Source organism: Acomys russatus, chromosome 11, assembly GCF_903995435.1.
Source record: "Acomys russatus chromosome 11, mAcoRus1.1, whole genome shotgun sequence".
Classification (NCBI taxonomy): domain Eukaryota; kingdom Metazoa; phylum Chordata; class Mammalia; order Rodentia; family Muridae; genus Acomys; species Acomys russatus.
The window spans coordinates 7,060,343-7,121,290 of NC_067147.1; the positions used below are offsets into that span (position 1 = coordinate 7,060,343).

The 60,948-nt window shown below is 47.5% G+C and overlaps 1 protein-coding gene, 1 non-coding gene and 1 pseudogene across 2 annotated transcripts; 2 read left to right on the forward strand and 1 right to left on the reverse strand.

The window, feature by feature from the left end:
• Positions 1-16,855: 16,855 nt before the first annotated feature.
• Cnga3 (cyclic nucleotide gated channel subunit alpha 3) lies at positions 16,856-49,799 on the reverse strand. Its single transcript, XM_051152554.1, has 6 exons — positions 49,699-49,799; positions 37,103-37,276; positions 36,093-36,098; positions 26,506-26,613; positions 21,775-21,881; positions 16,856-18,257 (listed from the first exon to the last, which is right to left on the reverse strand). The coding sequence occupies exons 1-6, from the start codon at positions 49,797-49,799 to the stop codon at positions 16,858-16,860; spliced, it is 1,896 nt and encodes a 631-aa protein (XP_051008511.1). The 3' UTR covers positions 16,856-16,857.
• LOC127196006 (U6 spliceosomal RNA) lies at positions 23,170-23,276 on the forward strand. Its single transcript, XR_007831413.1, has one exon. It is a non-coding gene; the product is annotated as a U6 spliceosomal RNA (small nuclear RNA).
• A 7,125-nt stretch (positions 49,800-56,924) lies between the features above and the next one.
• LOC127195128 (60S ribosomal protein L36-like) lies at positions 56,925-57,242 on the forward strand (annotated as a pseudogene).
• Positions 57,243-60,948: the final 3,706 nt, after the last annotated feature.

The window sequence follows — 60,948 nt, forward strand, 5'->3', positions numbered from 1 at the left end:
ATGTTATTAAAAAAAATTACACAGAGCAAATATAACTGAGTTCCCAAAGGGAAGGTTTATTTTTCTACTTTCACTACACACGTTCTTTTTTATTATGCTTATTTATTATTTATTCTTTCCCTCCGTGTGTGTGTGTGTGTGTGTGTGTGTGTGTGTGTGTGTTCATATCCATGGATAGTTACAAGTGTCACAAAACATGCATAGAGGTTAGACATCTACTTCAGGAGGTTGGTTCTAGTCTTCCACTGTGGGTTTTGGGTATTGACCTCAGGCCATCAGGCTTGGCAGCAAGAGCTTTATGGGTGGAACCATCTTGCTGGCCCCCATGTCACACGCACCTTTAAGGACTACAGCAAGGGTTCAAGTTCCAGCTTTTCAGTATCAGGACCACAAGATCACTCACCAAGGAGGAGAATTAACATGTACCCACAGACTCAGACACACACACCACTTCCACTCCTATTCAGCTGGCTGGGGATGTGATCCAAGGTGCATGGGTGGCTGAGGGGGTAAAGAAAGTCCACCTCAGATTTGGGCCCAGGGGTCCCACTCAAACTAAGGCACCAGCCAAGGACAATACAGGCGGTAAACTTTAAACCCCTACCTATAGCCAATGGTCAGAACATTCTCCACAGTTGAGTGGAGAGTGGGATATGACTTTCTCACGTACTCTGGTGCCTCACATTTGACCATGTCCCCTGGAGGGGGAGACCTGGTGGCACTCAGAGGAAGGACAGCAGGTTACCAAGAAGAGACTTGATACCCTATGAGAATATATAGGGGGAGGTAATCCCCCTCAGGAACAGTCATAGGGGAAGGGAATAAGGGGAAAATGGGAGGGAGGGAGGGAGGAATGGGAGGATACAAGGGATGGGATAACCATTGAGATGTAACAAGAATAAATTAATAAAAAAATTAAAAAAAAAAAAAAAGAAAGTCTGCCTCACATAGACAGGCGGGAGAGGAGAGGCTGGTGAGACCGCTGTCAAAAGCCTTCTCGTCCACCGAGAGGGACACACACTTAGTAATCTACTTCTTATCAGTCATTGCATCTTAAATAACATCAATCAGAAGGTTTACCTCACACCCCTGCCTCGATTGCTAAAAGACCAGCGATGCCTCATTACCTGCATCCAACTTAAAGGTTTGTGTGGGAAGCAGCTTTCCCCTCAGAGACTCAGCTCTGAAGTCCTCCTCAGATTTGTCTTTCAATAATGCTCCCTACACAGAGGGAGACTTTGGGTGGGAATACATGCATAGCTCTGCCAGATGCCTTGCTTACATTCAAAGCATTGGCAGACATTCTTTACAAATCTCCTTTCCTGTCACTCTTTTTGGTACTATAATCACACGTAAAACACACACACACACACACACACACACACACACACACACACACACACACACACTTTCTCTTCTTTGACAAGTTTAGGAGACAGGTGGGCTGTGCTTTAACCACCAAAGCCCAGCGCTGCCACCAGAGCCCAGCATCACCATCAGAGGGAGCCCAGCATCTCCATCAGAGCCCAGCATCACCATCAGAGGGAGCCCAGCATCTCCATCAGAGCCCAGCATCTCCACCGGAGCCCAGCATCACCATCAAAGCAAGCCTAGCATCACCACCGGATCTACAAATGCTGAGTTGTATCTCTAGTGCGGATTGTGTGTAGCCACAAGAAGTAGCTAGAAGAACCAAGCTACTGTGTTAGTGTCGACTTGGTTATCTGGGCCACGGGTTCCCCACTGCCACCCTCATCCAGGGACACCTGATGATTGGGACCTTCATGCATCAGCAACTGTACCAGAAGCCCTGGGAAAATGTCACCCATGACTTACAGTGTGTCATTTGTCACCGTCTCAGAAAATGTCCCCGGGAATGTAAGAGTTGCTTTTAACGTTTAATACTTGGAAGTATAAAGAGAAGTGAAGAGATTTTTCCTAAGACTATTTTCATCTAACAAGCGCTGCCTTATTGAAAACTTAGATGATTTCAAAGGGCGTTCAGAAGAGCTTTGAAGTTTTCATATCCCAGTCTTTCACCATGGATGCCTCATTTAAAAAAGGAAACCCTTACTGGGCAGTGGTGTAACACACCTTTAATCCCAGCACTCGGGAGGCAGAGGCAGGTGGATCCTTGTGAGTTCAAGGACAGTCTGGTCTACAATGAGAGGCCAGGACAGCCAAGGCTAAACAGAGAAACTCTGTCTCAAAAAAACAAAATAAATAAATAAATATATAAAAATAAAAAAGGAAACCCTTACCCTCGGCATCTAAAGCCACGACAGTCAGGTGTGAATAGTCAGTAAGCTTCATGATTGCCACACACATGATGCAACGAGGCAGGAGGTGGGCTCCCCAGAGTCTGCTGGTGGCCCTGACTTGGATATGAGCACAGTAGTAGTTAATCTGGACTGTCAACTTCTTTAGGATGGAGAATCACTGTTGTAGAAAATAATAAAAATATGCTAATAAAGTTTATTATAAAGGTCTATAATTATTACAGCAGTATTATCTAAACCACTATCATATTCAATAAAAGACACAGACACCTGTTACATTTTAGAACAAGCCTTATTTTGCCTGGCACTGGACAGATATTAACCCCATAAACTACCTCCCATTATCTCCCAGTCCCCACCCCATGTCATTTGCTTTAATTATTTCTGTCTGGGCTATTTCCCCATTCATAGTCCCAGAATATTTGCTTATGCTGTTCATCTGGGCCGCTTCTTTCCATGCAGAACTTCAGAGTTCTGACTCCTGGCCCACATGGCTCCTTCCTATCCCATGGGGATCCTGTCCCCTGCGAGCTCTCTCTCTCTCTCTCTCTCTCTCTCTCTCTCTCTCTCTCTCTCTCTCTCTCTCTGCCCCTTCTCCTCTCCCTCTACCCCTCCCCTTCCCTCCTTCACCCCCTCCCCTTTCTCCCCTTTCCCAAGATTCTTCTGTCCCTAACCCTGTGAACCTTAGCTCTGCCCTTCATGTCTACCCTGCCCAGGTGTAGATTTTTTTTTTTCTTTATTAACCAATCAACATCAAGCTAGGCAGAGCAAGGTTTACACAACAAGGACAGGTGTGCCTGAGGATGTGCTTGCCTGGGCAGCAGCCAGATCTCAGGGAGCAAAATAATTGACAATCAAACACAAAGCACGGGACCACTTGCAAATCACCATGGAAACAAGCTTCTGGGCTTGACTGTGGGGCATTGCCTAGATTAGGTGACTAAGGTGGGAACACTGCTAAGTACTGCTACCCCAGCGTGGGTCAAACAGTATCCTGTGAGCTGGGAAGGCGAACAGGGAACTGCAAGACACACTAATGGGCTCTGGGATGCAGGGATCCCTTTGGAATACCCCCTGATCCTGGTCCTAAAGCTGGGCAGCTAGGACTACCAGCAAGTACAGGATCTCAGAGAGGTCAACAGGTGAGTAGAGACCATGCACCCCATGTTTCCTAATTTCCATATCCTCTTGAGTCTCCTGCCCCAGAAAAACAAGTATATGCAGTTCTGGTCTTAATTGGTCCCTTCTTTTGCCTCCACTCAGCACCTAGAAGTCAAACCACTTTTGCCTTTGAATGGACTGATTCTGAGGGAGGGCTTACAGGCCAACTGACCTGGACTCGGTTGCCTCAGGGCTTTAAAAACTCCCCCAGATAGCTGGGCGGTGGTGGCACATGCCTTTAATCTCAGCACTCGGGAGGCAGAGGTAGGCAGATCGCTGTGAGTTCAAGGCCAGCCTCGTCTACAAAGTTAGTCCAGGACAGCCAAGGCTACACAGAGAAACCCTGTCTTGAAAAATAACAACAACAACAACAACAACCCAAAAACTCCCCCAGATGCTTTGATGAGCCCTGAGTGCAGATCTCCTGACTTTCCAACAAAGGTATCTGGAGAATGTTCTGTTTTAGCATGTGGATGATGTCCTCATAGCTTCAAAAACAGAAAAAAAAAAAAAAAAAAGTAAAAAGGACATAGAAGGCCTACTAAAAAAGACTACAGGTCTCAACCCAAAAGGCCTAGCTATGTGAACCCCCATGTCGCCTACTTGGGGTACCGCTGGAAGCAGGCAAGCAGACTCTGTACCAAGACTGAATCTCAGCAATCCTGTGGTTCCCCTCGCCTGAGATGAAGGAGCAGGCATAAACATAGGAGTTTATGAGTGCAGTCAGGTATTGCTGCTTGTGCATACCTGGTTTGTGGAGCTAGCTAAGCCACTGTGCACCAGCAGCACCCAGCCAAATGTGGAGTGACTTGTTTTGTTTTGGTTTGGTTTTTCCAAGCAGGGTTCCTCCATGTAGCCTTGGCTATCCTGGACTCCCTTTGTAGACCAGGCTGACCTTAAACTCGCAGCGACCAGTCTGCCTCTGCCTCCCTAGTACTGGGATTACAGGTGTGGACCACCACACCTGACATAGAGTGACCCCCTAAAAAGAGCATGTAAGGCCTTCTTCAGGCCACATCTCTGCACTGGCCCTAGCCTCCTGGATGTCTCTAAGCCCTTTACTTGTGGCCATGGCTAGGCTATTAATCTTTTTGCTCCAAGCTCTTACTGTGGCATCCTGCTTGCTCAACTGTCTACTTAGCTATGTAAGACAGAGAGTAAATTCTATTAAATTGTTAATACTGAAGAAATTAGCATTTGTAAACATAGCCCCAGACTAGCCCCTCAACAATGCAAGCTTATGTCTAATTAGAACTATAGAAATCAATAGAACACCCCTCTCCCAAGTAATTGTTAAAAAGCCAAATTAATGAGTCAATCAGCACTGAAGGGCTGAAACAGTGTAGGGGCAAAATTAATGCCATATCCTATATGTAATTTATATTCTGCAATTAATGATGGTCTGTATGAGAACTTGTCCTCTAGGTGCCCTTCTTCCTGTGTTTTGGGAATGACACCTGCCAGCACTATCCAGTAATTGCACCGGAACAATTAAGTACAACTAACACCCAATGATCCCTGGAGATTCAGCCTCCTGGACCCAACCTGCTGGAAGGCCTGCATTCCTGAGACTCAGAACTTTCCCTGGAGATCCGGTCCCCACCCAGTCTGCCTAAAGGATGGCATTCTTGAGACTCACGACCCCTGCATATGGTTTTGTCCTTGCTTCCCGGTGACCCCCCACCCCTAATTACAGTTTTTCCTTATAAACCCATTGCCCTTAAAGCTCCGGGATCACTCTCCTATCCTGCTGCGTCAGGAGGGATGATGAGTCGAAGCTCTGGGCCCGAAATACAGGACTCTGTGTTTGTTGCATCGGTATCGAGTCCTGGTGGTCTTTTTGGGGGGTCTCGCGACCTGAGTAATCTCGACATAACAAAAGGACGGTTTCTGAGAGTTTGAGGTCAGTTTCAGCAACAGTACTGAGTCTGAGGCCAACTACATAGGGGATCATCTCTGCCGTTCAGCCAGCCCCCAGGAGTTCTGGAGCTGTGAGGGAGGGCGGCTGGGTTGTCAAGGTGACTGTAGGAGGTGGGCTTTGTGCTTGCTTTGTGTTTTAGTGTCTGGGAGGGGCTCAGTGTCCTCTGGGCACAGGACAATCTCAAAGGTGTTGCCGGTGAACTCTCAGAACCAGCCTCTTCAGCTCCTGTTGCCCGCCCCCGCCCCGCAGCGTGAGGGAGGAGGGGGCTGGGTTGTCAAGGTAACTGTAGGAGGTGGGCTTTGTGCTTGCTTTGTGTCTTAGCGTCTGGGAGGGGCTCAGTGTCCTCTGGCCGCAAGACAAAGGTGTTGCCGGTGAACACTCAGAACCAGCCACTTCAGCTCCTGTTTCTCCCGCAGCATGAAGACAGTTATAAATGTTGGGAAACACTGGGTCAGAGCTACCTTAGTCATAGGACCATTGGCCACCACAAGCCAATGAACTGGGGCTCAGACGGCTCACCCCAGGACCAGGAGACAGAAACCTCTGTGCAACCTAGGCTGGGTGAAAGCAGTCGTGACCGGCTTTGCCCCTTTGAGACACTACGGATACCCCACTGAGATAAACATTGTGACGGACTGAGAGGATCCATCCTGGCGGGGGTGGGGTGGGGGTGGGATTAAGGAGAAGGACCGGGGACTCCAGCTGGGCTATTGTATTGCAAATCGACCATCGTTGCGAGGACCAAACCGGAGAGGAGACTGGGGTTGCGGACCTATGTATGGGAAGAGGCTGAAGGAGAGTTAAGACTGCTTCTAGGGGAGAGGATCTGCAGCAGGCCCAGAGACCTAGGGATTCTCCCCGTGGAACTGATACCCGGAAGGTTTATTCTTGTCTTTAATTTCCATTTATTTATTTATTTATTTATTTATTTTTGGTTTTTCGAGACAGGGTTTCTCTGTGTAGCCTTGGCTGTCCTGAACTTATTTTGTAGACCAGGCTGGCCTTAAACTCATATCCATCCACTTGCCTCTGCCTCCCGAGTGCTGGGATTAAAGGCGTGCGCAACCACGCCCGGCTTTTCCTTTCCCTCTTGCTTAGAGTAGTCAGGTTGTAAGGAAGATATGTTTAATAAATTCATAATAAAATCGAATTATTAAGGAACCAGAGCCAACAAGGCTGACCTCCAACTGTGGTGATCTTCCCACCTTAGCCTCCTGAGAGCTGAAAACAGGTATGAGTCGCCTTGGGCACCCTCTCCCCCTCTCCTTCCCTCTCTCCCCTGCCAGGTGGGCAGCAGAACTACAGGAGCCTTGGGACCTGGCTGACTAGAACTCCCTTGCCTTGTGCCAGGGATGCAATAGTTCTGCAACACGACCAGCCCACAACAGCCCCAGAGCCCGAACCCAGGATACTTTGCTAACAGAATTTCTGGGAACAACAGCTTTGCTCCTTCCTCCTACAGATCCAACTAAGTGTGAATACAATTTTCCCCTAATATTTCCTCCCAGCCCGAACAGGTTGTTTTTATGTTGGGAAACACTGGGTCAGGGCTACCTTGGTCATAGGACTAAGGTTGGTTGGGTCCATTGAAGGTGGATGCAGGAATACAGAATGCCCTTCCTCTGGACAGCCCACTGTCCTTCGGCTGAGGTGGGCATTTCAGCAGCTCATCCTGTTGACAGTCCGCCCCCACAGCAGGACAAACATCACCTTTTAATCTAGTGTCCCTTCTCTCTCCCTTACCTTTGCTCCTTTTCTTTGATTTTTTTCCTTTCTTTAGCGAGTCAAGGTCTTACTAAGTACCCCAGGCTGATCACCAACTTGCTACCCTCTCCCAACTCCAAGGAACAAACAAAGCCATTCTTTAAAATAATGGAAAACAGCCAGGCATGGTGGTGGCGCACGCCTTTAATCCTATCACTCAGGAGGCAGAGGCGGGCGGATCGCTGTGAGTTCGAGGTCAGCCTGGTCTACAAAGTGAGTCCAGGACAGCCAAGGCTAACACAGAGAGACCCTGTCTCGAAAAAACAAAACAAAAAAACAAAACATAACAAAAATGATGGAAAACAAATTACCCAACGTGGATATTTTGAATTCCTAGTCACAATTAAGAACTTAAAGTCACTAAAATATGTAAATTGGTATGAAAACAAATAACTCTGATTTTGTAAAAATGAAATTCTTTGAGTTTTAAGGCATGTGCATCTCATTATCCCTTTGTTTATGGAAGTCATAGCTTGGTTTTGTTGTTGTTTTGGCAACATTGTAAATCTTCAGGAGTTTAAAAATAATTCAAATTTTGAGACACTGAGTTATCCATTAGAAACTGGTACTGGCAAAGTCAAATGCGTGCTAAAGAGCTCGGAAATTTTTTGAGGAGTTGCTGCAGCATCTGGGGGAGTTGAACACTGACAATGACTAAGAACCCCTGCCTTGGGGCTGGAGAGGTGGCTCAGAGGTGGAGAGCATTTGTAGCTCCTGCAGAGGACCTGGGTTCAATTCCTAGCACCCACTTGGTGGTTCAGAATGATCTGGAATTCTAATTCCAGGGGATCCAGCACCCTCTTCTGGTCTCTGTGGGTATCAGGCACACAGATTCATGCAGGGAAAAGAGTTATATACATAAAATAAAAATAGATATTTTGAGGAACCCCTGTCTTTATCGCTGTGAAGGAAGGAATAATACACAGCCACCCTGTCCAGATAAGATTTTGTGGCTCTTGGAGAAATTGCCATACTGCTTAGAATCACTTATTGGAACAGCTGCTCTACTGCCATCTGCTGGAAGATTTTCATAATCAAAACAGCAGAATAATCCTTTGAAAGGTTTGGTGGTGGTGTCCAACTAAAGCAAACCATTATGTGGTATTCTTGAACAAACATGGTCACTAAGGACAGGCTAACTTTTCCACTGGCTCCTAGTCAAAGACTGAACAGTCTGCCCCACTGGAGGGGACACTGTCTATACTGCTCCTAAGGACATCCTGGACTTTATATAGTGAACAATCAAAAGATTTCCTGATGCACCTAATATTCTTCTATAGAAAATGTCTGCAGGGATGACTATTCCTTGGTATGGTTAGCAAGCACAAACATATGACCGACTCTATTGCACCGCCATAGTATGAAGTAATGTCAAACTGAGAGGGTAGGTATCTCTTTTAGGCCAGATGAAGATGCGACAAAAGTGCCTCTCCACACCCCCAGGCTCTGTCTGGAGGCTGCAGAGCTCTGGCATCAAGGGGAAAACAAAACCAAAAGCAGTCCCCTGGTCTGTACTAGTCAGGCGCACCCTTGCTGCACGGTGGCAGAATAAGAAACATATGTGGCATCTGCCACCCAGTGTTGGGCTCTATTCATCCTGGCAGCCAGCACCGTCTTCATGAGTGTGACTTACTGTTCACTAATGTCGGCTGGCAGCCAACTAGGGACACCAAGGAACAGAGATTTTAGCAACCTTTGTGGAGGAAAAGTGTATTAGGCAAGATTTTCTAGAGGGACTGAACTGATAGAATATATAATATACTAACACACACACACACACACACACACACACACACACACATGCTGGCCAGTCCAACAGTGGCTGTCTGCATGCTGCAGAGTCTGAGAACCTCTTAGCATCTCAGCCCATGAGGCTGGTGGCCTCAGCAGTCCTAATCAGGCGCTCCTTCAAGAAGCCCGAGAAGCTCCTTCAAGAGCTGCTGGTTTTCAGTCCATGTTGGAAACCCAGAGAAGCTAGATTCTGAGGCCTGCAGAGGATGATGGTGGCAGCAGCAGGAACAGCACCATCAACAGGGGTAGGTGCACATATCAGCAAGAATGGAAGGCAGGCAGGCAAGCAAGACCCCCCCACCAAGACTGTTTTATAGTTGTGCCACCCCTTAGAAAGTACTATCTTCCCTAAGGGAGGGTCTTCTTGCCTCAGTTAATGCTTCCTGGAAAAGGCAGACCCTCTGAGAGGTGTGTTTCTTTGTTGATCCTAATCCCATAAAGCTGACAATGAAAATGAATCATTACAAGTGAAAAATCAAAGATGGTCACTTTTCTCCTGTAAACTGACATGAGGCTTCTTTTCCTAGGGCTAATGTAGCTCTCATGGTATCCTCTGGGGACATGAGGAAGGTGATTTGGAAGGCTACCTTCAGCTCACTATTTCGGGACACTGGCCTGTGGCAGTGAGTACAAGTCATGACAGAAAGTCTTGGACAGGCACCTGGTCCAGGCTCAGAGTGGAGAGCCTGAGCCTTGGACAGGCACCTGGTCCAGGCTCAGAGTGGAGAGCCTGAGCCTTGGACAGGCACCTGGTCCAGGCTCAGAGTGGAGAGCCTGAGCCTTGGACAGGCACCTGGTCCACGCTCAGAGTGGAGAGCCTGAGCCATGGACAGGCACCTGGTCCAGGCTCAGAGTGGAGAGCCTGAGCCTTGGATTCTCTAGTGTCCTGTACACTAAAACATCATCATATTTCAGGGGACGAGGCAGTGGGGGAAGAAGTACCAAGACGTACATTGGAATCCAGAAGGGGACTCGGTACACCTTCAGGTCAATGCCATTACAGTAAGTAACTTTTCTGTTGCTGTGATAAAACACCAGGGCCTAGTCAGCCTATAGAAGAAAGGGATTATTTGGGCGTAGGCTCCCAGAGGCCTTAAGAGCCCACCGCCGCAGAGAACTGTGGCAGACACAGGAAGCTGAGTGCTCACATCTTGACCCCCAAGCACAAGGCAGAGAGAGCAAACTGGAAGTGGCATGGGGCTTCTAATGCCAAAGCTGTCCCTTAGTGACATACTTCCTCCAGCAAGTCTGCAACACCTAAACTTCCCCCAAACAGAGCCATCAACTGGGGGGCGAAGTGTTCAAATGCTCAAGACTATGGGGGGTCATTTCTCATTCTAACCACAACAGGGTCCGAGTACTCCCATTCCTTCCAGCTGTCTGGTTCCTTGGAGCTCAGGACATGCACTCTCCTTGTCCATTGCTGTGCAAGGAAATTCCAGTGTGCCTTAGTCAGGGTGTGACGCTGGACTATCAAATTGAGGATTCCTAGCCATAGCGGACAGTCATGTTCTGACTGTCTGACATTTTACAGAGTAGCCTCTCAGCCTCACCAGCATCAGAAGTGACTATATTTGGGGGGAGGGGGGCACTATGGAAGCACAGATTTTAATATTGAGACCCTAATTTAAGTATTTCAAGGTACTCAGGGAGGTTCCTATTATAACTTCATTATGACAAGCTCACTGTGCATGTCACCTCAGAAGTGACATTAACGATTAAAGCAAGGCCTGGGACTTGGGGGTGCTCACTGTAAATTACACATTTAAAACCATGAACCAAAGTGAATACTTATGTGAAGTGAGAAAAATCATCAAGTGCCACTGGTTGAAAATGCTACAAGAGTCAGAACAAGGTTAATATTTTTTTATTGGTTAATGCTTCTGCTTTGGGCTATCTGTCCTAACAACTTATTTATGCTGGGCAGTGAGGACATATCCATATGTAAATGTCTGTCACGCTCCTGGTGTGGGACCTGTCTGCTCCCCTGTATAGATGTCACACAGTAACTAAACGTTCCCCGAGCCCTGTGGTCTTATTCTCTCTTGACCACTTTCACCTAAAAGCAGTCTTTCTAAAAAGAGCAAGAACAAAAATGTAGGCCAAATATTTTGATATGAGATGAAACTGTAAAAAGTAACAAAGGTATATGTGGGTAAATATCTATGTCTCAAATGAAAGGGCTTCAATATGACACCGAAATGGCACAAATCAAAGACTGATACATTTAATTCTATCAAAACACAGAAACCTGACTCCAGTTCTGATTCTAAGATATGTAAATGTGGCTAGATCTACTTCAAATAAAAGGAACACCAAATAACTCACAGATGTTTCCTGGAATTCTCTTGTAAACATATCTGTGCCTTCCCTCTCATTAGTTTATTTTCCAGTCATTTTTAGAATGAGCACAGACTCAGTGACCTTCATGTTGTAGTTTAGATTAGAATCTCATACTAATTTTTGCTAGATGGTTTTAATTTTGGCCACTGGGAATTTCAAAATGACACCAAAAGAAATTCCCAGTGGGCAGGGTCCCTTTGACATACTCATTTGTGTTTTTCCAGCACTTTCTAGCGTCACAAGATGGTCCGGGTGTATGGTTTATCCCTAGAATCATCCGGGTACCTTTAATTGGAAAAAGATATTTAGGAACCAAGTTGTGTTCTTCACAAAAGATATTAGTCAGAGCTAGGGAATCTATCTATGTGCATACACACACGATCTCCGTGTGTGTCTGTCTGTCTGTCTGCCTAGAAAAACAAATTTATACCACAGGACTTTTTCTCGCCCCCTGTGATGGTTGGCTTTAATTGCCAACTTGACACATTGCAGAACCACCTCGGAGGAGAGGCTCAATGCGGGGTTGTCTACATTGGGTTGGCCTGTGGTCTGTAGGGGATTATCTTGGTTGACTGATGTGGGAGGATCTAGCCCACGGTGGGTGGCACCATTCCCTAGGCTGGGAATCGGAACTGTATAAGAGAGGCTAAACCAGGATAAGCAAGCAAGCAAGCAAGCGAGGAAACATGTATGCATCCATTTCTCTCTGCTCTTGGGTGTGGATGTGATGTGATGTGAGGCTCCTGCCCTGACTGTAATGAGGAATGGTAAGCTGAAATAAACCTTTTCTTCTTTAAGTTGCCTTTTCGCCAGAGCAATTTTATCACAGCAACGGAAATAAAACAAAAGCATCTCCTTACCTATTTGAAACTTCCTTCTCCATGGTAATCTTGTCTTTTATTTTTACTATCCTTCCATCTATCCACTTACCCATACATAGTATTCATGTAATTTCAGAATTATTCACCAATACCTCCGTGTTAAAGAATTTACATCTAGTGGCTGGAGAGATGGCTCAGCGGTTAAGAGCACTGTCTGCTCTTCCAAAGCTCATGAGTTCAATTCTCAGCAACCACATGGTGGCTTACAACCATCTATAATGAGATCTGATGCCCTCTTCTGGTGTGCAGGTGTATGTGCAGGCAGAGCAATGTATACATAAATAAATAAATCTAAAAAAAAAAAAAAAAAGAATTTACATCTATAGTATGTGAGTTCATGCCACTTCCTTCTGTCCTTTGCCTTACCTTACAGTTTTAAAAGATATTTAGCCTTCATTTTACCCTATAGACTCAATAAGATTAGGCCCTGTGTTCGTAATACAGACAGACTCATTTGTTAGAATCTTCTTTCCTTCCTGGCATATCCCTTCATCCTTGTTGATATTGAAAACATTGTTTTCCCTAAAGTTTACTATTTTTTTTTTTCCTTTGAGGTAGGGTCTCATGTAGCTCTGGCTACTCTTGAATTTTGTATGTAGCTGAGGCTGGCCTTGAACACATGATCTTTCTGCCTCCATCTCCCGGTGCTGAGACTATAGACCTGGCTTCGAGTTGGCTCTCTGTGCTGTATAGCTGTGGGAGTTCAGGCAAGGGCATAAACTCATGCACCTACAACACCAGGACCATAAAATATGTCACAGTAGGAATTAGCTCCTTTGTAACCACCCACTCTCCCAGCTCCCAACAAGCAGCGAGTTCCTTTCCATCTTTATGCTTTTCTTTTTCTAGAATGGTTTTGCATGAATCGGTATAACAGCTTGTTAATTCCTATTGCTGAACAGTGTTGGATTGTGCGTTTTTCTGGCCTCCACCTCTTGAGTGGAAACAGGGTCCTTCCCCCCCCCACCCCCCCGTGTGTGTATTTATAAATAGAGATAATATAAACATTTGTGTACGTGTTTTATGTGACTAGTCAATTTGATGCCGACTGATTTATTTATTTGGGACTCTTTCCTGGATGTGTTCCAGGTGCATGGAAGGTGGGACCTTAAGTATGTGGAAGATATTGTCAGTCAAACTCAAAGTTCTTCTCATTGTCCTCATTCTTCTAGAACTTTCTCTAAGAGGCATCCTGGGGAGATTGGAAGGCAGGCAGAGGGAAGGGAGAGTGGGCTTTCCTTTGCTCACCTGTATGAGTCTCTGGGTTTGGAGCCTAAGTACCAACAGGTACAGAGGCAGCAGCCACTGTTTAATCTGGTCAAGGTGGCTGCTTCTAGCTTCATTTTTGGACTCTGGAACCTAACACACAGAGCAACGCCACCCCCTACCCTCCTACATATTGCCAGCATCCCTTTGTTTACAGACATCTCTAAGTTTCTGGGTTATCAGTAACAGCCAACAGTAACTCACCCTCAACGGTATGAGCTCTCATTGCTGGGCAACCCCCTTGAGTACCTTCCTTCTTTTAGGAAGCCTGGGGGTAGACAGCTCCCTTTGCACTTACTGCCCCTGAATAGCCTCAGCACCCATTCCTGCTGCCTCAGACTGTTGACATGGTCAGTTCCCTCTGATACATTCTCTTTGGTGGAACACTTAGTGCATCATGGTTTTCTTTTCTTGCTTTATGTTAGTTCATTTCTTTTCTGTTGTGTTTTTTTGTTTGTTTGTTTGTTTTAGGATCTATGCTACAGTAAATATTTGTGCATTGTGTCTATGTGCCCAGGGCGTTTGTCTCTTCTGCTTCTGGCTGTGTGTGTCCCTTCCCGTGGAGTGAATGCTATCCTTCGTTTATCATCTCCTGATCTTTGTAGGGAAGCCATTGCTCTACGAATGCACCCTGGTACTGAATCTGCCCTTATGACAAGAGCTGAATCAGAAGTCCTTAGCACATTTAAATCCTGCCCTCCATCTTTCCTGTATAAATACGGGTGCAGGCATAATTGATAGCTAAGGCTGTTAAAACAAATTCATTGTTATAAATATTCAATGTTACAAAATATATAGCATAGCTGATTGCAGTTTTGCTGATATGAAATTGAATCTATGCTCTTTACTAGACCTCCCCTAACCATTTAAAAGCATTGAACATCAGATGATGCACAGGAGATGGTCATGTGACCCACAAGAAGAGACCCAAATGCGTAACGGAACACACAGCATCGTTTGTATGAACTACATTATGATCGAATTATAACATCTGGCCACTGAGACTGCAACACTGTCAAAGCAAGGAGCTGGAGGATTTTGTTTGGTAGAAAAGAAAGGAGGAGGAGGAGGAAGAGGGAAGATAAGAAGAAGCATGAAGGGAGAAGAAAGAAAAGAAAAAGGAAGAAAGATGGGAAGGGAGGAAGACCTTCCAACATGTATTTACATGAGGGCTGGAACACCCATGTCATGCTTTACAGTCACAGAACCCAAGGGCACATATGAGAATGGAGTACCTGTTACTAGTCTTAGAAAAATAGCTCTTGCACTGTGCAAGCTTTCGGCTAGCTACGAGGTTTGGCCTGAGGGTATGGTTTCATGGGGGGCTTGACGCTTCTTCGGGATAAAGGCTCAGGTCCCAAGGACATTGGCTGAGTTTCAGCTTCAACGTTTCAATTTTCAGCTTTAAAAAAATGTATTTTGTGTCTATTGGTGCCTTGCCTGCATATATGTCTGTGTACCACATGCGTGTCTGGTGCCTATGGAGCCAGAAGAGGTCACTGGACACCCAAGAAGTCGAGTTACAACAGATGGTTGTAAGCCACAGTTTGGGTGCTGAGAATCAAACCCAAGTCCTCTGGGAACGCAGCATGTGCTCTTTGCCACTGAATCATCTTTCCAGCCCTAGCTGTCTGCTCTTAAAACTTAGGTCACCCCCCCCCCCACCTTTCCACCTAGAGTCTCTGTTTAAACATGACTCTCCGCTTAGAGCTAGAACAGGTGGTGGTGACAGACAGCTGTGTGGCTCTGGCAGAAGCAGGCTACTCTGGTAGTGACAGCCAGGTCTTGCTGCCACTGTAGCCTGCAGGGTTAGCCTTACCACGCAATGCCCTTTTCAAACATTGCCCGAGCCTTAGTGTTTGTGAACTTCTAGAAACCCCCTAACTTCTGTGTCACTGGTGGTCAGGAGTCTTGCCTCAAAGGTCTGACTCCTAGGATAAGGAGGGAGGCCGTGTCAGAATCTGCTGGCAAATAGGAAGACATGAGACATGCTGTCTCATCAAGTGGACACTTGTCACAGTGGCTGGATGGTAGGGAGTCTAGATTCGCTTCCCTGACTTGAAGGGATCCCCAGTTCACAATGTTGTGATACTACAAAGCCAGCATTTCCAGGGGCCCAGTAAGAGCACATGGGGAGAGGTCAGGCTCAGAAACATAGCCCAAACTGTCCTGTGTAAAGCTGACCTTAAGTCTCAAGATTGTGTCTGTAGCTTCCTGCTGTGTTCTTACTGTCTTCGCTGCTATTGTTGCTGCTGCTACTGTTTGGAGGACCAAGGGACTGAACCCAGAGCCATTGTACACAAGAGGGAAGTGTTTTACCACCAACCTATCTCCATATCCTTTTGTGTTTTCACAGATGGTGATGGAGTGAGAATGAGAGAGATTAAATAAATATTCATTTATGAGAAAGCTAGGCTAAGAGGCTTAAATACCTCACAGATTTCATTAAAAAATTAACTGGGCTGGAAATAGTGGAGTATACCTGTGGTCTCTGCAACTTGGGAGGCTGGCGTGGGAACATCACTTGGACGCAAGAGTTGAAGGCTGGACTGAGTAACACAGCAGGACCCTTACCTCAATAACTATGGGAAAAGCTACAAGTATGGATCTGTGCTGGTTGGTTTTCATGTCACCTTGACACAATCTAGAGTTATCTGAGAGGAGGGAGCCTCAACTGAGAAAATGCCCTCATAAGATCCAGCTGTAGACAAGCAGGAATGACATTTTCTTTATTAATGATGGATGTAGGAGGGCCCAGCCCATTGTGGGTGGAACCTCTCCTGGGCTGGTGGTCCTAGGTCTATAAGAAAGCAGGCTGAGCAAGCTAAGAAGAGCAAGCCAATACGCGGCACCCCAGCATGGCAGCATCAGCTCCTGCCTCCAGGTTCCTAGCCCATTTGAGTTCCTGCACTGACTTCCTTCAGTGAGGGACCAGGAGTCTGTCCAAAAAACCAGGTATAAGCCAAATAAACCTTTTCCTCCCCAACTTGCTTTTAGTTATGATATTTCATCAAAGCAGTAGCAACCCTAATGAAGAGTGGATCCAAGACCCCACACTGGGCAGCTTACAACAGGCATGTAATACCAGCCTAGGCAATCCAACCCCCTTACTTGGCCTCCACAGGCAACTGCACGTACCCCACATAACACAATTAAAAACATTAGAATCCTGTGTAATACGTCCATACACTCGGTTGTGAACGCTTCATGCTTCCCAAAGCCCCACCTTTTGCCATGTATGACGTAGAGCTCACAATAATCTAGAACTCCATCCATCCGACAGCCACGAGCTCTCTTCCTAGGCAAGGGAACCAAGGTGCTGTCACGGCACTTGGAAAGGATCAATAGTGCTGAGGTAAAAGCGCAGCCACGCCCTGTGCCACGCGGCGGTAGGTGGTGTCTGACTGGCAGCTGGCCCTGGGAAGCAGGGGGCAGACAGCCACCTGCCTTTTCACTCTGCCTTTGAGGCATCCCCGGAAGTCTCCCCGTTAGGTGCGAATCCACGACCGCTCGCGCTCATCTGGGTCTCCAGGTGCGTGAGCCGCTGTTTCAGTTTCATCTGCGAGGCGTTGTACTCAGCCAGGAGTCGTGCAAACCTTGTCTGCAGGGTGTCCAAGGACGACTCCAGGTACTCCACTTTCTCCTCGACGTCCCTGGTGTCTGCCCTGGCCTTGGCCAGGTCCTCATCGATTAAGTTGTCCTTCATCAGAATCTGCCGACCTTTCTCCTCCAGGGCCTTCTTAGCATCCGGGTACTCGGTGAGGGCCTCCATCAGGTCGTCCTTGGACAGGCAGAACAGGTCTGAGTAGCCAATGCTCCTGATGTTGGCCGTCCTGCGGTTCCCCGACTTGCTCCCCTTAATGTTTAAGATGCTGATCTCCCCAAAGTAACTGCCGTCGCTGAGGACCACGAACTGTGTGACGCCGTCGTCGGCCACCACAGCCAGCTTGCCCTCCTTGATGATGTACATCTCCCTGCCAATGTCGCCCTTCTTACATATGTAGTCCCCAGGGCTGAACACAGCAGGACGAAGCTTCAGCACCAGTTCCACCAGCAGCCCGGCCTCACAGTCCTGGAAGATTCGGACTTTCTTCAGCGTGTCCAGGTGCACGTTGATGGCAATCTCAGCCTTCAGCTTGTCGGGGAGGTTTTTGAGCACTTCCTTTTCATCCACCGTTTTCCTGTTAGCCCACAGGTAGTCAAACCACCGGATAACGCGGGTCTCCAAGTCCTTGGTTACCTTGCGGAACTTCATGTACTGCTTGATGGAGTCGATCTTAGCCTGAAACTCTGCTCTCGAAGCATTCATGTTGGAAATCATGGAGCCCACATTGCCCACTATCGTGGCAAAGATCAGAACGCCCACCAGGAAGTCTACAACCACAAAGAGGTACTCCTCATCTTTCACAGGGGGAGGGGTTTCACCAATGGTGGTCAGCGTTAAGGTGGACCAGTAGAGACTGTAGATGTACTTCCTGGAGAGGCGCCCATACTCTGGCTTGGAGATGTTCGGATAGACCCAGGAGTCTGTCCCAAAACCAATGAACTTGGAAATGGCAAAGTAGATGCAGGCATTCCAGTGGATGATAATGAGGATGTAGAGGACCAAGTTCCCTATCCTGAACACGTTGGGGTAGTTGGTCCTCGTCTCTGTGCGGTCAAAGAATTCAAAGAGCCGAGAGAACTTCAGTAGACGGTTCAACCTCAGTTCCGGGTAGTTTATGCCCATCTTTACATAAGCCAGGTCTGTGGGAATGAGAGACAGGATGTCGAGCTTGAAGTGCAAGGTCTCTCTGTAATGTTTCCATAGCCTCTTGGTATCCCTAACCATCAAGCCTTGCTCAAGGAAACCTAGGGAGGGAGAAGGGGACGGTTACTTGGGCACCAAAGAGGCTTAAACTGGCTACAGAAAGCTATTTCCTATCATGGTTATACAATAGACAGCAATGTATATATGATGCAAACAATACTAGACATAACACATTAATGCTGAAACTCTCTGGTATTTTTTTCTATAATGTCTCAATCTCTTCTGTTTAATTTTTTTTTCTCCACTGGGAATTGAAGCCAGGGCTTTGCATAAGCAAGGGTTCTATAAGCGAGCTACATCCTCAGTTCTCCATTCAGGTTTAAAAATTATAGATCAATGAAGGAGAGATAAACATGTTTTTTGTTTAGCACAAGTGGAGGTTGAGAAAAAGACCTGTGAGAGAGCAGGTGATGTTTATCCCCTTAGAAGTCGAACCACCATGTGGGGGAGATTGGTTGTTAACCAGCTGAAAAACATCCTTGAACAAATTTGAGAGGAGATATAAATGTGAGCCAAAAACAAGAGGGTGATGTTTGAAGTCGAACCACCATGTGGGGGAAATTGGTTGTTAACCAGCTGAAAAACATCCTTGAACAAATTTGAGAGGAGATATAAATGTGAGCCAAAAACAAGAGGCGGGGCCTTTGGAGACTTGGGATAGTTTTGGCTGTTTGTTGCTTCACTTCAAGATGCTCCTAGAGAGAACCGCTTGAGGGAAGGCTTCGGGGCTCCGGGCTCCAGCTGAGGCTCCAGGTTCTGGTTTCTCCAGGTTCCAGCAGAATAAATCCTGCTGATTATGCCAGGAGAAACGTTCCTTGGAACTGATATCCTTATGGTTTCATTATTGGTTTTTTTTTTTGAGACAGGGTTTCTCTGTGTAGCCTTGACTGTCCTGGACTCACTCTGTAGACCAGGCTGGCCTTGAACTCACAGCGATCCACCTTCCTCTGCCTCTTGAGTGCTGGGATTAAAGGCGTGTGCCACCATACCTGGCATTATTGTATTCTTTAATCTTCTTTTCCTATTGTTTAGGTTAGTTGGGTTATAAGTGAGGTACTCTCGGTTAATAAGTGCATAATAAAATATATTTGTTAAGAAAATTGAGCCTACAGATCAATTGGGTAACTTTGATAATAGACTGAATATTAACAAAGAATGAAAGCTGAGTGTTAAAAGACAAACATGTGAGATGCCCATTGAGGTGGGTGAGGAAGCATGAGCCTTCCCAGTGCCATTCTGCCTTTCACGTACGCTTGAAAGTATTAAGCATCAAACTTCAGAGGTTCAGATAAAGCCTACCAAGCTGGTATTGCCAGTAGTGGTGGTCAGTGGAACAGTGCTGGGCTTGTCCCCCAGAGCGTAAGCCATTGGCACTTTTACAAATTCAAGGTGTCAACTGCTGCTAGCCCAAGACCTTTCCTAAAAATGCAAAGTAAGTTGTTGTCATATACAACCCGTACAAGCTCCGCCTCTCCTATTCCTCAGGTCACTCTTGTCAAATGGCTGCCCTTCAGGATCCACAGGGTGACTCGCTCCAGGATCTCTTAGCCTCTTTCCAAGACCCTTAGATGCTTAAGTATCTTCCATAGAATGAAGTCCTTCTTTGCACATAATCTATGCATAGCATATCCTCTTGATTATTTTACACTCTCTCTAGATTTTTTTTTTTAAAGGACCTGTGTCTTATAAGATCTTCACTCTGTTTTAATTTTTTTAAGGATAGTTCTTTTTTGTTTAAGATTTATTTATTATGTATACAGTATGCATCAGATGGTTGTGAGCCACTATGTGGTTGCTGGGAATTGAACTCAGGACCTCTGGAAGAGCAGTCAGTGCTCTTAACTGCTGAGCCAATCTCCAGCCCTCTCTCTAGATTTCTTAGAGTACCCAATAAATATAGCATAAATGCTACAAAGTCATGTTGTGCTGTGTAAGGACAAAAACTGTTCAGCACAGAATTATTTTTCAGGTATTTTCTATTCAGTTGTGATTGGCTCCCAGGTATAGATGTACAGACGGCACAGGTGCTTGTGCGTGTGTTTACAGGGTGCCTTGCGTTGCATCCTTGCTTTTGGACTCCTCATTCTCTTATGCTTCTCCCAGATCTGAAGACTGTTTCCCTGTGGGCTGTGATCATGGCCACCTGCTTTCTTGCCCCCTCTCTTCCCCAGCTTCCTGCTGAATTGGGCATCTCCAAGGAGGTACCCAAGTCTGAGAAGGGGTATAATTGATGTCTGAGTGAGGTGAGTGAGGGCATTTTATTCTACTCAAGCTTGCCTGAGACAAAGGGCAAGGTCTCCGTGGCTACTCACAGACCTCTGCCAATATGCCTGTATATGCCAATATGACTGCAGTGGAGGCCAGCCTCTAGCTGTGTGCTTGAGATCTTTCAGGCTAAGACGCTGGGCACCAGTGTGAATATGCACTTAGGGCCTTGGTTTCTGAGTCAGTAAGGTGGAGGCAGCCTTGCTTCCTGTCTCATGTACTGGTTCTACTAAGAAAGCAAGATGGGCTGAGAGGATTTGGAAGTTGTGACTTTCTGGTACAATTTGGTGTGTTCCTATTGAGCACGGTGGTGTGGGTGAGAGTTCCAAAATCTTAGAAGCAATATGAAGGGCCTCTACAAGTTTAGGGGACATGTTTGTGCACTTTAGAAAAAGATCCCTGGAATTGGGCAGCCCCAATTCTCACATATAGGTTGGTCTCAACCCCACCCAGAGGCTGTTTGAAAGAACTCGTTATTTTCCCAGGCCCACTTTTGAATTTCAGTTCTTCACACGTTAAAACTTCTTTGAGGGGACTCAGCAGTTAAGAGTGCCCAATGCACTTTCAAAGGTTTCATATTCAGTTCCTAGCACCTGTGTCTCACAAATGCCTGTAACTCTAGTTCCATGTGGGGGGTCTGATGCCCTCTTCTGGCCTGTATGGGCACTACACTCATGTGCACAAACCCATTTATAGACACACATACATATCGCTTAGTTAAAAATAAAATATTTAGGGCTGGAGAGATGGTTCATGGGTTAAGAGCACTGGCTGTTCTTCCAAAGGTCCTGAATTCAATCCCCAGCAACCACATGGTGGTTCATAATGAGATCTGGCACTCTCCTCTGGGTAACAGAATATTATACAAATAATAAATAAATAAATCTTTAAAACAAACAGACAAAAAAATAAATTGCAAAACCCTTCTGAGAGTTACATGGTCCTTCCACGTTTCTGTGGAGAGGAACTCAGACAATGAACTGAGTGTCACCTCACACAGTCAGAAGTAAAAGTTTTCTTTGATATGATAGCTTAGCCTTATGTCACAGGTGACAAAAATAAGGTTCAGAGACAGTAGATCCCAGAGCCCAGGTGTCTTAACCCCTGTCAGGTCTTGTTGACCTGACATACCAGGTCAACATACCAGTACCCACTCTGTGTTTGATGGGTCTCCAGATCTCCCAGGTACCTCTTGGTCAAAGGTAGGTGGCAGCCATCTACTACCATGAGTCTTCCTCAGTACGCTATGAGCCCCTACTGAGGGGCTAAGTCCTGGGGCTTGGGGACACTCACCTGTCCGGGCTCGAACCAGCATGTCCACAGCATAAAGGACATCTGAGGAGTAGTCCAGGACCAGCCACAGCATCAGCTGCTCTGACTGAAGCTCATCGAAACAGGCCCTAAAGAAGCCAAGGGTGAGATGTGACAGGATGGCCTAGTGTCCCTGCCCCGTGCTGTGAACAGGCTGCTTGGAACCAGCCTCAGTTCTCCCTGCGGGGTGACACATGTTACGTGGCAATTTCCTCTGAGGTGACAACATTCTTCTTTGGAAGGAACTTTCCGAAGATAGGATTCTCATAGAGAGGTGAAGCAACACATGTTGGGAAGGAAACTACCGCATGGGTGCTCACTAAGACAGGAAGTAGCTTCAGGAAGTCCCTGAGACTGACCGCTCTCATTAGCACCCTCCCTCCCCAAAGAGTATATAAACAGTAAAGACCGCTGAGAGTCACCCTCCGACAAGCCAAGCTGCAAGGAAAATTCTCAGACAAGTCAGTCAGCCTGGAAGAAGCCGAGATCAGTTGAACATTTTAGAAGAAGCCGAGACTGACTGAGGGGCCCGGAAGAGGCTCAGACCAACTGAGCCACTGATGGTGGCAAGCGGGGGGCTAGGGATGATCACTCCTAGTGTGTGGGGGCCTTTCACTGATGGTGGCAAACATGTAAAAAAGAAAGGGAAAGAAGGAGAGAAAACACACACACACACACGGTGGATGGAACAAACTCCGAAGAGTGAGCTCCAACAAGCTTATACACATACGTACACCCATACACACATATCTGTGGCTGGAAAAAAGATTCCAGCAACTGTATTAGTTTTCCTACAGATTATATATCCCAGCAGGATCTTCCAAGCAGTACAAAAATCACATCGCTATTACATTCTATTTTCTTTAAGTGAAGGATTACAATGAGAGTAAACATAAGAAAAACATGTTCTTTACATGATCAAATGTCTCACGTATTACGGGGTGAGAAACAAATATGAAAAGGAGGTTATTCCCAAGACCCCACATACATTTGTAACCAAGCAACTTGTTATATATTAACAATAAGCAAGCAAGGTAATTTCTCAGCCAGCTTTTCTTTATTAGCAGGCTACAATTTGCAGTTATGAAGAATCAATTATCTTAAAAATCGTACTATAAAAATCGTAAAAGAATCACAAATCTAAAGTTCTATATAAAAAAACACCCAGCCATTTCTACTTTAAGTCCTAAAGGTGCTCATCTACTCATTAATAATTTCTATTAAATCATATCAGGAAGCTGAGGGCAAAAATAAGTATAAAAAATTAGTCACCTTGAAATCCACCTTGTGTGAGACTAGTGCTAATTGGGGTGTTGTCTTTGCTCAGCAACCTCATAAAGTCCCTAGCTTCCCTATTAAGAAAGAGTGTACATTTTTGAGCTCGCTTTGGCAGCACATATACTAAAATTGGAACGATACAGAGAAGATTAGCATGGCCCCTGTGCAAGGATGACACGCAAATTCATGAAGCTTTCCATATTTTTGAAAGACTGGTTAATGATAACAATGCCTTGCAAAACCTTCGGAAGGAAAGGAGAATATTTTGTGGGCCATTTTATTTGTGTGTGTGTGTGTGTGTGTGTGTGTGTGTGTGTGTGTGTGTGAGTTTAAAGTTATTAGTTTTCAAAATCAGTACTTTTGAATGGAAACAACTTGACCAAAAAATCTGTCACAGGATTTTGAGACCCATTAAAACAAGTTTAATGGGGTGGGGTGGGGGGGGAGAGGAAGAATGTACTCTTTCTTTCTTTTTTTCTTTCGGTTTTTGAGACAGGGTCTCTCTGTGTTAGCTTTGGCTGTCCTGGACATGCTTTGTAGACCAAGCTCTCCTGGAACTCACAGTGATCCGCCTGCCTCTGCCTCCCGAGTACTGGGATTAAAGGCGTGTGCCACCACGCCCGGCAAGTGTACTTTTTCTTAACTTCAAATTATTCCCTAAGATTTTCTGCATCAGAGCCAAGAGCAAAAACATTTTTCCCTACGACTTTCTATGTCAGAGCCACTAGCAAAAAACACCTTTACCTAACTTTGTTGAATGGCCTATTTCTAAGGGTCATTGTTAGCAATCTACATCTGTAGGTTATTTTCAGGGGTGGTGGTTGAATCAATAACCTGCTCCAGCAGCAACGCCTGAGAGAGATCAAGCATTGCTACTGCGTATGCCAGTGATACTGCCCAGTGAAAAGCTGGAAGCCTCCTTTCTAGCACTCACGCAGTTCGTGTGTTAGGAGGATTATGAGGACCATAAGGGAGACAAGCAGAGCTGTGCTCTATAGCAGCATGAAGTCCTCAGGACACGTAGTTCTCGGAGTTCTGCCTCCCCGAGACACGCCCATTGTGATGATGCTAACAGGTGGGCCCTATTCCAAGAGTTCTAGAGCTGTTTTGCTGTTCATCCTGCACAGCCACCAACACTTGGTAGGTCAAGGAGGTTTGCCTTTAAAAGGGATAGTAGTCCCCTGCCTGTTCCTTTCCTCTACTGTTACTCTTCACTGCCACAATGTCTTGTCCTAGTGGCCCAGAACAGTGACACTAAGTAACCATTGTCTGAACTCTCAAATTTTGAGCCAGATTCACTTTCTTTCTTTTTACACTATTTATCTTTTGTCCTATCAATGGAACGCTGCCTAACTGCAGGGAGCACAGGTCTTCTTTGCATCCCAGTTGAGGAGGATGGTCAGGAATGTTCCAAAAGTCACTGCCTAGCTTCCCAGAGCAGCTGTGTCTATCATGCAGACTTTCCCAGGAACACCCCAGGGCCCACTGTTTACTTGAAGAAGAGGACTGTCTACAGAATCCTGGTAAACTAGAAGGGGCGGTCATCCTCAGAGAGCTGTATCCTGGTTGGCTCAGGAGATGCTCTGCCCCTGCCTAGCTTACTCTCACAAGTACAGAGACCTGCCTCTGCAGGACTTCCTTGTACGCTTAATTAGGGACACCTCTTGTTCTGTAGTCCTGCTATGAAGGGCCTTCCCAGAGGAACAGGAACCTCAGGTCCCTGAAGATTTGCTCAGGAAAGGCCCCTTCACCAGCATCCTTAGCTGGTAACTCTCTGGGACAGGGGAGGCTTCTGGGAGTCTCTGGTGGTGACCCTAGCTGAATCTGGTAGCAGCAGGGAATACGGAGCCTGAAGTCACCACCTCCTGTAGCCAGGTGGGACTTCCCATGGAGGGAAGGGGACACCAACCCACCCATAAAACCTTCAACTCAACATTTGTCTCATCTACAAGAAGTGTAGGGATTAAGTTGGAGCAGAGATTGAGGGAATGGAAAACCAATGACTGGCCCAAGCTGAGACCCATCCCATGGGAGAGAGCCAACCCCTGACACTGTTAATGGTACTCTGCTCTGCTTGCAGACAGGAAGCTAGCATAACTGTCTTCTGAGAGGCTTCATCCAGCAGCTGTTGGAAACAGATGCAGAGATCTGCAGTCAAACAATAAGCCAAATGCGGGAAGTTTTCTGGAAGAGTGGGAGGAAGGATTGAAGGAACGTGAGGGGTCAAGGACGTGAGAAGGAGACCTGCAGAGGCAACTAACCTGGGCCCATGGGGGCTCACAGAGACAGAAGCACCAACCAAGAGCATGCATGAATTGGACCTAGATGTAGCAGATGTGCAGCTTGGTCATCATGTGGGTTCCCTAACAATGGGAGTAGTAGGGGCTGTCTCTGACTCTGTTGCCTACTGTTGGATCCCTTTCTATTAGTTGGGCAGTCTTGTCTGGCCTCAGTGGGAGAGGATGCTATTAGTCTTGCTGCGACTGAGGTGCCAGGGTGGGTTGGTACCCATGGAGGGGGGGACTCCACTTCTCTGAGAAGAAAGGGGAGAATGAAGGGGGGTGGGAGGGCTGGATTGGGAGAAGAGGAGAGGGCTGGGATCAGGTTGTAAAGTGATTAAATAAATAAATAAATAAATAAATAAATAAATAAATGGGGGGTATTTCAAAGGCCGGCATGACTCCCTCTGGAGGCACACCCTGCAGGCTTGCTTTGGAAAGCTCCTGCCACTTCTCCAAACCTAGGGGAGGATGCATCCTGCCCTGGTAACCATAGCAACAGTCTTCCCAGGGGGAAATGCTTTCTCCAAGGCTCCAATCTCTGTACCGCCATAGCCCAGGTTCACCAACCTACTTGCTGGTGAAGTCCTGCCAGGTTTTCTCCATTTTCACCAGCTCACCCAGGAAGAAATTCTACTGCCTCTCATCTTCTGCAACAAGGCAACAGCTCCTTCTAACAGGCTTACGTAGGAGCACCCCAAAACCCACTTCTACCCAGCTTAACCCACAGCAGCTTAACTCGAGATGCGTCCCTGACACCCCCAGAACAGTGACCAACCACTACCCCTTCCTCACAGAACCCAAACGCAGAGTTCAGAGTGCCAAAACCTTCAGCATCCATTTCAAGCTCAGAGCCCTTTGCAGCCATGGTTCAGACACCTTCAGAGTCCTCTGTGAAATGACTGGGGTATTTTGTTTTGTTTTTTAACAGATGGAGAAACTAAGGCAGCAGCTCCCAACCTGTGGGTCACCACAGTATGAGGTGCCGTATTAAAGGTTTATAGCCTTAGGGAGGCTGAGAACCACTAGTCTAAGGCAACAGAGCTATATGGTGGCCGAGAGGAGAGAAACTTTCTCTGGTGAGACCCAGCACTTCTAGGCTTTGCTGTCCCTCCACCCCAGCATCCTGAAGTGATGTCCCTGCTCCAGTGCCTACCTGCACACAAGTAGACACCAGTTATAGAAGACAGGCACAGCAATGACAGTCAGCCAGCGGTAATAGATGTTGCTGGAGGGGTCCACCACCACAGCATCCTTCTTCCTTCTGGAAACACAGACATATGGTGCTATGTATGAAAAGGCTTTGGGCAGGGCGTCTAAAGGCCTCAATTAACTCAGTGAACTGGGGACAATTTTAGGGTGAAGATAAAGAAGTGAAGGTCATAGCTGGGCATGGTGGCGCACGCCTTTAATCCCAGCACTCAGGAGGCAGAGGCAGGTGGATCTCTGAGTTCTAGGCCAGCCTGGTCTACAAAGTGAGTCCAGGACAGCCAAGGCTACACAGAGAAACCCTGTCTCGAAAAACCAAAAAAAAAAAAAAAAAAAAAAAAAAAAAAAAAAAAAAAAAAGAGGAAGAAGAAGAAGAGAAGAGGAGGAAGAGGAGGAGGTCATAACAGTCTGTGGGGAGAGCAGGCTGGGCTCCAGGCTGGACTGGGAGGCTCCTCCCTCCCAGCCTGACCTCCATAATGGTAAATCTTGATGCCAATGTTTCTATGTGACCCCCTGGCACCATTCTTGCACTTCAGGATTTGTTCTGGGAATGAAAAGGCAGCATGGCAGTGTGGCTGAGTGCTGGTGAGGGAACAATCGAATCTTGGGGAGAGCTTCGGGCAATGCCTGCTTCCAGGGACCACCCATGCCTTCTGCAGAACTGAGGCCATTAAGTGTGCATGTGGGCAGCACTTGGTGTCTCTGAGGCAGTTGACAACACTGAGCTTAAAACCCCTGGAATGTGTCCCGGGGCCCTTGTCAGCTCTCACTCCATTTATAAGACAGAGCTACTCATGTCGTTATGACTGTCTGTTATCCTGGAGGGCTGAGGTTGAGAAATTAGTGGTTCAGGCTAATGTTACACACTTTCCCATCCACTTCCATAACCCCTGGGAAGTAGCACACAGCCTAAGGTCAGAGGCGTTTCAAAGCAATGAGTTATGAACCAAAATCCACACGTTGGGGTGGAAATGCCATGCGGGGTTTTAAAAGTCACACGTCATAGCAACTGGCTGAGTGGCTTCTGTTACAAGGCTGGCTGTGATGGTCATATGTGGGGTGCATGCCTGTAACCTCAGCACGGGGGAGGCTAGAACAAGAGGGTTAAACTCAAGGGCAGCCTTCACCACATAGGACACTCTGACTGCTCTAGTTTGTTTTCTGTAGCTGTGATAAATATCACGGCCTAAAGCAATTTGGGAGAGGAAGGGCTTTGTTTCAACTTACACTTGCAGATCATGACAGGAACTCAAGGCAGGAACCTGGAGTAGAAAGCTACAGGGAGGCTGCTCTCTCTCGCTGCCTCAGCTAGCTTCCTCCTCCGCTCAGGCCCAGAGCAGCCTAGGGGCAGTGCTGCCCACAGTGAGCGCCATCCTATCCTCACTCAGCCATCAATCTTCAACCAGGACAACCCTTCACAGATGTGGAAACAGGGCTATCTGATCTAGGAAATCCCCAAGCTCAGACTCCTCCAGATGACTCTGGGCTGTGTCAGGTTGACAGCTGAAGCTAATTAGGATACTGACAAAACCACAACCAAACCAAGATAAGCAGGCCACTAAGGCATTTTAAACAGTAGCCGAACTCGTTTTGTATATACCGCTTTCAGAATATGTGGTATAAAAGATGAGCCTGTTTCCTTGCAGATGTATAGCTGGAAAATCAAGAAGGGGTCCTGCCAGAGAAAAATGAGCACAGAACTGTGATCTTTTCTGGAGGTTTTAGGGGAAGCAATTTTCCCGTTCCCTGTTTGTAGTGTTGGCAGGACTCAGTTTCCTGCACCCATGGGCCTGCAGCTCCCGTGTTCTGGCTGCCTGTAATGCACAGCCATTCCTAGCTTCATGATGCAGTGGCAGCGCAGTGGGGCTGGCTGTGTGGGTAAAGTGTTTGCTCCACCAGCACAAGGACCAGAGTTTGGATGCCTGGAACTGGTGTAATAGCTGGCAAGATATGGTGGCTGCCTGTATTCTCAGCACCCAGGAGGCAGAGACAGGGTGTGCCTGGGGCAAGCTGGCTCAGAATTGCTGAGCTCTGGGTTCAGTGAGAGGCCCTTCCTCAGAAGGTATAGTGCAGAGCGATGGAGGAAGGTACCTGGCCCAATTTCAGGTTTCCACATGCACAAATGTGTGTGTACCACACAGACAGACAGACAGACAGACAGACAGACAGACAGACAGACAGAGACATGTATACTTGCAAGAAAGAGGAGGGAGAGAAAGAAGAAAAAAAATAGTGTCTACTCTTCTAATCCTAGTTAACTTGACACACCTCAGAGTCTTTTGAGGGAGTCTGAATTGTTGCCACGACTGTGAGAAACTGTCTTGATTAATGATTGATGTGGGGGAGTCAGCCCACTGTGGGCGGCACCGTCCCTAGGCTGATGGGCCTGGGCTTATTAAGAAGAGGAAGGAAGCCAGGTGTGGTGGTGCATGCCTTTAATCCCAGCATTCAGGAGCAGAGCAGGTGGATTGCTGTGAGTTCAAGGCCAGACTGGTCTACAAAGCGAGTCCAGGACAGCCAAGGCTACACAGAGAGACCCTGTCTCAAAAAACCAAAAACCAAAAACCAAAAAAAAAAAAAAAAAAAAAAAAAAAACCAAAAAACCCCAACCCCCCCAAAAATAAATAAATTAATTAAAAAAAAAAAAAAAAAGAAAGAAAGAAAAGGGAAAAGAGAAGGCTACCACGGCAGGAACAGCTATGCCATTTCTTGGTTTTTTACATCATTTCCATCTTCAGTGTGAGCTATTAGCACCAGTCTAGCCCTTCAAAGTTTTGTCAATAAGTATATTTTTTAAAAAGGTCTCTACCAGCCGGGCGTGGTGGCACACACCTTTAATCACAGCACTTGGGAGGCAGAAGCAGGTGGATCGCTGTGAGTTTGAGGCCAGCTTGGTCTACAAAAGCGAGTTCAGGACAGCCAGGACTGTTACACGGAGAAACCCTGTCTCAAAAAACCTAAAAACAAAACAACAACAACAAAAATAAAAATAAAAAGGTCTTTATTCAACCCAAGCCTGAGGATGCCTTTGTGAAAGAGTCCTTGGGTGTGGGACTATAACCTGCCTTCATAGGAGGCCTCAAGTCACAGAAGGCATCACTTAGCCGACTGGCACCATGACACGTGACCACCTGACTCAAACAGGACAAAGTGCAAAGCTCCACCCGTACCGCGTTGCTGGCCATAAATGCTGCCAGTCGGTACAGGCTACAGCTCTAAGATCCTGTTAGGTTTTCAGCCCACTTGATTCTAGCATTGTGGATGAAACAATTGAGATATTAAAAATAATTTTATCTTTTGACAGTGGGTGAGAACAAAGTCACCAGTCCTCTGTCCTCACAGCTGGAGTGGTTTTGACCACTGACTTCTTAATGACTGTCACCACTAGAGGGCGCTGCACACAAGCTGATTGGTCCCACTTTAGGCTGCACGGAGCCTCAGCTTGCTTTTGTCAGGTTTGAGACTGTTAATGCTTTGGCTTTTTAAAACTTCTGTTACACAACAGTTGAGGACCTAACCCGTGTCATCCAGCTACACCATGGATCTACCCAGCACTGCCCTCCAAACCTTATATAGACTTGCAAAAATATTGCTGGTGTGAGCCAAGAGCAATTGATTCTAAAGGGAGACCTTATTCCATATTTGGGAACTAAATGAAAATTCTAGGGAAAAAAAAAAAAAAGGAGGTATAAAGAAAGGGACCCAGATAAAATTGTCATCGATGGTCAAATGTCCTTATTTGATGACCATTTTCAGTGTCATCTCTTGGTCTGTGGCTGCAGTGTGGACCCATAAAATGGCCCTGGGGCAGCCAGCACTATCTACTCCCATCCTTGCCCAAATCCTGGCTGCAGGGCACAGCGTTAACGAATTTCAGAAGCTGTTTGTGGCTTTCATCCTTAACAGCCCTTCCCCGCCTGGATACCAGTTTCCAGGGAGCAGGCACATATCATAGCAGCCACAGCTTTGTGGTGAAATCATTTTGTTTTCCTTGATGGATGACATCTGGGTCTCTGGCTTTGCTGTTATAGTTTCTATAAACCAAACACACCCCCTTTTCCTGGAAGGAATTAAAATTCTACTCAACAGAAGGGAAGAAAAGAAGTACCAAGCTCTGGCCCTTTGTCAACTGAAAGTCAAGCAATTGGCATTTCTCTGTGATGTTGATGGCTCCCCCTCACTGAAGGTGAGGACTCCAGGCATTCCTAAGAGGCAGAAGCCAGGGACCTATGGGTCCACACATACCTGCTGTCACTCAGGGCCACTCACATTCACACAGTCCCAGGGCCTCTGTGTAGCACTGTGGTACTCACACTGAACTCAATGGCCAGCTCAGCATCTGTGACAGAATCTAGTCACAACAGGTCACCCCTTCAAGAGGCTGGTCACCAGAGGGAAGAAATGAAGCCCTCAGGTCGCTCTGATAGTTCCCTTGAGATTAGCTCAAGTTGGCCCTAAACCAGGACCTTGAGGTTGTACCATAGAAAAGCATCCTCATAGCCAGGAGGCTGCCCGCCGCTCGGCAACAGAACTTCAAATGTGCACCCTGGAACATGGTAGTGAAAGAAGGTATTAAAGCTGACAGGACTTATTTCCTGAACCCCCGTGGCTTCTTAGATCAGAAAAACAAAGAACAAAAAGCAATATGACTTCCTTAGAGAAGTCAAACAGACTGTGCAGCCCAGCCCACTCCCGGCCCTTGGGGATGGATTTCCAAGAAAAGGAATGATTCTAGAATGGTTTCCTGGTGTATGGGGAATGTGGTAAGAAGCAGAAGAGAGAGAGGCAAAGTGGAGTTGCGGGGTTGTGGGGTGGTGGGGTGGGAAGGGTGGGATGGGGTGGGGTTGCAGGGTGGGGGGTGGTGGGGTGGCAGGTGGGGTGGGGTGGCGGGGTGGTGGGTGGTAGGGAGGGTGCGGTGGGGTGGGGTTGCAAGGTGGTGGGTGGCAGGGTGGCGAGGTGAGGAGGGTGGGGTGGGTGGGGCTGCTGGGTGGTGGGTGGTGGGGAGAGTGGGGTGGGGTTGCAGGGTGGTGGGTGGTGGGGAGAGTGGGGTGGGGTTGCAGGGTGGTGGGTGGTGGGGAGGGTGGGGTGGGGTGGGGTTGCAGGGTGGTGGGGTGGCAGGTGGTGGGGGTGTGGGGTGGTGGGGTGGCCAGTATGCTGAGCTGGAGCTTGAGTACTTCTCCCCTGGTGAGTTGTTGCAAGTGTTGGCATCATTTCTGGCTGTGGGCCAGGCCCTGCAGGGAGGCAGAGAAACCACAGCAGCACAGGACCGGAATGGTTTCAATGACTCAGACCATCTTGCCTGAGGTGACTATGGCAGCAACCCCACCCGCTTCTCCCTAGCCTTTCTGTTCACAACTGTCTGCTCACAGTGCATTATTTCCAGGAACAAACTGTGTGTGCACATGTACATGTGTATGTGCATGTACACACATGTGGATGTGTGCATTGTATATGTGTGCATGCATGCACGCTTCATGTATGTGTGTATGTGTGTGTGCACATATGCATTTTTGTATGCATGCATGCATGTTTGTGTGTGTACTGAGGTCTGGTAAAAAACTTTCAGCCAAGGCTACACATAGAAATCCTGTCTCAAAAAGCCAAAGAAACCAACCAACAAACAAACTTGGGGCAAAGAGAGAGAGGAATAGCCCCTGGCTAAATCCAGGCCTCTGAGTAAACAAAGATTAATGGTTTGAATTCCATTCGGTTTCTAAGTTTCAAATTCCACTAGATTTCCTTATGTTCAACCCTGAGCAAGATGGTGAGCTGGGTATCACAACAGGACTTGGTGGGACCTCTGCCTTCTGTACTTCCATCCTTTTCAGGTGAAGCGAGCCTAGAACTTTCTACCCTGGGGGGAGGGGCGCACACTACCCAAGGAGTAGCTACTTGCTGTCCTCATCTGCACAGACCAGACATGGCTCTCCAGGGTGCGCACTCTTAGAAATTTAGTCACAGTAGCGTCTTTCTTCTAATCAGCAGGCCAGACAATTGACCTCATGTCCAGACAATTGATCTCATGTCCAGACAAACTCATCTCCCTGGTCAGTCTTCTGTCCTCTCTGCTCCCAGCCCCTTCAGGGATCCCTCTGCTTTAGGCCTATGTCCCCTGTCTCTGAGCTGCACAACAGTGTGGTAAGGGCCAGTTTCATACAAATTAGACACAATCTTTCACAGCGTCCCACGGGTGTTATTCTCAAGTGAATGCTTCCAGGACAAGTGTTTGACACAATAGGTAAGAAAGCCAGGTGATGGTGCTGGTTTAACTGGATGGCTACATGTAGAAAAATGCAAGTAGAGCCATATTTATCACCATGCACAAAGCTAAAATCCAAGTGGATTAAAGACCTCAACATAAAACTGGATACATTAAATCTTTTAGAAGAAAAAGTGAGGAAGAGCCTGGAACTCATTGGCACAGGAGACAACATCCTAAACAGAACACCACAGCCTAGGCATTAAGGTCAACAGTTAATAAATGGGACCTCATGAAACTGAAAAGCTTCTGTAAGGCAAAGGACACTGTCAACAGAACAAAGTGACAGCCTACAGATTGGGAAAAGATCTTCAGCAACCCTACATCTGACAAAGGGCTAATATTCCAAATATATAAAGAACTCAAGAAATTAAATACCACCAAACCAAATAACCCAATTAAGAAATGGGGTTCAGAGCTAAACAAAGAATTCTCAACAGAGGAATATCGAATGGCTGAGAAACACTTAAAGAAATGCTCAGCATCATTAGTTATCAGAGAAATGCAAATCAAAATGACTCTGAGATTCCATCTTACATCCAACAGAATGGCTAAGATCAAAAACTCAAGTGACAGCACATGGTGGCAAGGATGTGGAGAAAGGGGAACACTCCTCGATTGCTGGTGGGAGTGAAAACTTGTACAAACACTTTGGAAATCAATCTGGCTACTCAATACTCAGCTATTCCACTCCTTGGAATATACCTGAAAGATGCTCCACCCCACAACAAGGACATTTGCTCAACTATGTTCATCGCAGCTTTATTTGTAATACCCAGAATCTGGAAACAACCTAGATGTCCCTCAGTTGAAGAATGGATAAAGAAACTGTGGTACATTTACACTATAGAATACTACTTGCCTATTAAAAACAAAGAAATCTTAGGCCGGGCGTGGTGGCGCACGCCTTTAATCCCAGCACTCGGGAGGCAGAGGCAGGCGGATCGCTGTGAGTTCAAAGCCAGCCTGGTCTACAAAGTGAGTCCAGGATGGCCAAGGTTACACAGAGAAACCCTGTCTCGAAAAACCAAAAAAAAAAAAAAAAAAAAACAAAGAAATCTTGAAAATTTCAGGCAAATGGATGGAACTAGAAATGATCATCCTGAGTGAGGTAACCCAGACCCAGAAAGACACGCATGGTATATACTCACTTATAATTGGATACTAGCCCAACATGGATGTCCTCTGAGACTCTTCATTCAGCGGGGGATTGGGACAGATGCTAGGACTTGCTATTGGGACTCCAGGTGAGAATGGTATGGAAGAATGGGGAGATAGAAGGACCCAGAGTATCCAGGAACCCCACAAGAAAGCCATCAATGCTGGCAGATCTGGACCCAGGGGGCTTGCACAAACTGCTGTACCAACCAAGGACAATGTGTGCAGTAAACCTGAACCCCTATTCAGATCTAGCCAATAGACAGCTCATTCTTCATGGTCATGGGGAGAGCAGGGACTGACTCTGACATGAACTCTGGTGCCCCCTATCTGATTACTTCCTCTTGGTAGGGAGGCCTGGTGGCACTCAGAGGAAGGGGAAGCAGGCTATCCAGATGAGACCTGATAGGCTGTGACCATATGGTGGGGGAGGAGGTCCCCTTCTGTCACAGGCCTAGGGGAGGGGAATAGGATGAAAGAGGAAGTGAGGGGGCAAAAGGAAGATTCAAGTGAGGCTATAACAATCGGGATGTAATCTGAATAAATTATTTTTTAAAAAATGAAAAAAAAAAAAAAAAAAAAAAAGAAAAGAAAAGAAAGCCAGGTGGCCTCACAGAGCTAAACAGTACCTCTGCTCATCAGCAGTCATCAAAGATCACGGTGGGAGCCAGTGGCTGGTGACACCCCAGCCTGATCTCGTGTGTTTCTTCTCTGCTATTTTGGTTATCTTTGTCCAAGTCTTCCTCTCCTCATGTAGGATGTGGCTTAAATTGCCTGTTTCTGGATTGTCCTACTCATCTGAAAATTCCCCAAGGACTATAAATCCCTGGAAGATGTTAGCGAGGACACCCAGCTCTTGGGGTACAGTGGCCCCAATTCCACAAGGTGAGGACCACGTGGAGAGGTATCTCAGCATATATTTTCTTTTCTAGTTGAGACTTGGCCTCCAAAAATTTAGAACCCTCCTCCCCCCTGAGGCTTCCCATCCTGCGTTGTCACATTTATCTACCACTCTGAGCCTTCTGGTGGGTGGCCAGGTGTCTCCGGGCTGGCCAGACCTTGCCCTAGGGGGCTCTCACCAACTCCTCCCCTTAGTTGGTCTCACTGGGACATGTATTTCAGGTCAGCAGCTGTCTCCATTAGTCTAGGGTTGTATAAAGATAATTTCGACAGATTGGCTAGGGAATAGAGCCAGCATAGCTGGCTGTAGAAAGTTCCAGATTCCCTTCACCTGAAAAGCAAGGGCAGAGGAAAGGGATCCCGCTGAGTCCTTTTCTGGGCCTGTCATGGTGCCTGGCTCTTCACTCTTCTGACGACTATAATAGAAAGCTAGGAGCTTCTTTTCTGGATCCTGCTAATCGAACCTGAGTCTCCTGAAGCAGCAGCCGGCGCCCTTGATCACTGGACCATCTATATCCTAACAGCATCTACTCTTTGTGAGACATGGTCTCCCACCGGCCTGGAACTTACTAAGAAGGTTAAGATGGCCATCTAGCAAGCCCCAAGGTCTCACCTGTCTCTGCCTGTCCCGTGTTACGCCCTTGGCTCCTCAGGCTCGCAAAGCAAGCGCTTCACTGACGAAGCTCTCTCCCCAGGTCCCTGAGTCTCAATGGTTGTGTATTCCACAATCTACTGCATGCCGTACAGTACAAGGATGCCCCTTTGTATACAAACACGGAAGTACAGTGGAGATTCCGGAAAGATCCACGAGGCTTCTCCTGAAGTCACATTGTGTCTCTCTCCAGGAACCTTGCATGTTCGCTTGGAAGCCCCGCCGAACCATACAGGAAGTAACTCATTCTTCAACTGTGTTCACACTTTACTAATCAGAGGGCTCTGGATGGCAGAGCATGTTGGCTTCCAGTTGTAGATGCACACCTGGACATGTGTTTCTCAGAGGAGCCTGACAAAAGAGAATGCTTAAATCTTTGTGTATGTGTGTGTGTGTGTGTGTTCCCATAAAGCAGGTTTTGGGCAAGAATCCACCTACTCATGAACCTTGGTGGGGGTGGGATGTGTGTGTGTGTGTGTGTGTGTGTGTGTGTGTGTGTGTGTGTGTGTGTGTGACATGTGTGCATGCATGCATGCATGTGTGTGAGCTTTCTCTCCAGGTCCACCCTTGACTCTCTTTCAGACTGACATGCACACCCTAAGGAGGCCTTTGGATGCTCAGCGATTAGTGAGTTGATGTGAGCTGTACAGGACCTTGATGTTGGGTAGCTTCATGGCTACAGATACTTTCCACAAATAAGAGAGGCGGAGATTCCCATGCACTGGTGGGGGCAGAGAGACAAGCCCTACGCAAGAGCACAATTGCAGCTCCCTGGGGGAGGAGCATTTGGGCCATGCAAGAAGGAATACAGGAGCCATGGCTCAGAGAGACACTCCAACCAGAAGCAAGCTCTCCATCTTCCGTCTCCTCTGTGCTTACCCTCGCAGCCTTCCCCCACCTGGTACTTATTGAATGTGTGAGTGACTGTGTCGGGAGATCACACCAACCCGTGAATCTTTCTAGGAAAATGCATGCATCTCTACACATGTCCTGGTGCCTGCTCAGGTCTCCTCAGACAAAATAGGCCCTGCATTTGAGCAAGATGGGTCATAATGCAACGGGGGATGAGGGTCCATGTAGAAGAGGGCTGAGGCCAGAAATCCCTGATGTGTTTGGGGAGCTTTATACAGGATGGGTCAAGTTTAAATGAGGCTGGGAACTCTGGTTCAAGGGCTCATTGGACTTGGAGTGGAAAATAAGAGGGCATGTAGCATTCCCTGAAGGACGTATGCTTCCTTCCAGAAATGTCTTTTGTTTTTGTTTTGCTTTGCTTTTTTGTTTTTGTTTTTGTTTTGTTTTGTTTTGTTTTTTTGAGACAGAGTTTCTCTGTGTAGCCTTGGGTGTCCTGGACTCGCTTTGTGGACCAGACTGGCCTCGAACTCACAGCGATCCACCTGCCTCTGCCTCCCGAGTGCTGGGATTAAAGGTGTGCACTACCACACCCGACCTCAGAAATGCCTTACAGTGATGTTGCTTGGGGGCGGGGTCTCCTTGGACAGCTAAGCCGGGCCCACATACTTCTCAGCTGTCTCGGCTGGTGTGCAGGTGACCCTCTTTCCCTTTTCTGTTTCTTACCCTCTGTCTGGCGGTTCCTGTCCTCCTGGGTTGGGCTGGGCATCACTTTCCCGGCTGGACACCTCCTTAAGCTCAGTTCCATGAAAACGATCCAAGAAGGAATCAGGTGTCTGGCCCTCGTGGTGTAAGTGCCTATTGGCCCACGCACGAAGTGAGATGATGAGGCGTGACACCCTGGGAGGGAAAAGGACAGACAGTGGCTGAGGAGGGAAGGACAAGAAAAGAGCCTGATCTGGCCTTGAGGGGCCCAGAAGAAGCAGAAGTGACCAGTAGAGGTGAGTCTGGGCTTGTGGCTTCTCTCTACTGTGCCCTTTCTCCCCTTCTTCCTTTTCCTCTGCAGTCTGGGCAGAGCCTCGTGCTCAGTTACACCACCGCATTATTATGGCTTTGTCCTGTCAACTTTCCCACCTCCGAGCTTCTTCCGATGGGCGTCAGCAAACACACCTACTCACTATTCCTTTTCCCCCAGGGGCAGATCTCTTGCTAAGTGAGAATGGATAGTTCCTCACGAAGGCCCCTTGTTGCTCTTGAAGAACTCTTTGGTTTGTTTCCAAGCAGCTTACATCCATTTGTGATCCCAGTTCTAAGGGGTCTGACTCCCTCATCTGAACTCTATGGCGCGAGACATTTACATGGCGCAGCACGTGCATGCCAAGCAGAAAACTCATACACGGAAAATTAAAAAAAAAAATCAAACTTTTGAAAAATATTGCTAAGCATAGGAGCAGTAAAAACATACTTGTGGTTTAAATGTGAAAGGTCCCCCATAGGGTCCTGTGTTTGGACACATGGTCTCCAGTTGGTGGTGCTGTTGGAGAGTGTTCCCTCCCATCCTTTGCTAAGGGAGTTTCCTCCCTCTCTATCTCCAGCTCCAGCCAACAGTGCACCCCTCCAGCCTCTGAACTCACAGCCCCACTGTGCTGGCTCCCTTTCTGAGGACTAGGGGAGGAGGGGGGTGAGGAAGGGAGATAGGGTGGGACCAGGAGGCGATGGAGGAGGGGCTACAATTGGGATGTGAAGTGGACAAATAAAAAAATAGAAAAAGAAAAAAAGAAAAAAATAGCATTTTATCCTTGCTATGCAAGCATGAAGGCTCTGATTTCAGATCCCAGCACCCATGAGAAAGCCAGCACGGATGGCATGTGTCTGTTGTCCCAGCACTGAGGGACAGACAGGAGGACTCTGGCAATGAGTGGCTGGTTATGACCTCCAGACTCATTGACTTGAGGTGGACAACAATGGAAAAAGACACTGAATGACAATCCTTGACACACACACACACACACACACACACACACACACACATGCACACACACACACACACACACACACACACACATGCACACACACACACACACTACCATACCACACAGATACATCACACACAGACATATACCATACTACACCACACACAGACACAAACACACTCACATAGACACACCACACACACAGACACAAACACACTCACATAGACACACCACACACACAGACACAAACACACGCACATAGACACACCACACACAGACATACACACACACAGAACACCACATACACAGACACAAACACTCACACAGACACACCACACACAGAGACACACACACACACACACTCACATAGACATACCATACACACACAATACCCTACCCATATATACACACACTGATATAGGCACCCCCACAGGCATACACACACTCACACACACACACCACACACACCACAGACATACATACTCACACAGACACACATACACACCACACACACATACCCTACCCATACATACACACAGATATACAGACACACAGCCCACCCCACCCCCAAATAAACATAAACACACAGACACACAGGCAGACACATACCAGAGTGGGAAAATATTCCCCTAATTAAAAATATAATGAATAAATAAATGAATTTGTTGGAAAACAATAAACTCAGCATTTGTGGAGCACCAGCCACGAGAAGACTGCTGGTGTGGCCCTAGCTACCCATGGGGCATCCCTGGTTGGGAGCAGTTTCAGATAAGGCTGGGAAAGCTGAAGTGACGTTCTTTGTGTGCTAGTGTTGTTAAAGCCCGGCACTGGTGCCCTCGGAGGGAGCCACAGCTTAGACATCTGCTAATCTGTCAGGTCTTCTGCAGGAATGCATGCCGCAGAGTCTAGACTGGGAACTCTGCATTGCTATTTCAGAAAGCACTGTCCTCAGCATGTCGCTGTGTCCATCCACTGTCTCCAAAGCTTACACAGTCTCTGCTGGCTTTGCCGAATTTCTCCAGGACTGAGAAACACTCGATGTTATTTTTCATTGTTATTATTATATTAACATTACAGTAATTTCAAACCAAAACTATTTTTCTTCAACTTTTCTGAGCTAAGAACATCTGGCCCAAGAGGATAGAAGTTACTTACTCGGCACCTTACCCTGTTCTGCAAATCCTCAGCCCTGTCTGGCATGCCTTCTGAGCTATCGTCTCTCTATTCTCAAGGTGAAGGTTGTGCTGGGTCAGTTACCTGGCTTGTGCCTGGCTTGTGACTAAGCTCCGGGCGGATCCAGCCAGTCCTCGGGTCTCCATGGCGATCCCTTGCTGCAGTGTGGAAGATGTCTCCTCACATGGTGAGGGAGACCTAGGAAATTAAATATGCGGCATGCTAATTGATTTCAAGCTCATCCTCCTCCTGGACAGTCAGGAGTGAGGAGGGCAGGTGTCTGCAGCAGGAGGAAAGACACCAATGCAGATTCTCAAACCAGAGGTCCATCACAAACCTTGACTCCAGAGACAGAACTACCCTTTCTTTCACATTTATTTATTATAGCTTATGTACACATGTGCATGTACCTACTGGACAAGTGTGGAGATAGGGGATAACTTGTGGGAGTTGGCTCTGTCCTTCCACATGTGTGTCCTTGGGATTGAACTCAGGTTCTCAGAGTTAGCAGCAAGCACCTTTACCCGCTTAGCCATATTGTTAGCCCTAAGTACCACTTTCTTTACAGCAGTTCTGACCAAGGAGAGTAGCTTTTGATCAGTTACTGGATATGAGATAAGCGAAGGCGGGGAAGCAAGCAGCTTCCAATGTGTCTGTCATCGACTTCTGTGGCAAGACTGCCTCCTTCTAGATGCACCCCCCCCCCTTCCTACTCAATGTGGATGCAGTCTCTGGGCAGCTATGCACTTGTCTGGCAGACGTCCTACCATTCTGGACCATCGCATGCATTTGTCCTACCACTCCAAGCACAGTTAAAATAATTTGAACAGTGTTTTCAAAACAAATTCATTGTCCCTTGGGCTAACCCCGCCTCTGTCCCCAGCAATACAACAGCAAAGGGGAGCCACTTCCTTTGTACATCCAGGGCGAACAGCACATGTACCAACAGGACAGCCGACCACACCTCCGCGCAGCACCTGCCTTGCTGGCGATGGAGCCTGGTGTCCAATGAACTGCCTAGAATAAGACCAGGAATGTGTCCAGGAGCACGTCTCCTTCTTTTTAAAAAACCTCCTAAGGCTGAATTTGACAGCCCGATTAAAAGCCAGCTGGGCACTAGTCCCTAAGGAGCTGCACTTCACTGCATGACTCCTGAGGAAACACACAGCAAGGCAAATTAATTCTACCACACGGCCTATTCCAAACTAATCGGCTTTCTTAACGAGGTGGGGGAAGCCGGAGGCAACGGTTAACCTCAGGGAAAGGCTTCACTCCCTGTGGTGAGTGGTTAGAAGTCTGGGTCCTTGAATCTGGGTGCTGAGTCCCTTCTAGCAGCGTGCCTGCCACAGGGACGGGGTGGGAGTGGGGTGGGGACTCATCCATGCTACAGCGTATCCAGGGTGTCTCTGGATAGCCACGGTTTCCAGCAGGTTCTCCCTCCACCCAGCTTCCTTCCAGGTGGAACCACGTGGATTTAAGCACCTTCCGTGATGGGGACCTGTGCAGTGTCTTGGCTGCTCAGGCTACAGGCCGCTTCATTCTTCCTCAGGTTCAAGTCTCCCCTAATCACAGCCGTCTCACTGTGACTGCATTCCTGAGGTCTAGCTTGGCCATGCAGAAAAATCCAAACTGCCCTGGGATTACTGGGGCCAAGCCAGGAAGTCTGTGTTGGTTTGCGTGCTGTTGGTGGCTGTCAGCCAAACCCAAAGCCTTACAACACAAGCTGCTATTGACTCCCATGTCCCTGACTTACACAAGTGTGATTGATTTTTTTGTTGTTGTTTGTTTTTGTTTTTAGAGTTGAATGTCAGCCCCCCTCCATTTATCTGAGTCATGTGATGTTTTGGGATCTTTGGAACGTAGAGGAATCCCTCCTGTGCCCCCCAACATGATCACAAACTGTGTTATCAGCAGCAGCAACCATTTGACTGTGTGTTTGCCCATGCAGAACTGCTGGAAGACAGGAAACGGAAGTGTCGAGGGCCTATGCCCTTCCCCAAGGTCACAAGGCCAAATGGCAAAGGGACAATTTTAATGTCATTCTACCCCATTTTGAGAGCCTCCCTCATCTACCCTATGGAGTTGTCCTTAGTGTTTTCGCTGGCAGCACACATGAAAACAAAGTGTAATGGGACATGGCTGAGGTCTGGTCCCATGGCATGCTGTCAGAGGCATGGCTCTGGTCCAACTGCTGGATGCAGATCTCCCCCTGCATCCCTTTTTTGTTTTGTTTTGTTTTGTTTTTTCGAGACAGAGTTTCTCTGTGTAGCCTTGGCTGTCCTGTACTAGCTTTGTAGACCAGGCTGGCCTCGAACTCACAGAGATCTGCCTGCCTCTGCCTCTTGAGTGCTGGGATTAAAGGTGTGCACCACCATGCCCAGCACCCCCTGAATCCTTAAAGAGATAATTCATATTTTACCGGTGTGCAGAAGAGACACTGCCTGAGGCCTTGCTGTACTGTAGATGCTGTGGCTGTCCTCCTGACATTCTGTAGACAACAGAGGTGGGAGGTACACCCCACAGTGCCTCCCACAGTGTCCTGGTCAGAGTCCTTGAATCTGAAAAGGCACCACTCCCTGGGAGGTGGGTAGTAGTTGATGGCTAGGGCTCTGAAAGAGCTCATGTGCCTGGAAGATGCAGAGGTAATTCCAAGGATAGTAGCTCTCAGGGGAGGCTCTAGGCTTCAGGCACACTCCCTCACCCCCGCTCCCACTCAGTCTTCTGTTTATTTGATGTACAGTGCCAGACTTACTGGGAAATCAGACTTATGGCGGGTGAGGTGGGCAAGGCAGAGCTGTGAGACATGGCATACAGACAGCCTCACACTACTCTCAGGAGAAGCAGCCGAATAGACAGTCAGGGGACTGGATTTCACGTCTTGTTCCAGCCCCTGTCCGCTGCCTAACCTGTGTTCTAGTCACCTACTCTCCTTGAACTTAAGTGTCCTGATCTCCAGAAAGAAACATTTTAAGAATGCGCAGTCCCACGCCGCTTTAAGTGTTGCCCTGATACTCTAGCCCGGAAAGGCACACTATGCCCGAAGGATGAGCAGGCCTTTCTATGATGTGAACGCAGGGAGCTACGGAGGCCTTTTCTTCCTGAGGCGTCTCCTCGTTTGCTTCAGGATGACTGAAATTCTGCTGTCTGTTATTTCTGTTTTTGGCTTCTAATCTTCGTAAATGTCTGGAGGGGGGGCTTTTTACATAGTAAATCTAATTATAGCCCATACGTCCCAAAGATGCTCAGCTCAGCAGGGAACACACAGACCACAGCGGTCCTATCAGATTACCACGGACTGAAGAATTCCCACCAACTAGTAACGTACACTCTGGTCACACCACCAGGACACACAGTCTTTCAGGAAGGTATCCCGATTGTCAACTGCTTGATTTCTCACCAAGGAGAGGTGGACAGAGCAGGGAGGAACTGAGTGTCTGAGATGACCTCTGAGCCCCTAAGAAGACAAAGCACTGAAGAGGAGCAACCAGGTAATCAATATGGCGATGGGGATACAGGGGCTTCCGAGGAAATCGAGAGGCAGAAGACAGGGAGGGCTGCCAGGGAGCAGAATCTGACCCCCACGCTGGTCGCACTTCAAGTGTGACGTTGCCTTCCAAGAACAAACTGTTAATAAGATCAGGCTGGACCCTGGCAGCCTTGACAGCCAGCCTCAGCCACCTGCCCTAAGTAAGCCAATTCAAGAGACAAATTAATAGTGAAAAGCAGAAAAAGATTACTTAATATGGCCATGGAAGAGGGACAGAGAGATGCAATCACCCCGCCCCGCCACCCCCCCCCCCATCTTTGATGTCCTGACATGAAGTAAGGCCTGAGGTATACACAGCTAAGTCATTCTGGCTGAGGTCATTAGCCCACCTTTGTCTGGGCTCCAGTACCTCCTGTGAGGGGGTCTGGCTAACTGTTCTCAGGAGATCAGCCTCCCTCTGGCTAGTTTCAGTCTCTTCCTCTCCCAGCATGAGAGGCTCCCTGAAGCCAACAGCTACATGGATGACAATGACAACTGGTACAAAACACTGAGATGACTTTTAAAACATGAGAGTGGAGCAGGGCGTGGTGGCGCACACCTTTAATCCCAGCCCTCGGGAGGCAGAGGCAGGCGGATCGCTGTGAGTTTGAGGCCAGCCTGGTCTACAAAGTGAGTCTAGGACAGCCAAGGCTACACAGAGAAACCCTGTCTCGAAAACAAAACCCAAAACAAACAAACAAACAAACAAAAACCCCAAACAAAACAAAAAACTGTGAGAGCAGTTTCAGATTGTGGCATCCACTCTCTTAAGTCTGTTTGTAGAGGGCAGTGAGTGTTGGGGAGGTTTTCAATGTCTCCTATCTCTGGGTGAGGTCAGAGATACCTTAAATAACAGAACTACAGCTGACTTTGCACTCTGTAACATCTTGTCTTACTCAGGTGACATAGGGACCTGAGAGCAAACAGGACCTGCTGGCTCCAGGCTAGAGAACGTGACACTATGCTTTTCTTCTTCTCAAGCCCGGGGTCTCCAAATGATGAGAATCCAGTGCTGCCGGGCCCATGTGACCAGGGAACAGAATCCAGTGCAATTTTAAGCCTTTGGTACTTGAGAAACAGGGTGAAAATGGTTTCCTTTGGTGATAATTGCTTTGGGCTCTTCTCCGACAGCAGCATAAAAAAAACCTCTTCTGTGTAAGACACCAAGCCCTGTGCCCCAAGGTTCGCTCAAAATAGCTACACCAGAAAATGAGTTGGGATTTGGGGTCCCCTTACACCTCACTGTAGCTCTCTCTAGCACATTCTGAAGTCCTCTGCTATTGTAGTACCTTAGAAATATGTTGGATGGTTCCAAGATAACTGAGCCAAACAACTAAGAAAAGTTCAAGACTTTTGTGAGACAGTCTTCTTTTGTCACCAAGGCTGGCCTTGAACTCATGATTGTATGTCCTCAAACTTCCAAATACCAAGACTATAGACATGCGCCACCATAGCCCCAGGATGAGACATTTTTATTTTTGGTATTTTTAAAGTGTAATTTTTTTTCATTCAAAGGAAGCATCCTTTCTTTCATCTTTTCTTATGATGTTCCCTTAGGAAAATCATCCTGAAAACATAATAAGGGAAAAGAAAACCGCATCTCCGATGAGGTGAGAGATCTGCTGGCAAGGCTGTCTCAGGGGACAAAGCATCGGCAGTTCTCTCTTATTGGGGTATTTAAGGAGGGGCCACGGCATACTGGTGCCAACAGGCCTTCTCTATGATTGGGAAGAAGCAAAGTGCTCTATTTCAGTAACTAAGTCTCAATTATTTATTTCAAAAGCTTCCTCCAAAGGATGTGAATTTTAAGGCAATGATACTTCTTCCTCTAAAATAGTGTTTTTAGACTTAAAAAGTTTTGTGTATGTGTCAGAGTACTTTTTCAATCTGCTTAAAAAATTTTAAATATACATGGGTGTTTTGACTGCCTGTGTATCACATGTGTGCCTGGTGCCTGAGAGGCCGGAAAAGGGAATCAGATTCCCCAGGAGTGGCTTCAGATTGCTGTGAACCAACATGCAGGTGCTGGAATTGAACCCCTGTCCTCTGGAAGAGCAGCCAGTGCTCTTAGCGCCATCTCCTCAGCCCCATTTGTCCAATATTAATTACATGGAGAATAAGTAAGTGCTAGGTTGGGTTGGGTTGGGAAGTCTCGGAGGGACCTAGACTCTGCCTCAGTCCCAAGGCAGCTTTACTTTTATCCTGAACACATGCTCGGTTCTCCTTGCCGATCCCAAGGAACATTCTAGAACTCCTCGTATACATGCAATGTTAGAACCCGAAGGCTGCTCAGGCCACGGGGCCTTGAAGCATTTCTCTTCCTGTCTAACAGGTCCTGACTAAGACACTGGGAGTATCCAGATAGCAGGTGTCCCTGTGTCAGCACCTTACCTGAGAAGTGAGTTTAAATCAAAGTGGGTATTTATTGGTGGCCGCACATTCTGCTCCCCACCCTCCTCTCTGTCTCCTGCCTGGGACTGAGAGGGCACGGGTGCAAGCTTGAACTGTGATACCTCCTCCGTCCTCGTGGGCCCAGGCTCCCTTTCCTCAGAGTCCTGGCCATGCTGTTGTCGGTTTGCCTGCCATGCATTAACTAAATATTGTAGCCCCAAGGAGTGTCCCTAGCTCAGCGCCCTCTGTGGCATCTCTTTTTTAGGTTAACTTCTGCTTGTGTGAGAAAAAGTATCTATCTCTCCCAAAGGAAGCATTCTTTTTGGCTGTTTGGTGGGAAGACCTGTGTGAGCCCAGGGGATGTGTATTCATCTGCTGCCACACTTTCACTGTGGGAATGCTCGGACACAGACACACGTGGGCCCCAGTGAGACAGTGAGTGGTCAGGCTGAGAAAGCACTCCTTGGGCACAGGCCTGGCCACCTGAGAGATCTGAGAGCAAAAGCGGAGGAGAAGGCTTCCCATGTGAGAGGCCAGGGAAGACTGGCCAGGGAAAGCTGTGATTTCTAAATGTAGCAGAGAAGATGGCGGACTATTCAGCTCTGTGCAGCCAGGACCATGGCAAGAGCTCAGTGCTCATCAGTAGGTTAGCCTCACCGCAACCCAGGAAGTCAACGCTAGACTGAGCTCTTCCACAGATGAGGACACAGAGGCTTAAAGCAACTGCAGAGCCAGTGTTCAGATTCAGATAGTCTGCCTGGGACCATGCTGGTCATAGAAAGCAGGGCAGGAAGGAACAGGAGATATCTGAGTCACCTTTGTGTCATTATAAGGAAATACCTCTGATAATCCATTTAGAAACAGAACAGGCCCATTTTGGTTCACAGCTTCGCAGACTCTAGTCCACAACAGACCCACTCTGTTGTTTTGGGCCAACGGCTGGCCATCATACACAGTGGAGCAAAGAATAGGGCCAGAGCCGCACAACTTCCTTTGGGATTATGCATCCAGTGATTTAAGGTCCTTGCAAAGCCGCCTCTTAGAGATTCTGCCTCCTCCCAGTATCGCCTCCCTTAGTGCAAAACCAGATTAGCTTAGATTAACACTCGGGCCTCTGGGCGATATTTCAAGTTCCAAATCCACGAAGATGGCATCAGTTCAGATCCCGTGACCATGATGCTAATGCTATCAGAACGTAAATGACCCTTGGTTGCTCAGAACATAGTGGAAGCCTGCTGGGAGCCAGAGGCCCATGACAGGGGGCCAGCATGGGCTCCATAGAACGGTGCTATTTGCATCTGTCAGAAGATCAAGAGCTCCCATGATCTCACAAGTCAGACAGGGCTTGTAGGTTACCGGTCAGTGCAGAGTCAGGACAAGAGCCACAGTGCTTTCTGGTTAAGTAAGCTTTTGAGCTGCAGTTGCAGCTCTCTACTTCCCAATGGGCCTGCCTTTCCTTGTGGCTTATCTCGGTGTCAGGAAGCAGATGGAGACCTCGAGGCTGTCTTCTCTGCCCAGAGAAATAAGGAAGCAACAGGCGTGTATGTGGGGGGGGGGGAGGGCAGGGTGGTGATGGTGGTGAGTTCCATTTGGCTTTGACAGCCTCTGTGCTTCCTCCCCTCAGTCCGAAGTCTCAGGAGCCTGACGGTACTGCTGGGCCCTGTGCTGCATACGGCTCTTTCTCCTACACACTCAAGCTGACATGGATGCTCACTTCAAGGATATTATTTACCAGCTGATCATGGGAAAGAAATGGTTTTGCAGGCAAAAGCTTTTAGCACTAGACATGTCCCAATGGTGTTCATCTTGCTTTGAAATAAGCAATAGGGATTGGTCCCCAGGGCTGGGACCAACACCTGCTAGTGAATGTCCTTGAAGAGAGCGTCCATGTCAGGTTTGGGAGTGTAGGAGAAAGAGCCGCAGCACAGGGCCCAGCAGTACCATCATGCTCCTGGGATTTCGGATGTTCCTTCCCCTAACAGCATCTTAGAAGAACCATGTCGTAGGTTTGCAGTAAGAGGGACTGGTGTTTAGAAATTGCTGACCATCACTTCTTGTGTCAGTTACTTTGCTCACGGCTGCATAACCGGAGAAAAATAACCTAAAGGTTGATCTGGGCTCTGAGAGTATGGCCCATGAGGAGGCAGCCGCCCACACCAGGACAACAGCCAGGAGGCAGACAGAGGGGAATACTGGTGTCCGCTAGCTTTCTCCTTTCATTTAGCCTGGGAGCCAGCCCATGCCATGCTATTTACGGTTAGGGCGGTTCTCTTCTGCACCTCAAATGACCTAACCCTGATGCTCCCTCCTGGACATGCACAGAAGTGTGTCTTCTAGCTAATGTTGGAGCCGGGTAAGCTGGCCACCAACACCAACACCAACCACCACATTTGTTAAAAGCTTTGATCTGGACCTGAGGATTAAGAACCTAGGCAAAGGGGTGGGGGGAAGCAAATATGTATCTGAGAAAGAAAGGGTGGCTTGCAAGGGAAAGAAGAAATGATAGATGAGAGCTTGGGGAATGAGGGACTGTCATTGCTGTGCTGAGCCACTCGTTACCATGTATTTATGTCTGATAACAGGGAATAACTTCTGGATTTATATGGGTAGGGCATTTCTATAGTGGCAGGACAAAATGACACGTAGGAGAACATTTCCTGTGGTCCAACCCAATCTCCTCAGCAGGAACTTAAGAACTGTGGGATCCCGAGATGGCTCAGCAGGGGAAGGCTATGCCATGAAAATCTGAAAGATTGGGTTTGATTCCTGGAACCCCCCCCATGGCAGAAGAAGGGAGCCAACCCGTATGCCCCCCGCATGTGCCATGTAGCACCTACACAACCCTAATAAAATAAAATAAAATAAAAAGTAATAAACGAAGCAGTCGCCAAGTAGGTTTGCTCCTGTGTTCCAAGAGCTGAGGGAAGATGTTGCTCCATTTCACAAATGAAAACACTGAGGCACAGAGGTCTCTCCCAGAATTACTAGTAAGTTTTTATATGGCTACTTGTGTCTGGATGTCACTGATGTGCCTGGCAGGGAAGGGCCCAGGTCACTGTCTGCTTCCTGACCTTGCCTTAGAAATGAAAGGCAGGGCATTTGACTTAACAGGGCTTCCCTGTGGTCAGGGCAGGGGCTGGTGGAGAATGACAGTCCAGTCTACTTACTGTGTTTCCCTGGGAGCATGTGGTAGCCTGGCTACATTTTTTTTTTTTTCCTAGCTACATTTTTATGGTAGAATTATACTTGGTACCGTTTAAGTCTTCATTTGCTTACCTTCTTAAAAGAACAAAACTGTGTTTAATGCATGTGTGCAAGTATGTGTGTGTGTCATACATGAGTACATGTTCATGTGTGTATGTGTGTGCATGCATGCATGTGTGCATGCACACGCCTGTGTCTCTGTGTGTGCACGAGTATGCACACATGTACGTGTGTGTAGAGGCTGGAGGACATCCTACGGCATCACCCTTCGGAACAACGTCCACCTCCTTTGAGGCAGTATCTCACTGGCCTCAAGCCACCAATAAGGCTAGGTTGAGTCCATTCACCCTACGGGTCTGTCTGTCTTTCCTCCCCAGAGCTGGTGCACGTTGGGCTCTGACTCAGATCTTCATGCCTGTAAAGCAAGCACTTTACCAGACTGAACTGCCTCTAGCCCCCCCTCCCCATTCTGCAATGTAGCAGTCTGAGCCTCACTTTCTTCATTTTACGCTAAACTTGGAAATCAAACATACACTTAAATAAGGAACTATCCTAAAATAAGAATGAATCGGGTCTGTGAGGATTAGTGTCAAGACTGCCAACCAGGCAGGACCCAGAATCCTCAGGGGGAATGGGCCTCTGAACACACACAGAAGAGGCCATCTTGTGTTAACCGAGGGCAGGACACACCCACTGTAGGTGGCACCGTTCCCTGGCTGGGATCTGGGGCAGAGGGTATGAGTGGTGACGAACAGCATCATTCCTTGCCCTCTGCCTTCTGACCGTGGATGCGACATGACCTGCTGTTTCGGGATTCTGCTGCCTGACTTCTCACTATGATGGCCTCGCACTCTAAGCCACAGCAAGCCTTTTCTCCCTTAAGTTGCTTTGGTCAGGGTACATGATCGCAAGAACAGGAGAAGAGACTAAGACAGTACAGTGAACCCCGAGTCCCTCGGGTGCCATCATGTGGCTGGCCAACACTAAAACGTTCTTTTCCATGATCTGGATCATGGGAACTGCCCATGAACTCACACAGAACAAGCCCATCTTACCTGCCGAGGCCGTTCTCTATGTGATCCAGGTCTCTGTCCCTGGCGTTTACTGAAAGGTGGGGCAGGACAGGCTGGGAGCATTGGGTGCTGACCTTGGCCATCTTCACTCTTGTCACATTCAGCCCCAAGGTGGCTGCTAAAATGTGAACACAAAGTAGGGGCATCATTAGGACAGCTGACTTACTGTAGAGGGAGGGCTACTCAGTGTAGTGTCCTCAGGCACGCTCTGACACCTGTGCCTCTGCAGCCCCCCCACCGCCCGCTGACACCTGTGCCTCTGCAGCCCCCTCCACCTCCCGATGACACCTGTGCCTCTGCAGCCCCCCCACCTCCCGCTGACACCTGTGCCTCTGTAGCCCCCCACCTCCCGCTGACACCTGTGCCTCTGCAGCCCCCTCCACCTCCCGATGACACCTGTGCCTCTGCAGCCCCCTCCACCTCCCGCTGACACCTGTGCCTCTGCAACCCCCTCCACCTCCCGCTGACACCTGTGTCTCTGCAGCCCCCCACCTCCCTTTGACACCTGTGTCTCTGCAGCCCCTCCACCTCCCTCTGACACCTGTACCTCTGCAGCCCCCTCCCCACCTCCCGCTGACACCTGTGCCTCTCCAGCCCTCCACCTCCCGCTGACACCTGTGCCTCTCCAGCCCCCCACCTCCTGCTGCTGTCCCTGCAGTCTTCTTGTACATGCAGGCCTTTCACACAATCCAACAGGCCTATAAGCTGTTCAGACTTCAGTGCTAAGTGAGAAGTTAATGAATAGTGAATGCACAAGAGACTGGGTAGGATTCTGATTGGGAAAGCCCAAGCACTTAGGGTTCTCTAGGGCAATGCCCTGTTCCCTCTGGCCCCGCCTGCCTCATTTCCCGATGTTCATCCTGTCATTTGCTACATATTCCAGTAACTCCTCCAAGTCATGTTTTATCATAAAGTGTGATGGTTTATGGTGACACGTGCTGGACATCAACCAGCTGTGGAAGACGAGGCAGAAGGGCCATGATTTTAGGGCCAGCCTGGGCTACACTTTTTATTTTCATTTTTTATAGTTCTTAAAGCACTGTTTTTAAAAAGATTTATTTATTTTTATTATATATGTATATATATAAATGTTTTTTTCTGCATCTATGTCTGTGTATCATGTGTGTGCTCAGTGTCACATGGATGCCAGGAGAGGGGAGCAGATCTCCAGGAACTGGAGTTACAGACAGTTTAAAGCCATCTATGGGTGCTGTGAACCAAATCTGGCTCCCTTGTAAGAGCCGCAAGTGTTATCAACTATTGAACCATCTCTCCAACCTGAATATACCTTTTAAAGTTGGTTTTCTGCTCAGTGGTAGATTGCACTTGCTTAATGTAAGTAATAATAAATAAATAACAGTAGTAAAATTGGTAGATTGGACTTGCCTAGTGTGAGCTACAAAATCAGAGAATTTATTTTCAAAATAAAAGTTCCTGAGTCATTGTAGGAGCATAGGTTCAATTACAGACAAGCAGAAGACACTGGGAGCTGCAGATCTAGCCCCTGCACTGACTCTATTAGAAGTTGAGAGATTTCTGAATCAAGCTTTGTTGACAATCTGCAGACATAACAATCAGGTACTTCGTAAGCTCTAAAGGAAACAGGATATAAAACACAGAGATGAAACCACATATGGTTTTTGTTGAGAACAAAACCAAACCAAAGACGAATGTAATCTGCAGAGTGAAAGATAAAACCCAGATGGTGCTCAGTGCAACCCCAGCCAGTGAGAAAAGGGAGGGCGGGGCCTGAGTCAGAGTCCTAAAAACTATTCTCCATACTCAGTCAGTGCTGGCTCTATGACTCTATGATGTCTGCTTTTGGGAGGCTGCAAAACAAACAAGCTCCATTGTTGCTACTCTGTGCCTTCAGGGCTCTTGTGACTTCAAGGTCCACATTTCTCACATCTAGCGTATGTAAGGTACTGAGTTTGATCGCTAGCACTGAAAAAGAAAGTTTTGACTCCGGGCTTAGCATTTGAAAGAAAGTAACAATATTTGGTATTCATAAACCCTTAGGGGTGATGGCCAGGTCTGGTGTGGTGGTGTAGTCTACCATCTCAGCACCCAGGAGACAGAGGTAGAAGGCTGCTGGGCGTTCAAGGCCAGCCTAGCTTACTGGTAAGCTCCAGGCCAGCCAACACTTCATAGTGAGATCCTACTTAAAAACAGGAGATGGCAAGCTGGGCAGTGGTGGCGCATGCCTTTAATCCCGGCACTTGGGAGGCAGAGGCAGGTGGATCGCTTGAGTTCGAGGCCAGCCTGGTCTACAAAGCGACTTCAGGACAGCCAAGGCTAACACAGAGAGAACCTGTCTTGGAAAAACCAAAAACCAAACACCAAACAAAAACAAAAACTCCCCCCCAAAATCAAACCAAACCAAACCAAAAACAAAAACAGGAGATATCAAATTCAAGCCACACTCATCCCGTTTAACGATCACATGGAGCCTTTGTCAATGTTGTCCCTTCTCATATGTGGCCAAACCAAGACTCTGAGATTTGAAGCAGAACATCTGGCTAAAACAGCAGATCAAAATTTCACTGTGGCCTGTTGGCTAAGCTGAAAGGGGATGGTGTCCCTACGACTGAGGAGCAAAGGGCACAGCTTCCATGACTGGCTGGAGAACTCTCGCAGCCTCAAGACAGTCCCCTGAGGTTGGGAGTCACTGAGACAGGCCAGCACAGGCTCTCTGGAGGAGCCCCATAGCCCAAGTGTATCAAATGTCAGTAGAAGGGGTAAATTCTAGAAATAGCCCAGTGACTCAAGGGATTAAATGAATTCTATTTCCAAAGGAAGGTCAATTAAAATTGCCCAGGACATTGTTGGGAGTGGCCGGTGGCCCTGCAACCAAGGTCAGGACACCTGGCTGTGCAGGGCAGCCCTGCCTTGGCTGGGGCCTGACTCGTCTGTGATGTTTGATAGTTTCAACCTGTCATTTCATTATTTTGTTTATTTATTTTTCGTTTTTCAAGACAGGTTTCTCTGTGTTTAGCCCTGGCTGTCCCAGAACTCACTCTGTAGACCAGGCTGGTCTTGAACTCACAGAGATCTGCCTGCCTCTGCCTCCTAAGTGCTGGGATTGCAGATGTGTGCTACCACCACCTGGATGTAATTTTAAATTTTATAAATTCTATAAATAAAAGAAAAATAAAGCCTGTTGTTTTAGCCAGCTTTCCTTCCTTCCTTCCTCCTTTCTTTCTTTCTTTCTTTCTTTCTTAAATTGCTGTGATAAGGAACCATGATCAAAAGGAACTAGGGGATGACCGGGTTTAATTTCATCTTATAGCTTGTCGTCAAGACAGGACCTCAAGACAAGGAACCTGGAGGCAGGAACTGATCCGGGAGCCATGGAGGGCCTGTGCTTCTTGGCTTGCTCAGTGCTTTTTTTGTTTTTTGTTTTGTTTTTATACACTCCCAGACCACCTACCCAGGGCCAGCACCACTCATAATGGGCTGAACCATCCTACATCCATCATGAGCCAAGAAAATACCTCACAGGCTTGACCACAGGCCAATCTTCACGGGATCATTTTTCTCAACCAAGAGCCTTCCTCCCTGACAGCTCTAGCTTGCATCAAGTTGACAAAAACTAACGTGGTCACCTTTTCCAAGGACCTAGAGAGGCGCCTGCTACAACATGGCCCTGCAGGTGGCACCAAGAAACTTGGGCTTTACTCTGATGCCAGTGAGGGTGTGCTCAGAAGTACAAAGGTCACTCTGGCTGCACGGGGGTGGGGGGTGGGGGTGGCATATTCAGGGGGATGTGGGTGTGAGTGAGGGGAGCAGCTCAAATCTGCTGCAGGAGCTCAGGAGGAGAGAGACTAGTGGCCTGTACTAAACAGTCACCTGGCCTTGATAATGAGCAAACTGAAGAACCAGTGAATGAAAGGAACTGCCAGGGCTCAGGAGGAGGAGGGCTGGTGAAGAGGGAGGGGCTGAAGATGACATCATGACAGCTGGCTTTTGGAGCAGGCCTGCAAGCCCAGCGAAGCCAGGAACTGGGGGAAGGGACTGGTTTAAGAAGTACATTTACACTATGGAATACTACTCAGCTATTAAAAAACAAGGAATTCCCAAAATTTGTGGACAAATGGATTGAACTAGAAATGATCATAATGAGTGAGTTAACCCAGAAGCAGAAAGACTCAAATGGTATATGCTTACTTATAACTGAACACTAGCTCACGGGGCATGTCCCATGAAAGTCTTTACTTATCAGGAAAGTGGGACAGAGAGGAGGACATCCTATTGGGACTTTAGATGAGAGAAGTATGAGAGAATAGGGAAATAGAAGGATCCAGAAGGTCCTAGAAACCTACAAGAAGAACATTATGATGGGTGGTTCTGGGCCCAGGGGTCCTGCTCAAACTATGGCGCCAGCCAAGGACAATACATGCAGTAAACATTGAACCCCTACCCAGATCTAGCCAATGGACAGGACATTCTCCACAGCTGAATGAAGAGTGGGGACTGACTTTCACACGAACTCTGGTGCCCCATATTTGACCAAGTCCCCTTGAGGGGGGCTGGTGGCACTCAGAGGAAGGATAGCAGGCTACTAAGAAGAGACTTGATACCCTATGAGCATATACAGGAGGAAGAGGTGCCCCTCAGTCACAGTCATAGGGGAGGGGAGTAGGGGGAAAGCAGGAGGGAGGGAGGAATGGGAGGATACAAGGGATGGGATAACTATTGAGATGTAATATGAATGAATTAATAAAAAAAGTGAAAAAAAAAGAAGAGAGTGACTCTTCTTGTAGGTTTCTAGGACGCTCTGGATCCTTCTATTTCCGCATTCTCCCATACTTTTCTCATCTAGAGTCCCAATAGGATATCCCTGCACCAACCCCATTTCCTTGTAAGTGAAGATTTTCACGGGACATCCCTTTTGGGCCAGTGTTCAATTATAAGTGAGTATATACCATGTGAGTCTTTCTGAGTCTGGGTTAACTCACTCAGGTGGATCTGGATCCAAGGGGGTCTGCTCAAACTACTGTATCAACAAGGGACAATACAAGAAATAAACATTGAACCCCTACTCAGATCTAGCTAATGGACAGGACATTATCCACAGTTGTGTGGAGAGTGGGGACTGACTCTGACATGAACTCTTGTGCCCCATATTTGACCACTTCTCCTTGGTGGGGAGGCCTGGTAGCACTCAGAGAAAGGATAAGCAGGCTACCAAGATGAGACTTGATAGGCTGTGACCATATGGTGGGGGAGGAGGTCCCCTTCTGTCACAGACCTAGGGGAGGGGAATAGGGTGAAAGAGAGAGGGAGGGAGGAATGGGAGGAGACAAGCAAGGGGATAACAATTTAGACGTAATCTGAATAAATTAATAAAAAAAAAGAAGAAGAGAGTAACTCCAGCTGGGGATTGCTGGTGGGTGTAGTCTTTTCTGCTGCAGTGATAAGACACCATAGCCGGGGCAAGTTGTAGACTAGAGAGTTTACTTAGGCTTATGGTTTCAGAGGGATTAGAGTCCATGGGGGTGAGAAAGCATGGCAGCCGAAGCAAGAAACTGAGAGCTCACACCTTCTAATGCAAAGCAAAGCAAAGCAGAGAGTGAACTGGACAGGTACAAGGATCCTAATCTCAAAGCCTGCCCTGCCCCTGCCCCCTCTGCCTCCCCCCCCTCCGGCACCCCCCCCCCCCCCCCCCCCCCCCCGTGACTTCCTCTGGCAAGGCAAGGCTGCCCCACCCAGTCCTCTCCAAACAGCGCCACTAACTGGGGAACCAACTGTTCAAACAACTGACTATGGGGGGGGGGGGGGCATCTCTCATCCAATCCACCACATCTGTGGAAACTTTAGAGCCCTGTATAAGATTGGTTAAAAAGCAACGAACTCAATGTAAAATTGTCCAGTCAGCGTTTTTAATCGGACCGCTTAACTACCTACTGGCAAACACTCTAGAAGCTGGGATTTATCGGAGGATAATGATAAATTATAAACACCAGCTGCTAGCGTGTTCTCTGTTCTCTGCGGAAGGAGCTAACAGCCCAGTGGGTCCACAGCAAGTTTTAAAGCAGTTTGGGCACTCTCTAGAAAAACAATCAAGTGACTCTCCTATTTGGCAGTGAATGGCACCAAATAAAGGATGCTGTCTCCAACTCCTGTTTCCTCCCTCTGCCCCTCAGCTGCGCCCTCTATTCTGGGCATAAACTCTGGCTCAGTGCTGCTGCACGAAGGCAACCCATCTGTCCCCTCACAGGCCTGTGTTCTGTCCGTGCAGCTGTGGATAGAAGCTCTGGACACTTCCTTACTGGGGTCTCAAAACAGTTTCCCCTCCTGCTTTACAAATGAAGGTGTCCAGCGCTGAACAGATGCCTAAGATTTGCTGCTTCTGCCAGCCTGGCTGACTCCAACAGCCCTGAGTGCAAGCTGACAGCAGCGAAGAACTGGTGTGTTTCTTAGGCCTGAGCAGCAGTGGGCTGCAGCTCCTCCCCTGGCCACAAAGGGGACATGCTCACCTAGAACTCTGGTCCTTATGGTTATGGGTGCCAAGTCCTGGGACTCACCCTGCCCCTCCCAATTCTCTTGAGGCTCTGACCTGTCACAGACCCACCGGGTCCCGTTTATGGGCTGGTGCTGGTTACATTTTTGTGGACTTGACACAGCTAGTGCCATCCGAGAAGAAGGAAGTTCAGTTGAGAAAATGCCACCATCAGAGGCCCGTAGGTGAATCTTTAGGGGTGTTTCCTTGACAACTGATTGATGTGTGATGGTCCAGCCCATAGTGAGTGGTGACATCCCAGAGCAGGCTGTCCTGGGTTGAATTGTATGGTAAACTGAGTAAGACACAAAGAATAAGCCAGCAAATGGCATTCTTCCATAGCTTTTGCTTCGGTTCCTACATCGATTTTTCACCTTGAGTTCCTGCCTGGACTTCTCCTAGTATTAACTGGATTATGGTCTGGACATGTATGCCAAATGAAACTGAAACCTTTCCTCCTCAAGTTGCTTTGGCCCCGAATGGCTTATCATGGTAACAGAAATATACTAGGACAGGGCCCCACAGTGGACTCCTCTAGGTCCAGGTGTGACCAGTGGGGACAGTTGTCTCCGAGGGATGAGGGAATGGAGTGTGAAAGTTTGGGCAGAGTGTTCGTGTGCATAAGGACCTTTGTGACACAAGGTGGAAGTGTGGCTTTGAAGAGTACTAGGCAGGCTGTCGCAGCTGCCATCGGAAAGCAGCAGCCATGGTCCTGTGCTACCCCATGGCCGTGGGCCTCAACAAGGGCCCCAAAGTGACGAAGAACATCAGCAAGCAGAGGCACAGCTGGCGCCGCGGGCACCTCACCAAGCACACCAAGTTCGTGTGGAACATGATCAGGGAGGTGTGCGGCTTCATGCCCTATGAGCGGCGCGCCATGGAGCTGTTCTAGGTGTCCAAGGACAAGTGCGTGCTCAAGTTCATCAAGAAGAGGGTGGGCATGCACATCCGGGCCAAGAGGAAGCGGGAGGAGCTTAGCAATGTGCTGACAGCCATGAGGAAGGCAGCGGCCAAGAAGGACTGACGCCCCCTCCCTCACACACACAAAGAAGAAAAGTACTAGGCAGGTCATAGACAAGGAATCAGATTCAGATGTTGCTATGCTGTCACAGTCTGTAGTTTCACATTTTTCCTGTCCATCTTTCAGTTCAGCTGTTGCTATGGCAACCAGAGCCCTCTGGGTAGCCTGGTAATACCTCAGTGGTGCTGTGGGCTACTCACCTTCCACTCGTTTCACTTCCCCCAGGAACACCTCCCTGAAACACTTCGGCTATTCTGTCACATGCACAGACTCAGATGCACTTAATGGTCTTAATACCCCTTGGGCAACACTTGATTAATTGAATCAGGGTTCAGAGGACGTGTAGTCTTCTATCCCTCAGGAGGAGAATTCTGATGAACACCCTGCAGGCTCCTTTCAGAGGCCCTGCCACCTAGAGCCCTGGTCTGTTTGGTGACACACTGGCCTTGCCTTCCATTCCTCCTGCCCTTCCTTCAAATCATTCTCCAAATAAGCCACGTGCACGCGTGTTCTTTCCCACGTCTTGGGTTGTTTTGGTTTCGGGGTAAGGACTATCACCAATGAGATAATTAGATATTTAAACCTATGGGAAGTGAGTGAGCTATTATGAGACGCAGGTTCCTCAGGGTTTAGGGGTAAACCTAATGTCTCTTATAATTTAATCTTTAGGATTTGACAGGGCAATGTTCATATCATTAAGGGCAAATACAACTCATAAGACTTTGTTCTAATCGGTTCTTAAGTGTCATAAGTGACCATCTTTATTAAAAAAAAAAAAGGTAAAATGGATCAGAATTCAAATAAGGACCATATGTTCTGAAGGACTGATGTACTTAGTGACTTTCCTTTGCTACAGATTCTTCTGAGGTCTAACTTTAAACCATATCCTGTGTCTGGTGACCATACAAAGAGGTGTTTAAATTCGGAATCTAGTTTTATTTTTTTGGTAAGGTGACTTCACCGGGGGTGGGGGGTGGGGGGGTGGGGTGTGCTTCATTCTTCTATTGGAAGCCATGTTGACCCTGACCACAGCTCTGGGTGGTGATTGCTAACCAGGCCCATCAACTTATTAGAGGCTGCAAGTCCATGATTCTCTACCATTCTGCCTCAACAAGCTGAGACGTTCGGAAAAGAGAAAAATCCTAATTTTTTAGTTACTTGGTAAGTGTACAGTTCATAGAGGGTAGAACAGGGGTTCATTTCTTTCTCTTTATTTACCGGCTCTTCTGTTGTGGTATCTCAATACTGTCACATCTCCTAAGTTTGCATTCAGAGACTTCTCATGAGACAGACCAGTGACCCTGAGGCTATGCTGAGAACAGAAACTGCCATGCTGGAGAGCTCCCAGTGGGCCTGGCTTCCATGCCTGCTGCTGCTAAGCCTGAGAGCCCACGAGGTCGGGAGGAAAGATGCTGATGTTGCAATTGAGAAGAGGGAGTTTGGTGCTGCCTGGCTCTGAAGTTGAGGCCCTTTTTTTTTTTTTTTTTTTTTTTACTGTCCACACTGTAAGGGATTAGCAATGTGCAAATATAACTTTATTTTCCAAGACAGGAAAAAGATACATCCTGCCAGCTATGAAGGTGACCTTGAAGGGGACTCACAGGTCAGAGCCTAAAAGTGGTTTGTGAGCCATTTTCCAAATGCATGTGTGTGCTCTAGAACTTGACCAGGAAACTCATATTTTCTTTATAATATGACAAAATATGACCTGTTCCTTTTATTGACTCCTTGACCATATGCATCAGGAACTAGGAACCAGGTCAGGAACCAGACCTGTGCCTAAGGATTATGAAGGTGAAAAACAAAACAAACAAACAAAAAACCAAAACAAAACAGGTCTGTGTCTCTGGGATCGCAGTATTCAGTGATGTGTGTGTGTGTGTGTGTGTGTGTGTGTGCATAAGCAGGTGGGTTAACACGCGTGTAAAACAGTAGGAAAGGCTAGTGCTAGAGGTGTTGAGGCTGAGACAGAGGCAGAATGGAGTGCCATGTGGACGGTGGGGGAAACGCCAGCCCTGCCTTAGGGACCAGTGTGGAGCTTCTCGCAATCATAATATTCGCTCAACGCCAACCCCCATTAATCATCCCGCTGTGCGTCTTCAAGGACCTGACTGAGAATCTGATACCATGGAACTTGTGTTCCTCTTTGTTGTTTGTCTGGCATTGTGATTAAGCCCGGCATCAATATGCCTCACACACATCAGTCATCTTGTCCCTTTCTTGTCCCTTACTGATACCCAAGGCCTTGGAGAACACCTTTATTTTACTTAAAAAACTGGTTCTCCAGATTTCGTGTGCTTGCATATGAAATCCAATAGGAAGGGTGTGGGGTGAGTGGAGTGGGGTGATCTGAAGGATGGCGCGTACCATAGAACCACCTCACATGCCCGGGGCACTTGCTCTCTGTCAGGTTCTGGTCTCTGTTGTGATAAGTTGATGTGTGTATTAACTTATTAGATTCTCACACAGTCCCATGAGTGATTCACACTGGAAATTTCCATCTCAGTTGGAAATGGGCGGCTGGACAGGCTCACTTTGTCAAACCAAACTCCAACAGTTCCCATGGTGTCTCATGTCTGGAACCGTTTCTAGACCCACTTTTAATGGTCTTTATATCCTTCCTTTCCACCCCAAAACCGTAGAGTGGGAGAGAAATTCTCAGTTACAGATCCTGTCTCCCTCTGAGACCTGTCAGCTAGCCATGGGACAGACATTGCAATACCCAGTTTCAAGAATTATATTCGCTCAATTTTAGGATTGTGTAGAAGGAAAAACAAAACAAAACAAAAAACAAAAAACCCAAGCTTCCCAAGACAAATCATGTCTGAGAGTTTAAGTGGCTTCACACAAAAGACAAGTTAAGAAATTTTTAATGAGCTATAATTAATGGAAAGATATCGCTTATCTACAGATGTGCCTACATGTCAATCAGCTGACAAGTATGCGGTAAATCCACACAATGAATTGTTACCTGCTGATGAAAATGAATAAAACGCTGGTCAATGCTGGGCATTGTGCCAAGTGGAAAAAGTCAGACATGGGAGACACATAATTTCACAGAAACTTGTAGAACAGATAAACTCATAAAGACAGAAAGATTAATTGTCTGGTTGGAGTAGGGAATTTAAAAAGAAGACAGATGCTGATGCGTACAGGGTGTCCTTTTGAGGTGTTTAAAAGTTCTAAAATTATATTGTAATGGTTCCAAAACTTTTGCTGTACTAAAAATTCAATTCTTTAAGTGAGTAATCTTGGTAATGTGTCAATTATATCTTTAACAGAAATAATGGTCAATCTAAAATTTAAATACCCTAAAGTGCAGAACTCATAATATCTGCAGTGAGGACCTGACTAAACACAATATATACAAAAAAGAACAATTACAGGGAGAAGTATCAAAATAGCACATTCACCATCACCACCATCACCAGCACTTTCCACCACTATCATCATCACCATCACCACCACCACCACCATCACCACTACCACCATCACCACCATCACCATCATCACCACCACCACCACCACCATCACCATCACCAGCACTTTCCACCACTATCATCATCACCATCACCACCACCATCACCATCACCACTACCACCATCATCACCATCACCAGCACTTTCCACCACTATCATCAGCACCACCACCACCACCATCACCACTACCACCATCACCACCATCACCAGCACTTTCCACCACTATCATC

Coding starts and splice junctions, on each gene's coding strand:
- Cnga3 (XM_051152554.1), bottom strand. CDS start 49,799: ATGGCCAAGGTCAGCACCCAATGCTCCCAGCCTGTCCTGCCCCACCTT. Junction 37,277..49,698: donor ATAGAGAACGGCCTCGGCAG/GTAAGATGGGCT, acceptor TTTCCCTCCCAG/GGTGTCACGCCTCATCATCT. Junction 18,258..21,774: donor GCTGGTTCGAGCCCGGACAG/GTGAGTGTCCCC, acceptor CTCCCTCCCTAG/GTTTCCTTGAGCAAGGCTTG.